General features: G+C 46.8%; 2 protein-coding genes across 4 annotated transcripts in view; one reads left to right on the forward strand and one right to left on the reverse strand.

Annotated features, from left to right (window-relative positions):
* The window catches only part of LOC135906194 (uncharacterized), a 23650-nt gene extending 9362 nt beyond the window's left edge, over nt 1-14288 (reverse strand). The window contains exons 1-3 of one of the 3 annotated variants that reach the window (XM_070533003.1): nt 14010-14288; nt 6513-6612; nt 3162-4525 (exon numbers count right to left, since the gene is read on the reverse strand). In XM_070533003.1, coding sequence (XP_070389104.1) covers nt 3162-4525; nt 6513-6593 — 1445 coding nt within the window. In that variant the 5' untranslated portion in view covers nt 6594-6612; nt 14010-14288. Of the gene's footprint in view, nt 1-3161; nt 4526-6512; nt 6673-14009 lie in introns of those variants that run through there. The other 2 variants (XM_065437454.2, XM_070533002.1) reach the window with 2 other exon arrangements.
* A 9957-nt stretch (nt 14289-24245) lies between these two features.
* On the forward strand, nt 24246-54291 carry LOC135906201 (glyoxylate reductase/hydroxypyruvate reductase-like). Its single transcript, XM_065437462.2, has 9 exons — nt 24246-24519; nt 28156-28286; nt 28570-28642; nt 29136-29252; nt 34558-34649; nt 36051-36128; nt 40400-40559; nt 42496-42626; nt 54007-54291. The coding sequence occupies exons 1-9, from the start codon at nt 24440-24442 to the stop codon at nt 54129-54131; spliced, it is 987 nt and encodes a 328-aa protein (XP_065293534.1). The 5' UTR covers nt 24246-24439; the 3' UTR covers nt 54132-54291.
* Nucleotides 54292-60042: the final 5751 nt, after the last annotated feature.

Consider the following 60042-nt stretch of genomic DNA (forward strand, 5'->3'; position numbering starts at 1 on the left):
TCTATCTATCTATCTATCTATCTATCTATCTATCTATCTATCTATCTATCTATCTATCTATCTATCTATCTATCTATCTGTCTGTCTGTCTGTCTGTCTGTCTGTCAAGTCTACAAACCGTCGTATAGACATGCCGACTTCACGTACTGTAGCAACGCCTTCGTGACATCAAGGAGCATCATGCGTGATATGACCCCCCATGATTAGACTGCGAAATTGGCAAAAGAACTTGCCCTTACTTTCATTTGTGCCTTCACTTAAAGAGAGATACTCACACATACATCAGGTGCAACGAGCATGATCTGGTAAAAAACAGCCGCGGGGTAATAAGAATAATACGATTTTGCTCGTGCCTACCGGTGCACTGTGCATGAAAGTAGAAATCGCAATAGTAGCTAGAAAAATAAAGTCAATCCTTTCAGATTTTTGCAAGTTCAGGTTCATCTATCATTTAAGATTATGTTAGCAAAATATTCGCGTTGCTGCTTTAGAGAACGAGCCATCCCCTCTCAATCACCGGCCGACATCGCCCGAACGGTCCCTGTGGAAAGGCTAAATGTATCCAGTAGTTACCAAAACGCGTAGTTATGAGCGATACTTAAGCTTGGTCTGGAAAGCCCCAGCACTTCATGATATTGAGGAAGGAAGCCACCGATGGGCGACCGTTGTGTGCTCTGGACCCTTTTGTGCACTCCTTGTTCGAGCCTGTCAATGGAGACCGCCGCATCATCCTTCATTGGACACTGCTATAGCGCGAGATGTCCAAGCACTGTTTTTGAAATAACAATTGCAATACAACGCTCTCTAGTCAAGGCAGAAGGCCCGCTCCTGCTACGTACATCCTAACTTGCAGCGCTGGACGGCTACTGCAAGCTGCAAAAATTCACTGTTCAGCTATTGTTGCGTTTATGTAACGCCGTTAAAAAGAAAGCTTAGCCGATGTTCTCTACCTCTGAGTGGCCAGAAACATTGACTGCAATTGATCAAATTTCGTCAGGGCGTCGGTGTTTAGTTAGTTTTCTGCTGTTGCAGCAAATGCCACGCAATAAGAGCGATTTCCTTGTGCATCATCATATGAAGTTGGCGGATGTGCACATATATACTATAGCACACCCTTGGTTTAAAATACGCTACGAAATTCCCTAAGCTCTAATGTATCGCCCAGCAGAAATGCAGACAACAAGGCTAAGATCAGAATATGCTAATAATATGTTTAAACAGACATATATTCACTGTAAACAAACCGCGATACCATCGTTTCTAAAGCGCACATGATTTAGTTAATTTTTAGGCTAGTTGATTGGTTTGTTGTTCAAGGTGCTTGCTACAGGCGGGGTTAGCTTGGAAGTCTGGGCTGGCAATTGCTCAGCTCTGAGAGTATATTTGCGATATTCAAAAACAGGTTACTACGCACCTGTAGGATGAATGTTTTATGGTCCAATATTGCATTCGAGGATTCCACGGAACACAATCGGGTTTGGTAAAAACATCATCAGTAACTGACCACTGCCAAAACAACACATTGACGCGTCGGGATCTCTACACATTTTGCCCCCCCCCCCCCCTCTTGACGTGTTTTCCTAATGGTGAACGAAAAGTTAGTCAGGAATGCAACTGTCGACTCATACTTTTTTTATTGGAGCTTACTACATTATAAAATAACGCGAAACATTTTAAGTGTAGTGGAATACAAGAAACGGTGGTGTGATTTTTAGGAATGTTTCCCTTGTTGAGAAGGCAAAAAAAAAAGCGTAAAATAGCTCCACAGGTACACTCACTGGGTCCTCCTTAGACAACCTAAGGCATATAAACATCGCGTGCCATCCTTTAAAATTCTAAACGGTAGCTATTTTTTCTAAACAAGCATACTCAACGTTTGTGTCAGCCGCAACTTTTCCAAATATTGACCGAGACCTACAGTGAGCCCGTAGGCTTACACTGGCAGTAGAAGACGATGAGCAAAACGAGAACAAGGCAATAGCGGGAGCCAACGTTTCGACAAGTAGACTTGTCTCTTTCAAGGCTTTGAAAAAGACAAGTCCACTTGTCGAAATGTTGGCTCCCGCTTTTACCTTGTTCTCGTTTTGCTCATCGTCTTGAATTTTCATCTCCCACCTTCCCCGCGTTTTCGCTCGCTTTGTAAGTAAGATGTCGTCTTGCACTCTATAAAAAAAGAGGTTTACATCGTTTGGGACGCACCTGGTCCTCAAACAATAATCGTTGTCTGTTCTTCTTGCGTTTCTTTCTCGAAAACTCTACGCTCGCTACTTTCCTGGAATGCTATGTCACGCTGATAATGCGCATGTCGTGTGTGACCTGTAGTTACCGGGCTCGCAGCATTAAAGAAAGGAAAGGCACGGAATATAGATGACAATTATTGATCCACTTCTTATTTTCCTTCACGCCACTTCGCTATCCTAGATGTTTCCATTATACGAAAGTGGAAGTGTAGAGTTTTAAATTTTGCCTCAGTTAGGAAGCATTGCAAGGTTTTTGTTGGCTATTCTATGGTGGTGCTTTTAAGGTGCGCTTGAAAACATGCCAATGAAATATTTTACCTAGAAGACAATGGATGGTGATACGTGGGTTCTCATGTTACCGTGCCTTTCAATTCATCGGATTCGTCTAGTCGTCATCCCGTTGCCTTACACATCCAGTTTCATAATGAAGCTCTAAGATAAAAAAGAAGGTTCAGGCCATTTCTGTATGTATTAACAATAAAAATATAAGGCACATAAGGAATTTAACGTGACCTCCTTTTCCATACCACATATGCTCAGTGTGCCCACATGCCCACATATGCCCACATGTGCATTCTTGTATAATTAATCTACCGATGACTGAATTATCCAACGATTGAGAAATTCAAGGCAATCACAATTCTACCACAGACTAGTGCCCAAGTATAGCTGCCTAACAATTGGTAATGCCAAAAAAAACGCAACACAAACACAACACAAACAAAAAGTATATCTAATATATGCGTGAACTGAAACATATATACTCTAGACACGTGATAACATACTCGCACGCTCTCCAAAGATGAAAACTATATCTAAGAATGGTTTTATAAAGATCACATATCTCTCAGAATATGCAAGCCTGTTCCGAGTATTCGACCCAGTACTGAAACATGACTTAACGTGAAGCATCGGACTCACGTCGGGTAAAATGGATCAACTAAGCAGAAGGGCAGCGTGTCCTCCTTTTCACTGCAGGACGCCAGCGTAGTCAATCCATGGCCAGTCGCCTTTGCTTCTGTAAAGTTTGCACTTTTATTAATGAAATCGGCTGAAATGCGCGTCTCGCGGTATCCCGACGTCTTGGACGCCCTCTTGGCCCTCGGCGTTCCATTCACTGGCTTGGTTTTCACCTGCATCGTCGACGCGGAAGCCTTATAAGGGTATTCCTGTTCGGAACTGTATCCCCGTGGACCGGAATCAGGCTGGCTGTAGCGTCCAGGATCCTCGTACGATCCTGTACTGGACTCGTAACGCATAGGCGCTCCATGTCCCTTTGGTGGGTACGTCTGGTAGGTGGAGCCAGTAGTTGGGCGGCTCGGGTGCTGCGCGGTGGAGGGATAGACGGGGACTACAGCGTTCGCGCCGTCACCACCTGTGTCGTAGGACCGCTCAGTGCCGCCTCGGGTCAGATTGTCAGGCACAGGGGGGTCGGCGATCATCTTGTTGAGGAAGCTGACGTCGCTACTGACGAGCGTGTCGAGCGAGCTAGGCACTTCTTTGAACGTGCTGAATCTGCCGTGAGCCAGGTCCGCGTGGAATTTGTCATTGGGGATGTCGAAATGGAACTCCAGGGCGGGCTTCGAAGAGCGTTCATCGCTTCTTCCACCCCCTTGTGCGGAGCCCGTGGGTTGCGACTCGAGGCGCGCCTGTGAGACGCCGAGAAAGCCGGTCCGAGGCATCTCAATGTCTCGGCGGCCGGGATAGGCGGACGCACCAGGATATTGAGGTTCGAGCCGTGGCCTTCGTTCAGATGGCGGAGGCAACCTGGAGGGGTAACTTTCGTAGTCTCGTCGGCCTTCATCAGCGTCGAAGATGGGCAGCGAACTATCGTGGCGTTCATCGCTGCTGTCGAAGACGGTCTTTCTTGGGAGATCCTGCTTGACTGCGTCTTTGGATTCTTCGTTTTGTTCGCCGGTGCTGTCGTCTACTTCCGAACTGGCATCGTTCTTTCCGGTGAATCGTGGTTCCTTGTAGGAGATTTTTTCTGGAGTGTCTATAGTAGCATCTTTGTCTTCCCGATTTTCAGAGTCTGGATTCCGATAATTGCCTGAAAGCTTCATAGGTACTGGGAGGAATTCGTAGTCAACACCCGGAACAGGGATCGACTGCAGGCTGTAGAGATCTTTGACAAACTCTGGAGCGTTGCGCTGAGCGTTAGGACTTCTATTAAGGCTGTCGTAGTCACGGTAGCGCACGCTGGGTAGAACGTCCTCGCTCTCCGAATCCGAGGAGAGAACGAAGCTGGGCGTGAAGACCACGGCCAACAGGAGTACTACACTGGCCTGCAAACGAAATTTGAATTATGACAGCTTCTGGCTGCGTTGGTTGAAAATTCAACACTCAACATGATACGCATTGCTAAAGAGTACAAATTCCCGGACTTAGCTGGATTGTTAGACTGTCTGAAACGTTTTTTTCTACTAGCCTACCTGTGACATCTTGCATGAGCATATCTTGATTAAGAAAGGAGAACGTTTATTTAATAGCCGGGCAGACAGGTTAGCTTGAGGCACATTCTCCTCGCTAGCCACTAGGCCCAAGAAGACGAGCAAGAAGAGAAGAGGGGGCCTGCATGCTTATATTAACGCGACAACGTTAAGGAGCTCGTGTCGCAGAAAAGGCGGTGTCGTCGGCGGCGTTGGCCGTGAGCACAAAATCCCGGAAGGCAATTCATAAATAAAAACAACTTGCAAGATGGGCTGGGTGGGAATCAAACCAGCGTATCCGGAGTGTGAGACGGAGACGCTACCACTCAGCCATGAGTTCGATGGTTCAAAGCGGGACAAAAGCGCCTCTAGTGAATGCGGTGTTGCCTTAGAAACGTGCCGTAGAAAGTTATACTGCGGTGTATATTGGTAATTATGAGCATGTAAATTACAGAAGTCGCAGTTAAACGAGTAGCGAAGTACGTTTCCGCTACATTTCAACATGATATACTATCCTTCAATATTTCTTCTGCGCTTGGCGCACACGCAGTGCCATCCTGCGGCAAACACAGAAGACCCCCTCCTCGCAATGTACGGCGCTGCCCCGACAGATGGCGCGCCACTCGCCTGCTTCTCCCCTTCGCCTCATTTGAGCGCATTGGGGCCGACTCAAGAGCATGCCGAGCGAATGAGTGGGTGGTGCGAACGGGGTGCGATAACGCTATCGCGTTCCACTCTTGAAGGCGAAGCTTAAGCGTCCTCCAATTTTTCATTCCATTATGACATTATGCCGCGTAGAAGTGCGTCACGTGTGGTGATGACATGAAGTGATCGTGGCGCACTAATATCGGCGGGCCTAATCAAAGTCTCGTGATTATTGCTGTGCTGCTTAGTAAACAAAGTAAGGCGCGGATTGCCTGGAAGGATTTACAAAATTGGCGTACCGAAGCCCCTGCAGAGCTGTTGTCGCATTTTCGTGTGGGCACAAATGCTATATCGAGTTGCGGTAGAGTAATTAAAGGACGCAGTGTCTTGATGCAAGATGATGGACAACAGTACGCGAAAACTGCTATTGGTGGCCGTCTGGAGCCCTGGGCTCCGTAGCTATTTCGTAACATCACATAGAAACACCATTCTAGGTATCATGCGGAATGCGATATGGTATAACGGGCAGTCTGCACCAGCTCTTTAGAAATATGGTGTCCGATTTTCAATGCGTTCCTTTACAGTAATCGACAGTTCCCTCACACGCAATCCTTTATATTCAAGTGGTTATGCTATGTTAACGCAGCTGAACGCATATTCATAAAGTAACAAGATTCAGTAGATAAAAATATGTGGTCAACACGTTCGGAAACAAATTCAGAAACATTCTACTACATCTTCTACTATCATGTCCGCTAACCGTCTGGAAAAATATCTGGGTTCGTGTTCATAAAACGCTATTAAGTCGGAACTGCCCATAAGAGCAGATGCTAGTCAATCGTAATGTTGGACATATTGTTACGGGAAGGAAAATACGTATAATATATTTACAGGTTATATACAGAAAGACGCTTCGGGCGTCACTCAGGATGGCTACCGAACCACGCGAACATCACCGAGCGTCGTCGTCTTCTCTCTCTTCATTTTCATCGCTGACAGCGCCTGGTAGCATGACCCCCGGCGGCGTAGGCGCCGTCCCGGTACTTCGTGGGTCCAAGTGATATGGCTTTTAGTCTTGTGACGTGGACGATGTCAGAGGCAGACCGCGCCATGCTGACATCGAGAGGTTCTATTTCCTATGTCACGTCGGTTACTTTGCGCAAGACACGATACGGGCCAGAATATGGTGAAAACTCACAAAGACCAACACGTCGTGATGGTATCCAGGGGAGGACCATGTCGCCAGGGCTGAAATGGGCATCGCGGTGGCGGGCGTCATAGACACGTCATGGCTTTTCCTGCGAAGCATTGAGGCGCCAGCGACTAATTTCACGCGCATATGCAGCTAGATGACAACACGAGAGTATTCTTACGTCAGGTGAAGAGTAGTGGGAATGATCGTGTCGAAAGGAAGTGCGGGGTCTCGACCGTACAAAAGAAAAAAATGGAGAGAAACCTGCAGAATTTCGCTGGACGTGTTGTTATAAAAGGGAAGGCGACGACCCAGTCCTTATGGTCAGCGGACACGTACATGGCAAGCATGTCTGTGATAGTTCTATTAAGACGCTTTCTTGGCCCGTTGGTCTGGGGGTGATACGCCGTCGTAAACTTGTGTTGTGTAGCGCAGGAGCGCAAGATGTCCTCAAGAACTTCTGACAGAAACTACCGTCCTCGGTGGGTAAGCAGTTGTCGAGAAGCGCCGCGGTGAAGTATTACATCTTCGAGGAGGAAGTCAGCCACGTCGGTTGCACAGCTGCTATGGAGAGCGCGTGTAATTGCATAATGGATGGTGTAGTCCATAGCAACTGTTATTCATTTCTTTCCACTGGCCGAGAGAGGAAAAGGGCCAAGGAGGTCATGACCGACCCTGAAGAATAGTTCTGCTGGTATTTCAATGGAGTGGAAGAGCGGCTGGTTTTGTTGCCGTGCTGACAGGATTTGCAGGAAGCAACGTAGCGGTTAACCGAACGGCAAATTCGGGGCCAGAAAAAGCAATGTTGAACACGGTCATAGGTCTGAAATTCCTAGATGACCAGCGGTGGGAATATCGTGCAACTGGGCGAGGACGGTCTGACGCATGTGCCTAGGAAGGAAGAGAAGCAGTTGAGGTCTGTCAGGGTGCACGTGGTAACGGTATAAGATACCGTCTTGGAGCACGAATTTGCGTAGAGAAAGGTTAGTTGTCGAGACTGAAGTTTCCAGCTTACGTATGATATCTCTCACGTAAGGATCACGCCGTTGCTCGTCCCCGAGGTTGCTAAATGCGGTAAGTGACAGTACGCAAGCAGACTCGTCGCTGTCGGAATGTTCTGTTGGATCGACCGGATGACGCGACAAGCATTCAGCTTCTTCATGTAGTAGGTCTGTCTTGTACACAACCCTGTAAGAGTACTCCTGGAGTCGTGTAGCCCATCGACCAAGCCGACCAGCAGGATCTTTTAGGGACGAAAGCCAGAATAAAGCGTGGTGATCGGTCACAACTGTAAACTCCCGTACATACAGGTAGGAGCGAAATTTTCCCACTGCCCAAACACGGGCGAGACATTCGCGTTCGGTGATTGAGTAGTTGAGTTCCGCTGGGGACAGAATACGGCTCGCGTACGAAATGACACGGTCGCAACCGTGCAGCGCCGATACCATGACCACTGGCGTCTGTGCGCACTTCTGTGTGAGCGGATATGTCAAAATGGCCGAGAATTGGTGGCGATGTGAGTCGCTTGGTCAGCTCGTCGAAAGCGCTAGCTTGTTCATGACCCCAAGCAAAAGGCACGTCGCTCTTTTAGAAGTTCCGTGAGAGGGCGTGCAGCAAAATTGTGTACGAATCTGTGAAAGTAGAAACAGAGGCCCACAAAGTTTCTAACGTCGTTGGCACAGGTCGGCACAGGAAAATCCTTGAGTGCACGAACTTTATCGGGATCGGGGCGAACACCAGAAAAATCTACAAGGTGTCCGAGAACAATAAGTTGCCGGCGACCGAAGTTGCATTTTGACGAGTTCAGTTGGAGACCAGCTGCTTTGCGGAAAACAGAAAGAATTGTCGAGAGGCGCTCCAGATGTGTTTCAAAAGTCGGCGAAAAGACGATTAAGTCGTCGAGGTAGCACAAGCAGATTGAACACTTAAAACCGTGGAGGAGAGCGTCCATCATACGTTCGAATGTAACTGGGGCATTGCATAACCCAAATGGCATTACTTCGAACTGATAGGGGCCGTCAGGTGTAATAAAGGCGGTCTTTTAACGGTCCGTGTCGTCAACAGCAGTCTGGCAGTACCCCGAACGCAGGTCTAGCAAAGAAAAATATTTTGCACCGTGGAAGCAGTCAAGGGCGTCATCTATCCATGGCAGGGGTACATGTCTTTCTTCGTTACCTTGTTAAGATTCCGGTAGTCTACACAGAAGCGCCAGCGGTTATCCTTAATTCTTTCTAACAAGCACGACAGGGGAAGCCCAAGGACTTGAAGAAGGTTCAGTGATATCTCGGGCAAGCATCTTGTCGACCTCCTTCTGTATGTCTTGGCGCTCAGTGGAGGATACACGATAGGTTCGTCGGTGTATCGGGTTTGCATCGCCAGTGTTTATGCGATGCTTCGGATCAGAAGCCTCAACGTCATATTATAGGGCGAGTTGAACACTACTGGCAGAACAGTCAATAAGGGCCGAATGTGCAGACAGAAAATTAGGTACCAAAGTGATTTCATGTGGGCACGGTTCCAAAACATAATACAGAACAGAAGTATGGCACCCAGCAACAGGAACACGGGTGGTACACATTCCAGTAACAATCAGAGTTGCACCGTCAGCTACGCGGACTACAGTGATCGGAGCGGGGGTGAGAACTTTGTTTAGACGAGCACGGAGGATGGAGCTCATAACTGATATGTGGCGCCGGTCAATGAGAGCTATTGCAGGTGTACCGTTCACGTCTATGTTGAGGTTGGGATCTCCAAGTAGTGTGCACAGAGGAATTTCGGGTCGAGTCATCATGGCAGGCTCACCTCTCGGAGCTGCGCCCGTTAATTTTCCGAGGAGCGGCGGGGATAGGCGGGAGAAGAAAACGACGGGGCTGGAGCGACCGGTACAGGCGTCGTGATGGCGACGGAGAGCGGCTCCGCCGCGGAGGCAATGAGGGCGGAGCAGGATCGTCTGGAACGTGCGTCGGCATGCGAGAAATGTCATCCGGACGTCGAAAAGTTGAGTACGTTGCGAGTTCCACGGAGTGCGGCAATAGAGGGAAATATGTCCGACTCGACCACAGCAGAAGCAGCTAGGCCTATCATCTGATGTGCGCCTTGCTGCCGAGTTGGTGTGACGAGGACGAGCGTACGTGCGTCGGTATGGATCAGGTGATACAGGTGGCCGGTAGTCCAGCGTCTTGACTGGGCAAAGCGACTGCAGTCCCACGTTGGCTAGTTCTTGCCGTACAACGGTTTGGATGAGGGAAAGTGTCGTTTGACAATCGGCGGAGGCACGCACTTGGGGCGAAACAGGTGAGGCAGCTCCAATCTCCCGTAGGACGATACGCACTATATTCTCTGGTGCAACAGGAACGGGTCATAGGCGGATGTCCTCGCACGTAGATGTCGAAGGCGTGTTGGGGAGGCGTGAAAACTGGTGCGCAATACGACGACTTTTCGTTTCTTCAAAGCGCCGGCATTAATTCATGACGTCCTGAACTGTGTCATTAAAAATGAGAAGGGTAAACGCGTCGTCCGTATACCCTTGAGGATGTGGGTGACCTTTCCAGCTTCCAGCATATTTTCATCGATTTTGCGGCAGAGCACTATAACAACTTGAATATATGTCAACTCAGTGCAGGTTTGAACCCGGCATGCAAGTGTTTTCTGAGCGTCACGACGGCGACCGATTGGCTTGCCAAACAAATCGGTGAGCTTTTGTTTACACGTATCCCAAGTCATGATTTCTTGCTTGTAGTTCGTAAACCAAACTTGTGCCGTTCCCGCAAGGTAAAATATTATGTTGGCTCGCATGAGTGCATGGTCCCACTTGTTGAGTCCGCTTACCCGTTCGTACATTTGCGGCCAGTGCTCGACATCAGTGTTGTCGTCGCTGGAAAATATACCCGGATCACGCGGTTGTATGAGCACAAGATGGCGGTTGGTGGTAGTCGGTTCGGGCACGGTAGGTGAAGTGCCTGAAGTACTGTCATCATGGTCTTGAATTGGCATGGCAGATGGAGCGAAGGAGCTTCCGCGGCGTAGATCCGTCTTGAGGGTTGAAGAACCCGCACTCTCCCCCAAAATGTGACGGGGAGGAAGACACGTATAATATATTTACAGGTTATATATAGGAGGACGCTTCGGATGTCATTCAAGATGGATACCGAACCACGCGATTTTGGTTTGGTTTGGTTTGGTGCCTGTAGATATAGCACAATCCACTACGAGGGATTGGCCATGAATCGGGCGGCAGAGGGTCGAAAAAGAATAAATACGCCAACATCACCGAGCGCCGTTGTCTTCTTTCTCTTCATCTTTATCACTGACAGGGCCTCGTAGCAATATTACCGAAAGGGGCCGGCCAATGGCAAGTAGCACTTGCAAACCAAAATCTTTGTGAATTCGGCCTCGTCTGCTGTGATTTATAAAGCCTGAACCTATATAAACTGCTGACGCTGCTGCTTCTCTTCACTTGCATCCATAAATGCTCATGCTACCAAATCAACACGTTCCGTTAGAAAAAGTGTTGGATGCTGCACTAAAGCATTTCCGTCACACTATTCCAAACATTACTCCAGAGATTCGTGTAATTACGCATGCTTCTCACGCACTACGAAGACAGCAGTTCACAGATAACACGAGTAAGCCAGGACTTTAAAACCAGCCACTAAACACCGAATCAGCACCGGTATGCAGAATACGTGTCTTCGCAGCACCTGCATTTAGAACAATTAACACTATCTATAATGGGCTGTGTTTGCGCAGCAGTCATGTCCACCAATTGCCCCGACGTAAAACACATCCGATTGTTCCAGAAGGATAAATATAGGAGGGCTAGCACATGATGCTGAGTAAACGCCCCCATAAATACTGAACTAGCCTGCGCTACGGAAACTATCGCCGCGTAAAGAACTTCGTAAAGCAGCTTACATGAGCTTCTGGAAATGCAGCCAAGGAGAGCAAGAAAATATATCACCTGTTGCAATACAGAAAGAGATACGCACTGCCTTTTTCGAAAGCAGACAGACCACAACGCGCACAACCGGAACCGTTGCTCACGCTGGTGAAACGCCCATTTCTTCCCTGCGGAGTTCTTATGAGTTGGAGAGTGAAAACTCGATCGAGAGTTGGAATCGAGTTTAAGTGCTGAACTGCAGACTAAAGACAGGAACATGGAAGCAAGGCCTAGACACAGCTCACCAATGTATAGTTCTGGAAGTGCGCGCCGTGGCAGTGCCTGCTTTCTCCATAGACTATACGCATGGTGCTGAGCAAGGAGAAGAAAAGAAAGGAATAGCTGGCATTTTGCAGAACTACAGACTAAATAGTGATTCCTTCATCTTGAGAAAAAGATGTGTTTTCGAGCGCAGCTCTGAATTAGGCGCCCGTTCCTGGGTTGAGCGTCGCCGTACCTCGGCATAATCGGGCGAACGCACTCGTGCCACTGATAGCGCGATGGTAGTCGTCTTCTTCCAAGCTCGCTCCAATGCCGCTCATCATACCAGCGTTCCCATACTGCCCCACGCGCCTTCGTCGTCTTCTTCCACAGCTGGCTCCGATGCTGCTCACCAAGCCACATTTCCCATACTGCCCCTCCCTGTGCGAAGGCGCTAACGGCACTGGCCCACTACCAGTCGGTGAGGGGAATTCGGTCTCAAATTCTTTATCTCAGTATATCGCGAAATCGAAATCGAAACACGTATACAGCTCAAATCCAGTTTTGCATTACGGAATACCCTAATCGCCGGACATTCTTTTTCATTGGGAGCTCAACAACCACGACAAAAAAAAAAAGGCCTGCAGAACATGTTATACAATCTTGGTGTGCTCCACGTACACTTTGATGGCCTGAAACATATATCGCATCTATGCCACAGTTTTTAATAAGAAACAATATGTCACCCTTTGGCAAACGCGGGCACTGCAACCGACGTTGTGCCCTTCTCTAATCTGAACAGCCCTCTGGCTCACTCTGACAGCTTAGAAGTACAGCTGATATGCCACGGAGATCGACAGCGAGGCGAAATCAAGTGTGCTCGATGCTCCGAATACAATCAACGTCGACTATAGTCATCGCGACCTTGAACTTAGTTCAACTTTTACTGACGATGGTTACCGTCTTTGCGAACGAGGCTGTGGAGCTTGAAGACGATCGTTTCGAACAACCGAAAGTTTGAGGCTTTTCTCCACAGTGAGCACATTTCACTTCAGGCTACGTTAGCAAGGTACAGCGCGCACACGAAACTGGAGCCAAATTGAAAAAAAAACTCCATTCAGAAGGAATGTTGCCGTGGGCCATGTGCCTTCGCTAATGCGCATGCTCACCATCATGATTGGCTGTAGCATATTCTTACGAACCAATGCAGCGTATGAACTACTTTGTTATCCATTGTGTTTTAAGGACCAGCCAACCCACAGACTAGCTTCTCGATGCCTTACTTTGTGGACAAGAAATGGGGAAGCTCTGATGTACTTTCCTCTGTCATTTCGTCGGACCTCCTGCGCCTCTGCCTGCACTATACACTGTCGGAGTATATAAAGATGACACGTGCAAAAAGAAAATACCTCCTTTAACGTTTGCAATTTTAAACACTCTATAGCTACATTGACTTCATGCATATCCAGTTTTCAGAAAGAGTTTTGATGTAAATCGACATCCTCTGCCTCAAGCATTTCCGAGATAAAGCCCGAGGCTTCAGTCCCTTTGATTCATCCCCGACCAAGATTCCGAGTGGGCATCGCGCAACGACCGATTGCAACTCATCCTTCACTACCCCAAAATCGATGTTCAAATAGATATGAGACTCTCAGACTCTCTCTTTCAGCCGCTTATTATTGCAAATACTTTAGTCAGCAGGCAAACGTCCTGACCAAGCTCGCAATGGCTCGCCCAATGGATCAAGCGCTAGTGTTCTCAGGACACGCATGTGTCGTATAGGTAACTTCCTACATTTCAATCACATTTCGTCACTGAGAGCGGCATGTAGAAAGGTGAATGGGAGAACCGTTCATTCCAGGCAATGTCACTGGTCTTATCCACTAGTCGACGCTGCGGACAGCGACGGCATGCCACATGTATGTGCGGTGAGCAGTCGCTGCCGCAGGTGATAACCGAAGAGCAGAGAACCATAAGCCGCTGAAGGGTCGAGCGTACGTATACCACACACAGAGAGACCAGACGGCAGTGGAGGGCGCACGCTCGAAATCGTAACTTAGCAGGAATGCTACTGACTGGGTGAGACGACAATGGTCCTTAAACAGGGCTTCGGGGGCTGAATTCACAAAGCTTTTCGTTCGTAAGTGTTGCTTAATTATCATTGGCTGATCGCATTCGCTACTGATATGACCCACATCACTATTGACTGGCTTGAACACTTTTAGTGCAAAAACGTTTTTGTGAATACGGACCCAGAAGCGGACCTTCCTCGAGGTACGCTAAGCTTGAATTTAAAGGGGATTTTCTACGCTTCCAAACGACCAGCGCCGCACTGAGCGCATTAGCAGTAGGGGGGCACTCACCATTGGAGACGGCAAACTGTTCCCGGACCACTCCAAAACCGCGCGTCCGGCTTTTCCCCGTCGGCTGGTCAATATACGAAATCCGCCTCGTCCCAGGAGCCAATCGCAGAGGCGGGCTCTTTTTCATTTCGGCTAACAAAAATGTGGACCATTCGCACTTCCCTTGCCACATTTCCTGGTGTTCTTTAGACCGAGCATTTGCTTTTAGTTTTCAGGCCAGCCGAGATGGCACCAATTCCTGCTAACGGGGTAAAGAAGCACGTGATCCTATTTTGTGTGTTCCGCGGAGCAGAGAGCGGAGCCGTACACCGTTGTCGCCACCTACCACCGCCGCCGCCTTCACGCGTGAATGCATGCCTTCAGGCTCTAGCAAAGCGTGACTCGTGTAACCGCCCTGGAGATGCGCGGCCCGTGGACGGCTTTGTACCAACCGAAGGCAAGAGAGGAAACGAACGGCCTTTCTTAAGGAGTTCCCGCGGAAAGCGTGCATTGCTGCGGTCGTTCCGCAAGGCTTTCGCTTGGCGCCTGTCGTCACCAGCACACAATTCCTGGGGTTGCTGTAAACTCGAATGACGTTTTCGTGAGGGCGGCTGTTCGATGGGACGAAACGTTGCGACGGGCAAGCAGAGCGACAAAAGCCGCACGCGTTGTCCATATCCTCCGATGGGGTGCACGGTGAAGGCATGAGCTCGTTGCGTGAGGAGGGTGGGGGGGTAAGTGCGTGCGATTAATGGGCAAGCTTTTACGTAGAGGATAATGCGTAAAAAGCATACCAACTCAGAAACCCAACCAGTTCGAGTCACGCGCCGTAAGGCAGGCCAAGGGTCCGCGACAAACATTGAGGCGATGCACTGAAGTGCCTTAAGCGCGAATGTGCCTCAAGCGCGAATGTGCTTCAAGCGCACTGAAGTACTAATGCACTGAAGCACGGCATTTTGGATGGTAAAGTTATACAGTGCCTTTGGCTGTTAGGAAGTACTCTTGATAACGTGCTATGCAGTTTTCATGCATACTATATTCTCGTTGTTGTGTATGTTATAGTCGGTCTGGTGAATTGTAAATAGCCCTCCACCTGCATGGCTAAATATTTCCTCGTCCTCCCTATCTGCGTCGCGAACGAAAATACCCCCGCGAGGGAGGCACTAATGTCGGTGAGGCAGCGTCATGAAAAGCCATTGCGTCGAAAAAGATATTGTTTTGATCGCGTGACATATATGCAATTACGTGACACCACGACTCTGCAAAGCAGGGTGCATGCCTACAAGAAAGGGGCTGTGATGACGGGGCGTAGGTAAAAGGCGATCGCCATTGACAATCAGCTTCTTTGTTTCTCGCCTGCTTGTACAGTGATCATCTTTAGGTATCTTTTGAAAACTCGCCCCAAAGTACTCTGCTTGGCCAAAATTTACGAAGCAATTGGTGTACTACAGCGGTTCGTAAGAACAGCTGCTGCCAATCGTGCTAGCGAATGTATTATTATCGACGGTGGCCGGTTACCTCTAAAAAAGAAAGGAAAAGAAAAGGAGTTCTCGAGAACGAAAAGGTACGTGAACGTGTCCTATTCTTATTTTAAAAAATACTCACGCCGGTTGCGTTTGTCGTAATGTTTTTGTTCTACACTAAAATTTAAATACCGAAACTCAGACCGTGATGTCATGCATTGCGGATTTTAGTATTTATACTAACGTAGTGCCCCTCGTCATCGAGCTTTTCATCCTGAAACACATATCCCTGACACAACCCTTTCTTCCTTTCCTTCCCCTTCCCTCGCTATCATCCTGCTTTCACTGTTGCAAACGTTCTTGGTCACACTCGACACTGCACGTGCTTGCCTGTTCGCTATTCGCATGAGTGAGTGAGTGAGTGAGTGAGTGAGTGAGTGAGTGAGTGAGTGAGTGAGTGAGTGAGTGAGTGAGTGAGTGAGTGAGTGAGTGAGTGAGTGAGTGAGTGAGTGAGTGAGTGAGTGAGTGAGTGAGTGAGTGAGTGAGTGAAACAACTTTATTTGGTCCACAATAGACGTGATTATAAACTCAACGTCACCTGGCTAGGCCCACTCGGGGACCGTTAGGTGAAACCTGACGGCCCTCTCGCGAGCCCTCTGGACTGTCAGGATTTGAGTGGTCTGGTCCTGGGCCCTAATGAGCTTCATCATTTCCTCTTGGGTGAAAGGGGGAGCGGCAGAGGCGCAGCCCCACAGGACATGCTTGAAGTCCGCATAACCACCACACACAGGGCAGTCCGGGCTTGGGAACCGTTCAGGGTACATTGTGTGCAGCGCCGCGGGGCTCGGGTAAGTGCTTGTTTAAAGAAGTCTGAGAGTGACTGCCTGGGCCCTGCACAGTGAGAAATGCGGCAAAGGCAGGAGTCTTCTTGATAGATAATTATGTTTGCAGATCTCGTTGCACGAGCAGAGAGGCTCGGGTCGCCCAGGAGAGGACGCGTTACCCGGCGCACGGTCAGTCAAACCTCGTGCAGCCGAGTGCGCCTCCTCGTTGGGGTTGAGCGAGGCACTCTCAATGGTTCCAAGGTGCGCAGGGAACCAGGCCAATGAATGATGTCTGAAGTCTTTAGCATTTCGGATGATACGTAGGACCTGGGGAGCCACCATTGCCATCTGAAAGGCCCTGACTGCGGCCTTGGAATCTGAATAAATCGTGTCATGTACACTGTCCGTCAATGCAAGAGCAATAGGAACCTGCTCTGCAACGCTGGAACTAGAAGTGCGGATGACCACTGAGGAGAAGACTTCTTCTTGACCGTATGAAGCAGCGTCTACGAAGCATGTTCTATCCTTGTTCAAGCGTGCACTGGTGAGCAGAGCTTTACCCCTGGCTCGTCTTCGTCCCTCGTTGTAGGTGGGATGCATATTGCGTGGCATACGGTGTATGGAAATCTTGGATCTTACGTCGTTGGGTAGCTTAACAGCGTCGGGACCGACGGCGGTGGGGTTACGTCCCAGCTTGCCAAGTTTGGCTCGGCCCGCTGGGGTAGCGGAGAGTCTGACAAACTGAGAAAACTCTTGGGCTTCAACAATTTCTTCGAACGTGTTGTGAATTCCCAAATTGAGGAGGTCTTTTGTGCGCGTTCGGACGGGAAGGCCAAGGGAAAGCTTGAGGACTCTTCTGATTAGGGCATTGATCTTCTTGCGCTCCGACACGACCCAGTTGGGCATAGCCCCTGAATAAGTGAGGTGGCATAGCACGAAGGCGTGGATAATCCGAATCAGATTGTCCTCTCTGATTCCGTGGTACCTGTTGGCAATTCTTCGGATCAGGCCGAGGGCGCTTTCGGTCTTGGAGCAAATGCGTTTGAGGGCGGCTCTATTGGCCCCATTCGACTCGATAAACATTCCTAGGACCCTGATAGTGTCTACCCGCGGTACTGGGGAGCCCTTACCGGTGAATAAAGTAATGTGGCTCTCCGTTGCTGGCTTCCAGGACCGGTGAGAACCGCCTTTGGGCCTCTTCTTGTAGAGCAAGAGCTCGGATTTAGCGGGCGAGCACCTTAGCTCGGTGGGGATAAGATACCGCTCCGCCACATCGATGGCATCTTCCAAAGCTCCCTCGAGCTGACCCTCACATCCGCTAGGGCACCAGATGGCAACGTCGTCCGCGTAGATCGTGTGGTTAATGTTCGGGATCTTGTTCAACCCCCTAGACAGGTTGATCAGGGAGATGTTGAACAGCATCGGGGAGATCGCCGTCCCCTTTGGCCCAAGCTGAATTTTGTGTCAAAAACTCGTTAATCTTGATTCTAGTGGGCCTCGAGGAAAGGAAGGAGCGCACGCAATTGTACGCCCGCTTGCCGAGGTTAAACTCTGTCAGGTTCTTGAGAATAAAGGCGTGCGATATGTTGTCAAAAGCCTTTTCCAGATCCAAGCCGAGAATTGCCTTAGTGTCGGCGGAGGTAGAGTCAATGATCTGGTGCTTGATTAGTCTCATGGCGTCCTGAGTCGAGAGCCCCGACTGAAAGCCAATCATGTTGTCTGTATAGCATTCGTTAGACTCAAAATGTTAGTGAGGCGGTTAAGCATGGCGTGCTCGGCCATCTTCCCAACACAGGACGTCAGGAAGATTGGTCTTAGATTGTCGATGTTCGGCGCCTTACCAGGCTTGGCTATGACTACTGTGTAGGCCGCTTTCCAGCTCCTGGGAATGAGGCCGCTGCACCAAATTTCAGTCATCTTGTGTGTAAGGAACTCGATTGAGGCGTCGTCGATATGCTTGAGCATTTTGTTGGTTACACCGTCGGGCCCAGGGGCAGATTTGCCTTTGAGGGATACAAGAACCCGCTTGACTTCAGCCACGGTAAAATCCTCGTCCATAGATGGCACGTCGCGCCCTTCGTACTCGGGAAACTGGGGGGCACCGGATCGTCCATGGCCGCCAGGTACTTGTCTATGAGCTGCTCCGTGGCCACCTCATCTGGAGTTGAGTCGGTGGCAGAATGGACAGCATCGCCAAAGCTCTCTTCTGATTGGACTTGGTGTTGTCATCGTGCAGTAGGTACCTGAGGAGACTCCAGCTTTACCGTTCTTGAGCTGGCCCTCCACCGAGTCGCACAGCTCGTCCCATTGCTGCTTGCATAGCACCTTGCAATGAGCCTCTATCGTCTTGTTGATTTAGGAAATTTTCTTGCGTAGTCTTCTGTTATGGCGCTGAGTCTTCCATCTCGCAAGCAGTGCCTCCTTGGCTTCCAACAGATGCGCGAGCCATCCTGTCCACCTCTAGATCTGTTGTCACCTCCTTGGTGGCTCTAGCCATATCCTCTTTTATCTCGTCGCACCAAGAGTCTAGGTCCATATCCTGGTTGAGGACGCGCTCGGAGCGGTTGACTCGGAACAAGTCCTAGTCAGTGAACGTAAAGGTCCTCGTTTTGTTACGGGCAGCCTTGATCACCGCTTCGATGATGCAATGACCGCTACCAAGGTCCATGGCTGTGTTGGTTCACTTGACGTTTTCACATGTGAAACTTCCTAGTGGGCAAAACTTATTACCCTTACGCACTTCCCCAAATGGGCCTCGAGCCATCATTTAATTATATTTTCTGTCTCCGATGGTGCTCTTTACATGGAGCTTATTGACTATATACAAAGGATGGGCCAAGAAGCGAGCGGATAAGGACCAGCTGAGGTGAAAGCTTTAAAATTGTCAAACGAGGGAACAGTGGAAAATTGCACAAACGACACTAAACATGTTAATTATAATGAGACTGACCCGCCGTAGTGGCGTAGTGGCTTTGGTGTTACACTGCTAAGCCCGAGGGGGCGGGAGCAAATCCCGGACAGAGGCAGCATGTTGATGGGGGCATAATGCAAAAACACCCGTTTACCGTAGATTGGGTGCACGTTAAAGAACCCCAGGAGGTCAAAATTAAACCGGAGTCCCCCCCTCATAATCATATTGTGGTTTTGGCACATGAAAACCCAGAATTATCTTTTTTTATTTTAAAGAGACTGACATTAAAAAAGTTTGGGGAGGGGGTTACGATATGAGAGAAAATTTCCTACGGTTTTTCAAACAATGGTATGGAGGACAGTAATAGCACGAAATAATAATAATACCACAGCTCGGCCGGCGAACTTAGTGGGAAAAAAACGTAAAAGGCGAAGAAGCAAGAAAAAAAAGCGCTAGTAGTACAGAAATAACAAAGACGTACTAAATATGACGAGTCTGGTAATGGTGATGTAAAACGAATGACTTAAACAAAAAGACGATTTTCAGGCATTTCAAATATGAAGTCGATTGCAGTCACGAATTTTGAAGAGGACCAAATTATAATTTCAGAAAGGGAACATGGTGATCGGAGAAAGTCCTGAATGGCCATGCAAACATTGTAGTTGTTTTAAACCTGTATTCACATTATTAATTTTAGGAGGCTGTGGTAAATGGGTTTTGGAAGAAGGAATAAGAAGGAAAGCAAGAATAAGATTTGTGGAGAATTATCGTCATCGTGGGAATCGATTCCCTGAGCGGCACTCCCGAAGCTTCGTGCCAGTGGCCAGAGCCACAGGGTCGTCCATGATAGTTGGAGGCCGCAGACTTCGGTACAGATTCGGTATTGCCTATATGTCTGGAGTAGGGTTGGTCGTCATTCTGTCAAGTGCTAAGCAACGGCCCTTGGTAAAGGGCCAGGGTGTAGCGGGCAGGCCCCAAATAGGTGTTCGAGGACCGCCCGTGTGCTGCAGGTACCTGTATACGAATGATCGAAGCCACAAGGGTCTTCGTTACTGCGATAACGTTGCACAAGGAAGGGAGTAAAGTACCTTCCAATTTGTACCTGCCGGAGCAGAACCTGCTACCCGCGGTTTGCAGCCTGAGAGGGAACGGGAGGAATATCCAGTATGTTGAAAGTGTAGAGAAGAGAGAGCTGTAGTTGGGGTATCCGGCTATATTTGGGTTGTTACTTCCATCGGATAGTACCGGTGACTATGTATTTCTATATCTTCAGGTAGGTGGTTCAGTAATTGTTCGGACAAATTTAACTGCCCTGATAGTAGCGCGGCACGTGTTAGTCGACGGGACAGTTTATTTACTGGTATGCCCGCGTGACCCTGTATCTGCTGTAGGTGACAATCGTGTCCTCGATCACGAAGAAGACGCACGTGGAGGTGGAGTTGTTTAAACACTGTGGGTGAGTGTCTTAGGAGGCACGAAAAGCATCTTTCGAATCCATGAACACGCTGCAATAATGTTTGTAATCTATTGCTGATATGCGATCTACAAATTCAGCGCAAATTTGGCCAAGTCTAGAATGGCAAACAGTTGTACCGAAAATCCGTGGACGACGTCTCCACACGGCATCTTCGATATTTGTCGAAGCCATCGTGAACATTGACTATTGCTCTTGCCCTTCAGCAGATGCACCTACATAAACTGTATGGACCTTGCCAGAGAAATCATTGCCCTCGCGTAGTTCCTACTATTTTTTATCGTTGCGATTGGCTTACGTCTGTCTCCTCGCCGTTTGACCTTGTCCTCATGTTTTTCAATAGCGGCTTACGGCTTGCAATTGGGATGCGATGCAAGGGGGTAGAGGGAAGTACGGGTAGTCCAGGTGTCGTACATAATTTTCGCCAGGGCGATCCTCATTGTGTTTGTGGACTTGAGGCGCAAAACGGGCACGATAATATTGTGCGTTGCGATGAGTTCAGCGATGTCACCCAACACATTGAAGCTGTTGAGGGCCGAGAGTGGCGTGACCTATGTCAGTCCGGTTATTACCCCTCTGGCCTCGTGGCGCTCTAGCTAGAGTGCGTAGCTGTGCTTTAATGATTGGGTGGAAGGGGTCGCCGTCAGGATACGATCATGTACCAAAGTCTGCACAAAGTGCCACGTGTCTTTTTCTTTGGCACACCTTGCACTGTGTCGGCGATCCTGCGGAGAAATTGAGTGGCATGCTTGGTAACTTGTACATCAGTTGGACCACGTTGAGGTTGCACACTATTCATTCAAAGACATTGGCGGTATGTGGGTGACTTACTTTGTGAGGATGCATGCCTGTCCGATAAAGAGATGGACGCTTGTTTTGCCTTGGTTATTTGAAGTGGACCTGAATAAAGGGAAAATCAGACATCCACCTGTTCGTAGCAATTGCTACAAAGGAAACCCAACGGGTTCCTCGAAAGAAAAGCCTCATAGTTGAAGAAAAATTCGTCCTGGTCCGGGACTCGAACCCGGGACCACCCCGCCTTTCCGGGGCAGCCGCTCTACCATCTGAGCTAACCAGGCGGCTAGCAGATGGCAGGGCGAAGTCGAATTTGTCGACAACACGAAGCAAAGGCAAGTGTACGTTTGACGTAGTAGTTCTGCGGAGACCCGCAAGGTGGAGAGAAGTAATGAATAAAGGGAAAATCAGACATCCACCTGTTCGTAGCAATTGCTACAAAGGAAACCCAAACGGGTTCCTCGACAGAAAAGCCTCATAGTTGAAGAAAAATTCGTCCTGGTCCGGGACTCGAACCCGGGACCACCGCCTTTCCGGCGAAGTGGGCCTGCTTCCACCATGGATAACCACGAACTCGGCTTCCCTTTTTTCTAGCGCTACTGCGAGCCTATATCCTTTGTGTGAATCTCTCCATGATAACTTATAAGGGTGTACGTAGGCCTCTCTTGCTCTTCTAGGGAACCTTGCTTAATTCATAGGTTCACAACCTCTGCCTCAATCGCATGCTCAGTGTTTGTGATAGATTTTTCTAGTTTTCCAAGAAGAACTTCTAAGATCGGGATTGAATAAAGTAGGAGAGATTACGGCCCCTCGGGGAGCTCCACCTCGGTTCTGATGGTCGGAACTGAGTCTTGAAATGGTTGACCCTCAAGGAAGACAGCAATGAAATTGTACCTGCTGTCTTTGATGCTCATTGCTTGTACGACCAGGATGATGGAGGAGTGTGAAAGACTGTCGAAAGCCTTTCTGGCGTCTACCCCAGTGACTACGCGAGGGCAAGCAAACGTCCCCCTTTAGGCACAACATAGCGTCTTGAGCAGAAAGGACATTCCGGAACTCGTACCGAGTGCTCGACACTGTTTTCCTCTAACTATCATATTCCATATACCATACCATATACCATAGTCTCTACATGTAAAAACAACATAACAACGGCATCCTTCAAAGCCACATCGGCATGCGTGGCAGAGGCTGCAGCCATCGCCTTGGCCATTCAGGACGCCGAGCGCCGAACCAATTCGACTGTCATATTATCCGTCTCACAAGCGGCTTGCCGCCTGTTTCTAAATGGAGCGGCACCCAAATAAATACTCAAAATTTTAGGCAATCAACTAGAAGGGCACCACACTATCATATAGTGTCCGGCGCACGAGGGACTGGCAGGAAGCGCGAAGGCTGATCGTATTGCTCGATAATTAAACGTCCTAGAAATGGCATGGCCTAGCGACGACCTTCCACCGAATTCTCGAGACGTCCTCCTACAGCAAAGGCAGGAGCGGAGACGTTTTGGACATACTCACTCCGATTTAAACAGTCAACAGGAGAGAGACTGGCGTCGTATCCAGATGAATACATACCCCAACCTGCACCACCTACACAGAATACACCCCACGAGGTTCACTGACGAGTGCCCGTGGTGCACAGACACACCAACAATAAAACACATCACAAGGGGGTGCCCCAGGAGGCCTCCGCACATAGACAGCCCCATAATACATCAACATCCGCTAATGAGGAATAGGCAGTGGGATGCATGGCTTGCAGACGAGGGTCGGGAGAGCCAATTGGCTCTTCTGGACCAAGCCCAGTGAGCCGCTCGTGCCAGTGGGGCCCTGGAATAGGGGCCCCAACCATCGCGCCTTATTTTCTTTATATTCAACCAAGTTTTTACTCACTCACTTACCATATTAATCTTGCGTTCGCCATGCTTTCCAAAAGTTTACACTGGCATGACGCATGAGAAACTGGTCCTAATGTGCACGCATATGCATCATTAATTGTACTAGCTGTACCTTTACAAATAGAACGACAAACACGAACAGCACATGTGACGCCCGCGATAACCGGCCAGTCGTCGTCGTCGTCGTTGCTGTTTCATTCAGTAACAGCTACATCTACCCTTTACGGGCTATTCATGTGCAACCACGCTGCGCATTCCTTTTCTTTTTTTGCTTCCTTGAGCTTCTGCGCGTCTTTTTCTGAACAATTTAATAAAGAAGTGTTAACAGTGGCTAACAAATTAAATGACGTCTCAGTGCGCATACTGGCACCAATAAAGACGAAAAAAATTATGAAGTACTGCAACGTTATTGACCACCTTCTTCGCAGTGGCGCTTCTGTGCGCAATATGTTTATTTCGGTAGCACCATAATGTCCTTGCGCTGTTTCCAAGCAGTGGCAACAGGAGTAAGAGTGTGAAGGTGCAGTGTTTTGCTGTCTAACGAGAAAAATGCGAGCGCATGGCACAGGCATGAAAACAAACACGCCACGTCTGTAGTAATATGTAGTTCGGCGTCCGTTGCCCATGTTGAGCTTTTTCGCGAAAGAACCTCGGACGTACCCTCAAACAAAGATTTAGAAGAGGCGATACATTCACTGTCGGATCCCCGCAGTAAGCATTTACCGGTGACGCTAAAGGTACGAACTAAATTTAACTAAATAATATAACTCTGTTATATTCAGCATCTGCGCGCGTGGCCATCCACTACACTGATTTTGAGAATTAATCCAGAAAATATGTGCCTATAACACGGAGAGAGCGTGTTCACCGCATGCAAGCTTCGAGGCAGCAAACATCATCAGTTTAAGCTCGCGCCGACAGCTATGGCGCCCATTCTCGACCACCACACTTGAGCAGAGCGATGACAGATCGAAGCAACCCTGCCTCTGGACTAGTGGGCGTAGCCAGCGTCGAACGCAGATCGCTCAAGCTCACTTTCATCGGCGACTTGGAAGGCGTGCGACGCCACTAAAGGATCAGCCACATGGCTATGCCCACCAAGTACAAGGTTTTCGTGAGCAGGACCGACATACCAGCCAAGGCCATAGAGCTACTGGAGTCGAAGTAAGTCATACTCATGTGTCTACTACTATGGACCACACTACTACTGACCTGCTAGAAGGTCAGCCCGCAGAAGCGTTGCACGCCGAAAACACAATTGCGACCTTGTTGTGGAGCGCCCGCCTCGTCTGCGGGACGGGAGGCTGTAGGTTCGATTCCCACCGCCGCCGGGCACCTACTGGTTCAAATGGTCACAAACGTACCCCCCCCCCCCTCCCCAGTCTGGCGTTCCGCTTTTTTTCAGTGGTGATAGGCTTGGGAAAGGAGCCTGGCGCCATAAATTCCTTTCGAAACCCTTGTGAGTTGAACAGAAAGGAGGTTTGGGCCACTCCCATGGCGACAATTTCTCATGTGGCGCCCAAATGCACCTCTTGAGGTGCGGATGACAATAGGGGCATTTGATTGCTGGTTGGACGCCTTGACGTTCTGTCACGGCGTCTGGCTCTGGTCTTGCCTATCTCAACGTCTCCAAAGTGCAGCTTAATTCGTGTATGCATGGGTGTCACGAAGGCAGCAGGATTGGACGTTAGCGGGGGCACAGCAGCGCAGTCGCTTATCCGCGCCGCTAGCAGCTTCCAAATTGCGAGATTGTACTTTTCGGAGTAGCTGACTGTCAATCTCCTGCCTTGTAGTAGCAATATTAATAAACGGTGTCTTGTGTCTTTTGATGCTGACAGGATGAATTTTTATGATAACAATACGAAGCTTTCTCGGATACCATTCTATTAATTCCGTCCGTCGATCATGATAGGTGAAATTATGGTGCTAAGAGATGCGTCTGCTTCAAGCAAAGCAGCGACCGCTTGTAACAACGCCAGACAGATGTCGTTGAATTGTTTTACGCGAACCTGCAGCAAAGAGGCTCAGCAAGAAGACGGGATGAGACCGTATTCTTGAGCGGAGAACCCCTACCTGAGCTGAGATCTGAGATCTTCAGCTGGGGTCGCCTTACCCCCCAGCGTTTACTTTTGAACGCGTTCCTGGTACTGACATCAACATGGCGTATAATTCTTTGACGACTGCGCACTCTTGTTCAAGCTTAACCGCGTTTACTTGCCTATTGACAAACAACCTACCCCATGGAGGCAGGTTGACCCAAACTGGGCTGACATTCCTGGCCCGGCCGGCTAGCACTCACATGAGCCACATGCACGGGCAAATTTAAGCCCTGCAAGCCGACTCGATCTGGTTTTATGAAGTTCATGCAAACGTCCGTATTCATGAGCAGAATTAGCGTGGGTAACATCAAAGTAAAAATATCAATTGGTAAGAGCAATGAATCCCCCTTCTTCATGACCGAAATATTTTTGGTAGTTTGGCAGTCCGCTGATCTCACAACTCCCACTTACACACATCATCTTCGTTGGGGTTAATGTTTAGCGAATCTCTATCGCCGGAACTTGCGCGAGTTTTGAAATCGCGGATGGCGAATATTTACATCGCAGCTCAATATTGTTGTTGTTGTTGTTGTTCTCGTGGTAGTAGAAAACTATATTTATTATTTTATAATGAAGTCCCAGAGGGTGGAGCACTCAGTCTAGAGCCCCATTGCTGCTGCTATCCCATGGGCCCGATCAATCAGGTACAGTCACTACAGTCAGCAGCGAAAAATATTCAGTACGAAAGGATATATACTATGTACTGGCCCAGTTTGCCACCCTTGTGTGTGGAATATAGTTTGTACAACATCATAGACGCTATAACGTAAAGCTATTCCAACCTGTAACCACCGTGGTTGCTTAGTGGCTATGGTGTTGGGCTGCTAAGCACGAGGTCGCGGGATCGAATACCGGCCACGGCGGCCGCATTTCGATGGGGGCGAAATGCGAAAGCAACCTTGTACTTAGATTTAGGTGGACGTTAAAGAACCCCAAGGGTTCCAAATTTCCGGAGTCCCCCACGATGGCGTGCCTCATAATCAGATCGTGGTTTTGGCACGTAAAAACCCATAATTTTTTTTTATTCCATTCTGCTTCCATTACATTTCATTCATTTCATCCACTAGCCCTCCATGATTTCTGAAAAAAATTGGGCCACGCCCACTACGCGCGTCTCTCACGCGATGTCACGAAAACCGCGAAAAATCCCCATTTGATATGACGTGTGTGATTATGCGTGATTAGATATGATTACGCCGAACAAAAGAAAAATAATCTTTTACGATTCTACGCCTTTCTCGCCTTTAGCCCTTCTCTATTGGTCAAAATTTTTCGGGCTGCGCCTACTACACCTGTCTGTCACGCGAGGTCACAATACCCCCAAAACTGACACGTCAGAATGATGTGCCAGCACTAACGTTGCATTAATATGCCGAACAAAACTGATTTTTTTTTGTGATAGCCAGAGACTGCCTAGTTCCAAAAGAAATAAAAGATGGCTACCAGCCGATCGTTGTGGCACTTGCTACTCGGAGCTGCCTAAGAGAATGACTTTCTCAGCTTATCATAAAAATTTTTGCATGTCAATATAACCTTTTCGAGCCCTTTCGGCACGCATGACATCGCTTTACCAACTCTTCTTTGCCAAGAATCTGTTTTAGTGGAATTTTTATTTTTCCGTTGCACGCCGCCGCGATTTTCGACCAGCCACCGCAAGCTAAGCAGGAGAAGCAGAATAAGTGCGGACGCCGGCACCACCCTCCCCATCCGGTTGCCCTACTTTCACTGCGCAAGCCAACCCATCGAAACCTTCTTCATTTCAACACGTTCCTCGTCTCTTGTCAGCCAATTAGATAAGAAAAACATTTCAATGTAGGCAATGACATTCACTTTGAAAGCAAACAAGACACACATCCTATAAACGAGGATAGCGTTTGATTTGGCTGTTCAAACAACGCTGCGGGTAACCACCAAATGCTTCCGTTGGCGGTTACGTGAGTTTGAAGTAAGAAGATTTGAATAACAGAATGGAATAGTTTTACGTTATATGGCCTCATAACCGATGCCGCGGTGTGAAACAAAAGTGCTAGGACAAGGTGGGAATGAAAAGAAAATAATCGTTTAGCGTTTCCTTCCTTGTTAATAAAACTGGAAACGCTACCTTCCTTTCTGAAGCGTGTATATTTATTGAAAAGTCGAGGCTGCCTAGCCAGGTACGGTATGCAAAGACAGCCAGCCGAGCGTAACTCAACAATGTAAGGATATCCTCCATTACAGCCGTGTCAGATACCTGCACCAGTATACCTGCACCAAAGAAAGAAATGTTTTGGGCTTTCAACGCACCCGACGTTCTGCGAAATAAGGGGGAAATTATCCTGCACTTTAATGCAAGTGTGTTCAGCACAATGATGAATTTCGCAGCAAATTCGTAAGTAGTCTAAGAGTCATTTAGGCAAACTCAGTTGTCACTGGCGTGGAACCACATTTGTTCTTTCCAGAGCAACAACAGAAAAGAAGTTCTTGAATCATGTCATTACTAAATAGCCATCGCCGTTGGCGACAACCGCATATAAAGCATGAAACAAGCGGCTGCAAGACAGCGAAAGCGTACCAATTGTCGTTGGAGCATATCAATGGAGAAAAGAGAAGGGCGAGGGGAAGGGACACGACACTTCGTTTTGTGCGCCTCGCAAGTTATGAAGGTGAATGAAACGGAATTCAAAACGAATGGCGCACTGTGCAAGATGGCGTTGTGACGCAGGTGCAACGTGACCAGCGTGCCTTGCACACCGACCAACTGGCTCGAGCTATGGGGCAAGTACGTGCACGGGATGGAGGCGCTCTTTATCCAGCACTTCGAAAAGATCAACGTGAAGACACTCGACATGGTCGGTAAGGGCCCGGCGCTGACAGCCCATCTATACCCAACTAAGGTTAAGCCCGCCCGAGCAACACGAATGGCAACTTACAGCTGCAGCTGTCGAATTCTGTATGCAGGCAGCAAGGCAAACTCGCAGGATGTACGTAGATCATGTTCTTTCTTTATTTCCCTCCAACAAATGATCCGGTTCAGATTAACAATATCCCGTAGACCGTGAGGCAGCTTTGATAACTCTCCAAAATCAAAATACAATAAGTTGGCTGCTGATATTGAAGGGACCATTCTGTGGCACAGGCTCCCGTCTGCGAGTGGTGGCCACCATGTCAGTGCACCACGGCAACATCGACCTAGAAGAGTGCCGCAGACGGTAAGTCCACTATTGCTAGCGTGCACTCTCTCCACAGTAAGCAGCCATTGATTCTATACATATAGCTTGACACCAACGAAAAAGCGTTGAACTAGAACCGGTGTTGCAGGCTGCGCTTTCTTATAACCGAAAAATGTAAATATAATTACGCATCTTTTTCGGGCCCGCACGCACGCACACACACACACACACACACACACCCACACACACACACACACACACACACACACACACACACACACACACACACACACGCACGCACGCACAAATGTCGGAAATAGCACTTAGGAGCGAAAATCTTCGTGAACTCGCCCCTTGGTTTGCACAAAGAGCACCCAGCAGATGTGCATGTCACGGAGCGTTCCGCGCTCAGTATTTATACCAGAAGGGCACTGGTAAGCGTGCGAGCCGTTGCCCGATGACGGTGCAGATGACTTTGTGCCCAAAAATGTTTGCCTCCAACCAGTCGTGTGCTGTTTTGTCTTCATCACAGCGGCATCCACGTCGGGAACACGCCACACGTGCAGAGCGACGCCGTGGCCGAAGTCGCACTGGCGCTCACGATTATGGCGTCACGAAGGATCGTCGAGGGATTCGACGCAATAAGGGCGTGAGTCTGAAGGCTCCTCTTTGGCGCCCTTCGTATCGGAAGAAAGCTGAAGAAAGTCATTGGGAAAATGTCTGAAAATTCGGGAAAGTGACTGAATCACATGCATTAATGTGAATTCTTTAACTGTGCTGAATGTGAATAGATACACAGCTGAGCAAAACTGAATTATTTGTGTTCGCCTGATTGTGCGATATAGGCACATGAAAGAAAGCATAGCCTGACGCTAAATTTCGAAGTTAATATAGTATAGTTGCTTGGTTCGATTAATTTTCCAACCTAAGCCTGTTCCCAAGTTTCCTATACGCCCGTGTAATTGGAATGCGAGTCTAGTTGGAACCACAAGGCATTCAACAAATTGGACTTGTAACTAGAATTTGATCGTAAAAACAACATCGAGGCTCTGATGCCTGTAAGGTACATCTTAATCGAATCTGCAGTGGATATCAGACAGCCGCAGAGGACGATAACGTCCTGTTTCCGATTTCTCATAAATATATGATGCGCTGTTCTCACGCTGCAAGAAGAAGTTATCTAAGACTTTAGGGTAATATCAGGAGCACTGCTTGTCAAAGATTGTGTCTTAGAGACAACGTCCTCGCCATCAACACACAGGACGTGCCTTGAACTGCTCTTTTGCTGGCGTTCGCATCAATTTCTGTTGATTTTTCCTGCCTTTCGGTTAGATCAATCCTTATCGCTTTCTGAATAACTTCAGAGGGTTCTTCTTCTAGCACGAGCAACGTGGAAAGCCAACAAAATGTTGTTTGACAGGTTTGAGAGTTCGGCTTACTACAGTTGGGATTGACATAGTTTTATTATTGTCTGTGTCCGTGGTGTAAAGTATGGTCCACGCTTAAAAAAAAAAAAACCAGTTATGTTATTCCGCCATCGATTACAGGCCGACTACAGATGATATACAGGGTGATAATTTTTAAGGTTTACCGAACTTTTCAAAATTGCCTATGGCAGGTAGCACAGTTTTTGTCGTTGAGCTGGGTTATTCGAAGAGACGGACATTTCTAGCGCGAGAAGTCGAAACACATAGTTGTCTAATTACCAGAAATTCACTAATTGACTTCTTAATTACTTTGCGGCACATATTGCAATTTACGAATTGTAGCCGGTCAGTTTGCAAGACGTATCCACTTGAAGTTATCTTCCAGGAGGACAACGGTTTCGAGATAGTATATCCCAATCTGCGTGGGACGAAATTCATGGGCGTTGCAGTTACTTTTGTGCTTGAATGCATAAAAGTTTTCTTAAAGAAGTACGTGAGACAACAGTGCATTTTTAAGGCGAGTTTGATGGCGCATATCTCAAACTTGTGCCGTTCTGAAAATTCCTTCCAAGTAAATTCGCAAATTACAATATGTGCCGCAAGGTAATTAATTAAGAAGTTAATCAGTGGTGTATTTTAATTCGTTAAATATGTGCCTCGATCTTCCTTGCAAGTAATGTCTGCCTCTTTGAGTAATCTAGCTCAAGGGCTAGAATTATGTTATCATCAACAGTGTTTAGAAATTCCGTAAAACTTAAAAATGATTACTCCGTATGACATGCTTATGGGATGTCTGGCTACCGCATCATATCAAGTTCTTCTTTAGCTAAGTTGAAGTAATATTGCAGTTTATTGCTTATACTGCAGTTTAAGTATTCCAACGTGCACCACACTTGTAAACATGCATGCTTTCTTTGTTTCAACGTAACGATAGCCGCTTATAACGCCATTTTCACTCTTACATGCAGCCCACCGCGGGTGCTCAGTGGTTATAGCATTGTGCTGCTGAGCATTGGCGTAGCCATGGGGGGAGGAGGGGACCCGGCGAAATTTTCTGACGACCCTGCCCCTCTTTCCCATGGAACAGAAATTTTCAGGAGGTGGGCTCCGAAACAACGACATGGATGAAAGGGAAAGCTTGAATGTCAAAGCAAGGCGAGGGCTAGTGGTGGTCTGAAGGGGGAGGAGGGAGTTGTCATGTCATCGTACCTACAACTTAAGTTTATCCAGTTTCTGCGCAACCACTGACGTGTCTATAGTAGTATCGTCACCTTTTTTTTCCCTATTCCCTCCACCCCTTGTATGGGAACAGCGAGCGAAGAGTGGCAAGGCTGTTATTCACTCGTTTCACGACTGCGTCGGTTCTACCCATTCTCTGCCTCCTTCCCACCTCTCTACCATTCTATATAGCTTCCCTCTGGATTTGGGTATAGTAGAAGGGTAAGCGCTGCAATTTCTGCAGTGGTTTTGCGGGAGGTCACGGATAATTACAGCTGTCAAGAGTAACGTTAATGTGGCGATCGACGCCCAGGGAGCTCCAGAGGGCATTGTGCACATTCGACGCGTTGCAGAGGTCCAAATAAGTTTCTCGCGTCTTCTTTCCTCTCTGCCACGCTCGTTCCATGTAGTTTACTAGTTTACTAAAAGTTTACTAAAGTTTACTAATTATTAAAGTTTACTAAAAAGCTTCAGCGCATGAGGAACAAGAAGAAACGCTTGTATAATATCGCTAAGCGAGATCGCACATCAGCAGCGTGGCAGAATTACAAAACGTACCTTAAATCGTACTGCTCAGCTTTAGGCGAAGCTAAAGATAAATATTTTTCTAATGATCTTCCTGAGCTGCTTAAGAACAATCCTGCCAAGTTTTGGAAAATAATAAAGCCTAACAACGAATCAGATGAATTATCATTACATAACAGCAGCAATACTTCTATTCCAGTCAGTGAATGTTCGGAGGTCTTTAATTCATTCTTCAGCTCTGTATTTACACAAGAGAACACTTCAAATACACCTTTTGTTTCAGAATTAGGCTACCAATACATGGAACCTATTGAAGTCACTTTGGAGGGCCTCTCTTCTCTCATAAATAACCTTAAAATGTCTTCTTCATGTGGCATAGATGGTATAAACTCAAAGATTTTAAAGAATACGGTAGAAATATCTAGCAAAATTCGTTTTTTATATTCAGAAAATCACTTGCGACAGGCCACCTTCCCGCAGATTGGAAGATGGCGAAAGTTATTCCTTGTTATTATATTACGTTTTTTTTCTTTCTTCTTTTCCCTAGTGAATCATGATCTAAATATTTCTTTTTTCATCTCAGTTGTACTTTGGTTGTATGTTGTAAACAGATACGGTTTATAGATGTCTTGTATTCAAATTATTTTCTATGTACTACCCGCCTTACTCAATGCCTCACTTTGAGGCCTGTAAGGTATTTTTAAATAAATAAATAAATAAATATACACGCTCTGAACCACCCCTGACGAGGGCAAACTTTCGAGGAAAAAAAAGCTTCGCTTTAAAAGAAGGCTGATTTGCGTATGGCAAAATATATCAAGGACAGAGGTGCTCGGCCAGGGAAGCTAAGAAACCGCCACAACAAACAGGTGGGAGGGTAGGTAGAAGAATGGCCTCGAAGTCCACGCAGAAACATAAATATAGGAATGTTAACGGCCGCCGAGCCGTTCAACAAAGAGGTGAATGTTGAAGAGTGTGACAGTGACTAACGAAAAAGAATGTTAAGAAGGGGAGGGGAGTGATCGATACGAGGAGGAGAGGACGCACATAAAAGGCGCGAAGAACGAAGTTGCCGGATAGTTATGGGGAGCATCTCGTACACTGCCCGATCGCTTAACACTGGACAGCCGTGGCCACTCGCCTAGCTGAGGCTCACCTACCACATGGAAACACGTGCTACTTACTGCGGAGAGCCTATATATCCTCACTAAACGTCTCGGCAATTTTCAGAATAGACGGGTGTCTGGAGACACGACGTTTTCAAATCTCTTGGAGCTACTAGCCCTTACTTTACTGCGAACAACGGATGCCGTATAATTTTCCCAAAGGCTTCTGAACAGGAAGCAGCCCTGCTTCGGACTGTCGACCTCATCAGTTCCCGAGTGTGATCAAATAACAATATGCGTCGCGTGATGACTACAGTACCATGATCGCAAGTTGCTTCCAAACATCTCTTTAAATAAGTCGGACAGCGGATCACCAAAAGTGAGTGAAACCTGCATCCTATGATACTGAAGTTTTAGCGCAAAGCTTCGTTCCTTTATTTTTAAGTCTAGAATAATATAGCATACCCACAACTCCGAAAGCGCGATTGAGTGATAGGAAATTTGCAAAATTGTGCCCGCCCTCTCCTGTAAGTAGCCGTGGCCGCACCACTCAATAGAAGGTCTAGCTTAAAAACAAACATGATCTCCGCTGTTACCTGGGCTGCAACAAGTCTGGCCTGCAAACGAGAAGACACACGCTAGTGCGCTGTCTTGTTTTTCTAAGGCCCCGTTTTTAACGCTGCTAATGTACCAGCTAGGTCATCGACACATATATAAATGCATCAATTCGTAAATGAAATTTTGGTTCACTTATTCTCATCTTTAAAAATACCAAAGGATGATAGCATAATTTGATGCGAACTTTGTCTTTGCGTATTGTGCGACCTCCATATATATATATATATATATATATCTATATATATATATATATATATATATGTATATATATATATGTGTGTATATATATATATATATATATATATATATATATATATATATATATATATATATATATATATATATATATATATATATATATATATATATATATATATATATATATATATATATATATATAATTACGGTGCAACCGAGAGGCGCCAGTCAGAGGAAGACGATTTGACGGGTAGAGGTGGCATCGGTCTCGACAGCCATCTTGTTTGTGCACCATTGTTCCTCTTGTCTATATTGAAAATACATACGTATATGTGACTTCTGCAACGTAACTATATATATATATATATATATATATATATATATATATATATATATATATATATATATATATATATATATATATATATATATATAGAGAGAGAGAGAGAGAGAGAGAGAGAGAGAGAGGTGAAAGAGGGGAAGGAGTGGGGTAAGTGTCGGCGGAACCCTCCTCCCCCTTCCCGAAATAAATTTCTCCCTACGCCACTGCTGCTGAGCACAGAGTCGCGGGCTCGATCCCTACCGCGGCGACCGCATTTCAATGGAGGCGAAATGCAAAAGTCCTCGTGTACCGTGCATTGGGTGCATCTTCAAGAGCCCCAGGTGGTCAACGTTCATCCGGAGTCTCCCACTACGGCGTACCTCATAATTAGATCGCGGATTTCATTTAAATTTGAAATGCACCATATGCTATAAGCGAACAGACTTGATCTTGTGTAAGGCCGAATTCAGACTGGAATCATAGCTGCCGTAACTTGCGCGCTGCCGTTTTTGGCTAGGCATGACTTTCTCACCGTTACAGGGGGAACTGGACTCCAACCGTCAATCTGTCCTGGATGGTCGGACCTGAGCTCGTAGGCAAGGTTGCCGGGATCATTGGCCTCGGAGACATCGGTGCGTAAGCTGCTCCTGGAGCTTTTGAGATAACACTCACAAGCCTTATGCAGACACTCGCCTCTACGGCGCATTTTAAGCACCGACGTTTGTCTCCAGCGTACCAAAAACGCTACTAGCAGCTCACCGTAAGTTTCCCGGACTTAAATCAGAATTTTGAGGTAGCCAACTCAGCGTATAAAAAACGATACGCTGGGCTTTATGGCGTGAAGGTCACTTGGTTAAGGTAAGCTAGGCCGCTTACCCTTCGAGAGATGCGCCAAAGCAGCCAGGTATCTTCGCTGGTATTGTGGCCACTGATGGAATCTCTGTCGCCGAAACGGTTTTCGGCCCCTCTCACTGTCGCAAACGCCGCTGTCACCACTGCTGTCCTTTTCTTTAGGTTGCAGAATGCTAAAAGCCAATAAACTGCTAGAGTTGCAAAACTGCCTTGAGCGAAGGAGGAACCCGCGGTTCAAGTGCACAGCGCTTCAGGAAGAGTATACATTGAAGGCGAATATATTTTGGAGATCTTTCGAGAAACATGTAAGTTTAAATCAGGAAGTTATTTTGGGCGCCCAATTTACACGAAGAGTCGGCGTCAGTAGCTTGCGGGACGCAATTTGCGCGATAGAGCCGAATTTCAGCCCATCTTTTGCGCGCAGTCAGTAAAGCAGTAGAGCAATATATGCTTGCCGCGTACACCACTGCACGTAATAAACATATGACCTTATTCACAAAAACGTTCTAACGCTGACACTGCTCGTAAGAACCAATGTCAGCCAATGGCAATGTTGGAGGTATTATTAGCGACGGCGGCCGGCCAATAATAAATGGCATTTACGAACAAAAAGCTTTGTAAATTCGACCCCTGCATTCCATGCTGTGCGCTGATGCTCTTGAAACATTCAGCTATTTCGCAGACCCGCGCCCCGTAAGCTTTATACATCGAGTGTCCTTGTTGATTTGGTAGGTATACATCAGAATGTCCAGGAAAGTTATAAAAAGAATTCAATAAATTGCAGCTTAAGTTCATCGCAATCTCTGAACACTGGTAACGGGTGCTAGGAAGCTAGTGCCGATTGAAAAAGAAAACAGAAACAAACAAAAGTTGTACACTGATTATATTTAGGATACAGCGGTGTCTGCTGATCTATAGTCACAAAGCCTGAATTTATAGTGCTCATCTACTCGTCGAGGTTTTGATTTCCGGCCACAGGAGCAGCATTCCAATGCGGATGGAATGCAAGAATACCCATGTATTTAAAATTCGGTGCATGTTATCAAATTATGTTGTTAGCTTCCACCACGCTGTCTCTCATCACCGTAATGCAGGTTCGGGAAGTGAATTGTCATTCCCATAGAGCAACAAAATATACGCAACTGCACGTCAAGTTGAATTTTGTCATACGATTGTTCCAGGAATGGAAATTGTCAACCGGCTGAGGGCGTTCAAAGTGCGAAGCTTTTTGTACCACAACAGGCGCCCCAAACTGGACCGTAAGTAGCTCTCGCGAGTTTATGCCATTGTTGAGAGGACAGTCATCTCGTGTACACTGCACAATGAGCGCGCTCAATTTATTACGAAGGTTCAGGCACTCCCGCCGGGTGCCACAGAGCACAGCCGAAAGAGGAATAGTGCCGTATTTTATTGATCAGGGTTCGTATTTTACAATAATTCATTTCCTCCGATTATTTTCATTTTTTATCATCTGTACGGCCCAGTGGCACATCCCGGAGAAATAGATGGCGTGCGGGCAAATCAAGACGGGTAAAAATTCTTAGGGATTTGGAGAAGTTACCATTCGTTGAAAGTTACGTCCGGGAGGGCTGTAACAGGACAAAAGAGGAGGCAGGATCGGTCATTCTCATTTCTCAGACTGGCATAAAATAGCGCTTACTTGTAACCAACGTTTCCTGTCCGGGAGACACTGTAATTGCGGAGGATAATGTAATCTGAAACTAGCTTATACTTGCGCACAAGAAATAAGCGTGGACAAGTAAACAATTAGTTGGTACAGTGTGAAGATACTAACAGTTGAGAGATAAGGTAGGAATTAGGAATTATATTGCTAAAGGATATGAATGCCCGAACTGAGGATTTGGATGGACTCGCAGTCTATCACGAGAAAGTACTGCTTGATTTTAGAGACCGGCAAAATCTGTTGATTATAAATAGGCAACCTAAATGTGATAGGAACCTGTCAACAGGCAACCGTTGATAGATTACGCTCTGATGCCCAAAGAACTCTACAATGAATTCACTAGAAGAAATATAGGCGAAGAAGGAACTAGAAGCTTAGGATGGTTGGGTGATCCTAAAAAGGTTACTTTGCGCATGGATCACCCAGCGGAGGAAAAAAAAATGCAGGAGTACAAACGCAGTACATTAAATTTAAGTTACAAATGAACATACCAAAATATAGAAGCAATCATTCAGCAGGTCATTGAAAGTAGACCAAAGGATTGGGATTACGGTGAACTTGAGAGCCTCGTGATGGGCAAAAATTAAAAGGAAATGTCCAGTGGAAAAATAAAGACGTAGTTTAGCCCGAAAGCCGAAGCATCAATTGCGATAGCAAATTGGTAGACAGTAGTATTGAGTTCTATCGGCCGTATAAACTTTGAAACATTCGCTTACTAACTGAATGAACAAGCATTGTGTCAGCGCGCACAAGCAAACATGAACACAAAACTTGATGAGCGCGGACACTCACTGTCAAAGCGCTGGTGTGAGCAAGTGCGGCAGCAGCAGCAAGCGAAGTGACCTTCGTGCCGTCTATCGCTTCGACGCAAGAACGGCTAGAACACAGCGCGCAAAAAGGTACGAGCCGTCTGCAGATCGCTTTCAAGATACGGCGCACGCGACCGTGCAAAGTACGCACTTGTTGACGCTGTTAGGGTGGCTGGGGTGGCCGTCTAGCCACCCTAACGCTGTCGAGGCCGCCCCCCCCCCTCTCCCTCCCACGCTGCCTCTCCGCTTTCCTCCATATATACCGCGTGAGACTGAGCCGCCATCGTCGGTTCCCCTGGCGCCCAGTCGCGAAATGCGCAGTTGCTGCCGGAGCACAACGCCCGCCGCCCCTCCCCCCCATCTCCCCGCGGCCTTTCGCGCGACGGAAGACGGCGCGTTTGCTCTCCGCTTTCTCCTCCGCACGCGCCAGATTGAGCGGCGATCGCCGGCTTCCCTCGCGTGCTTTCACTCGCACCTACAGCATATGACGCGCGGCGACGCTGTTATCGCCCTTAGATTTTATACGGAATATCACGGCGACGCCGACGGCAAAAATTTCCTGCAGTGTCAATATAATTGCCATCGCAATAAAACCATGCAATTGCTGGAATAATAGAATCATGGTCGCAATCGATGAGCGGTGCAACGTGTCCAGAGAACGCAGATGAGTAAAGATGGCAGGACTGTCACAAGAGGAAATAGACCAACAATGGGAGACATATCAGCGCAAAAACGGTAAATTAAGATACTTGTTCAAGGAAAAACTAACCGCTCAAGTAATCGCTGGTTCTCGGGAATGTGTGAGAAAAACAAGAGAGCACCAAAAAAATTCTGCAGCTTCGTTAAATCACTCGAAAGAATGAAGTCGCCCCTTATCATATCGAGGAGGCAGACAGAGGTACCTTGGAGGGACAAGACGCGTTTAATTTTATTGCTGAAACCGATGTCGAGTAATTTATAAACGGTGACGGAAAGATATGTAAAAAAAAAGGTGAGTACTAGGAAACGAGGCAAACGCAGAAGAGAGATTAGAGCAGATTATTCTCAGCTGAAAAAAAGGGCAAAACAAGAAATTTCGATCTCCAGCGCAAAGGAAATAGACGGAATACTCATGAGGCTAATTAAGAAACTAGGACCACATGCTAAAATTAAAAGTATTGCTAAAATCGTCAGAAACGTCATACAGGACGAGAACATTCTTGAGAGTTGGCGCCAGAGTAGAATGAGGAGCATGTGGTTGCTTCCGCACAAGAACATCGTTTATGCTTGTTTATAACGATGAATGACCTGTGTTGTGTCAAATGTGTGGGAATGGAATGTATAAAAGATGGTTTTCACGAATAATATTTCAGTTGACAGTCGAGCACCGCTCCTGTGTGTACACGTGCGCTTGCTCTTTTCGTCGTTTCGAGGTGTTCGACTTCGAGAAGAATGAAGTCAACTTACAGCAGTAATTGAGATAAAACCAACATTAAATCTTACGGACCGATTACGATGCCATCCTCAGAATTCATTCCAAGTGCCTTGCAATCTGCCCGGCTAAAATTCGTGAATTGCAATATTTGCCGTAAGTTGAAAGCTAATTTGTAAAATTTTTTTTAATTAGCTAGTTGCGCATTTCGATTTCTAGTGGAAGTAACGTCCACTTTTTCGAGCAGTCCGGTTCGAGGATTATAATCGCGCTATTTGCCACAAGCGATTTAAAAAAAAAATCATATAGTAAAATAAAGCACCTAGTATGTAAGGCCGCCTTATTACATGCATCCGCTCCGTTACAATTACACGCGTTCGCGATCAATACAAGCCCTACGCAGTTGCACCACTATCCACTAGTTGACGCTGTAGTCATCACCAGCGTGCATCACGCGGCGTGCGCACCGCGCGCGATCTCCTAGGCAGTTTACACGAGAGAGTAATCCACTTTCCTGCCCCAAGGGGAGCACATCACATAACGATATGATACATTTCTCAGACGTCGCGACCACGTAAAACTTCCACTGAAGATGGGATAGTGGTACACTAGTAACCGCATGTGGGGGTGCCGTTAGTCCGAGAGACACAAAAAGCTTCCGCGGCTCGGAGGAGATTAGCCAAGCCTTGGGTTGTGCGTCTTCTCGGCGGCAGCACGCCGCTTTACGTATTTCACGCGAAAGAATGGAGAAGAGGTTCGCTGCAAACGACGTCAGGATAACCCATCCCCTGAGCTCCGCCGAGCGAATACGTGCGTACCATTATAGCTCACCTATAAAAACGAGGCCAATCATAGAGGCGTGCTTCTCCCTGCAAGTTATTGTGGGGGAAAAAACAGTTTTGAGGACTTACACCAAAGATTGCTCGCTTTCGAGCGAGCAAAGCTATGGTCCAGCCATGGCGCGGCTCATGGTTGGACTCCTGTTAAGACACATCGCAAATGCCGTATGCAGGCTGCCTTCCGTAAAGACAACCATGCATGTTTATGCTTGTTGGCTTCTCATGATATTATTAATAAAAATCGGGCCCCTCGGTTATCCCCCTTTCTTCTCCTTAAAGAGGCCCAGGCGGTCAAAAGTATTCCGAGTCACTCTACCACTGGTGCCGCCATCATGTAACTTGGACGTTAAAATTAATCAAACCCCCTAGGAATTAGTGCAAAACATTATAACGAGCACCTTAAACAAACGACGTGCTGTCATTTTATAATTTTGCAATATCAAGAAGGAAACAATGTGTTTTCGATGGTAGAAAATATTACGGATTGCCATTTTGCTGCAGCAGCATATCAGTTAGCGATGGACTGCCTGCATTTACTAAATAAATGTAACATCAAGGACAATTTATTTGCATGAGAGTTTAGTTTTACAGCGACAGAACAAATTCGACCGTTACGCGATCAAGTTCGTCATTTCTTGGCGTAAAGCATGCTCGCATACCGCTATCTGCGATCAGAATCCATTACGCTGCCCTCTGTTAATTGTATTTAAGTAGCATGCACTATCGACGCACCCTGATTGAAAACTTACATGGCCTGTCGTTGTACCTTTGCCGAATGGTGGCCCAGCGCTGCCGCACGACATCCAGTACACCACGCTGAAGCATTTGCTGTGCAACAGCGACATCGTGATCGCGTGCTGCCCGCTCAACGCGGAATCGCAGCAGATGTTCAACGAGAAAACCTTCCACCTGATGAAGCACACGGCTGTCTTCGTCAGCATCAGCAGGTGAGCAGAGCTTGTCAAGTAGATGTGCACGGGCCGACCGCAGAACATGCGCTCATCTGGTAGAGGATAACAGTCGATTAAGGAGCCTGCATGCCGCACTGCCAAGACTTGTATGAAGGCTCCCTAGAGTCGGTTGGAATTAAGGTTTACTCACTATGTATGTATCAAGAAAAACCTCTCGATTCCCATCAGAAACAGTTTGCTTTTTTCGAGTTGGGAAGCGTTCCATTAATTACAATGCAGGGGCGCTGGCTCTGACGTTCAGATTAGTTTACTCATGCCACCGTGAGTAGGGGCGCTATAACGTAAAGCTATTCCAAACTTTTCTATTCCAATTCTGCTATCAGCCCTCCACGCCCCCCCCCCCCCCACCTGTCTGTCACGCGACGTCACGAAAACCGCGATACCACCCCATCTGATATGATGTGTACACACTGATTATGCATGATTTGACAGAAAAAAGAAAAACAGTTATTTCTGATTCGACCCCTTTTCGCCATTAGCCCTCGGCTATTGGTAAAAAGTTTTCGGGCTGCAGCCACTTCACCTGCCTGTCACGCGACGTCACAAAACCGCAAGAACTCACCGCGTCAAAGTGACGTGTACGCGATAAAGATGCATTAATATGCCGAACAAAACTGAATTTTCTTCGGAATAGCCGCAGGCTGCCCCGTTCCGAAAGGAATAAAAGATGGCTGCCGCCGATCGCTCAGACGCTGGCTACTCGCACCTGCCGGAGAGCATAGGGGTATTTGCGTATAATAAAACTTCTTGCGTTGCCGTGCAAGGTTTTCGAGCACTTTCGGCACGTTTACCCCCTCATTCTGCCAACTCTTCTTTGCTGAGGGTCAGATTTTGCGTCATTCTTGAGCTTCCGTTGCATGCCGCCGCGATTTTCGACCAGCCACCACAAGCTAAGTAAGGGAAAGCCGACCAATCCTAGACGCCGGCACCACCCTCTTCATCCGGTTATCGACTTTCCGTGCAGTGGCTCGGCCCCATCGAATCCCTCTCCGCTTGAGCGTTCTCCTCGCCTCTTGTCAGCCAATTAGATACGACAAACCACTCGGTGTAGGGAATGTTATTCGTTTTTCAAGCAAACGAAAGTGACCTCCTATGAACGAGGAGAGCGTTTGATTGGTCTGTTCAGACAACCCTGCGGCTGACCGCCCGTTGCTTGCGTCGGTGGTTACGCAAATTTGACGTCAGGAGATTGGAATAGAAACATATTGGAATAGTTTTACGTTATAGGGCCCTAGGATCGTCCCCAACTATACACATGCGGTAGTCTTCATTGCTCGTAAATGTTCTTCTCGTGTACCTTGAACAACTGAGCAAAAACATTGCGATTCGCGATGTACGCCGCACACCATCCATTTGCGACGACCACTTGCGAAACAGCCAACGCATGCCGACGGGCTGGGGGTGCCTCGAGGCACTGACGCGCGGGTTGCTGAGCTGTCTTACTGTCACCTCTGCTCGTGCGATGGACACCGTGACGAACACTTTTGCAGCTGCCACCGTTGTTGAAGTTATACACGAGAAACCATGCGACTCCATGCGCTATGGTGAGCCAGCAGTCAAAGTATCAATAGCAGAAACCGCGTTCCCAGTTATATCTTTCATCGCCACGACGTGGTGTTGCGCAGACTCACTGGTGCGATTAGTGTTACTGTGTATTCGCCCTCTGGGAGCATATAACAGTAGCTTTATAGACGCCGTTAGGGAGCATTCATACGCACCCGCGCTCTAAGACGTCGGCGTGCATATATAGGCGCCATGGCTGCGGAGCGACATCTGTCAAACGGCATCGAGAAATTCGAGTTAAGTGCGTCACCGCGCAGGATCGCGATGAGCACGAATGAGTTCATCGGGTCGAGCAAAATAAAGAACCATGGTGCCGGCGACTAGTCTCTCGCCTCACTCCGTCGTGCAGGCGAGAAGTGGTGAACGAGGAAGCGCTCTGCAACGCTCTCAAGTCCGGTGAGATCGCCTCCGCGGCGCTCGACGCTGCTGGCGACACCCCTATGGCCAAAGACAACCCGCTCCTCCAGCTCCCCAACTGCAGTGAGTACGCGCAGTGTTACCCATTTGAGCCTCTTAGAGCCTGCGCTCGTCTTCGAGACACTACGTCACGTGCGGCCTTTACAGGATATACAGGGTGTCTTAGGTAACTTGAGCAAAACATTAAGAATATGCAAATGCCACGCGTAGCTGGACAGAACCAAGGTAATGTTGTTTGCCGTCGTTTGGAGAACCTCAGATTATGTCTTTTTTTTCCAGTTCACCTAATTAGATCATTAGTCTTGATTAATTATTCAACTGCTCAAATATTATAATTAAATGAAAAGTGTAAATGAGAAAATTGTAGAGCAACATAAAAACTCCCGATACAGCTTTCTGTTGCTCGATACGTGCTACATAAAAGCGTTTTTCCGAGCGTGAATGAAGCCCGCAAATGCCCGCAAAGTGCCTCGAACGGGCAGTCGCGCGGCAATTTTGTGTATATTTGTGGGCTTCTTTCACGCTCGGAAGAATGCTTTTATGCAGCTCGTATCGGGCAACAGAAAGCTGTATCGGGAGTTTTTCATGTTAATAATAATAATAATAATAATAATAATAATAATAATAATAATAATAATAATAATAATAATAATAATAATAATAATAATAATAATAATAATAATAATAATAATAATAATAATAATCTTTATTACATCCAATCATGTCGCAGTTACAAATCCAGCCCGCATAGGCAACATTGCTTGTGTGCGAGGCTGGGCAGTCAGCGGATAGTACTGATATGGGTACAAACGGAAATAAAACAAAAAAAAAACAAAAAAAAGAAATATTGAAAAAAAAGGCATTGACGTTAAAGATAACTTCACAATCAGGTTCGCACAAAACAAGTTCGGATAGGTAACAAAATGAAAAAAAAATGGTACATAGTATAAAGCCTTCTGAATTGTTCCGTCCTTGTATACATGCTTCAAAATCCCGGAGAAAAGGTTTAACAAATATGGGCATTACGTATCGCCCATGACCTTAAATGGGATTTTATTTGTTTCAGTGTTCCTGCGATATCATTCTCATTCAAATTATTTAAATTAGCCGGCACGTAGAAAGCACGAGCCCTATTGCCGTAGTTTGTGTATCAGAATCAGAATCAGTTTTTATTGAGATGATTAGAAAGATTACAAGATGTTAATCTTGTAATCTCCAGTCACAGCAGGTGACTGGAGAAAGACGTCCGCAAGAGCTCAATCAATACTCTTCTTTGCAGGTCTCCCTATTAGAGTGTTAACCAAGTTCCACGTTTTACCGGTATTACGACTGCAAGCTGAAAACTTGCCTGTGTGGTAGCGCTTCCTAGCTAGTCTTATTTTAGCGTTTACTTTGTTTCTCATTTGCCTAATTCTTTTCTTGCATAAGCATGCCCGGGTTTATCTTGACATTTTCTAAAAAGTGTGTTTTTAACGCAGCAAAGCTCCATTATTTCGTTATCAATCCACGGGCTCTTTCTATTACTTCTTTTAAGCTTTATTTTCTTTTCGGGGCAAAGGTAAATCTCTCTAAAGTCCTTTACAAACAGTTCGTAAGCCTTTAGGTGGCTGTGCCGTGTTAGAGAATCCCAGTTAAATGTTCTCACACGTTTATCTACTTCATTAGAATTCAAAACATATTTCTCTTCAGTCTTTCTTTCAGCTGAAGCAACAGCATCTCCTGAAACTGCTATAGCGATGAAGTAGTGGTCCGATACTTTTTCCTTAATAACGCAGCCAAATGAATTACATTTGCAAATTTTTGCGCTGATATGGTCTATACACGACCTTGTTAAACGATGACCGATAATTTGCTCGCGTGTATAACTCTGAATTTTGTTTTCGAGTCCGTAGCTTGCTAAAAGTGTTAAGTAATCAGATGCTGCAGGCTTATTTGTTGCAAAAATGTCTATATTAAAATCACCGGCCAAAATAATGCTACTTCTGTCTGCGTACTTTTGGAGGAAGCTTGCCAAATCGTCTAAACACATATCTATGTTAGTGCTCGGTGGCCTATAAACAGCACATACTGTAAATTCCAGATTTGCCTCAGTCATTAGTATAGTAACTACTTCAGCATCTTGAAAATCAAAGGACACTCTTTCACAATTCCAATAACTTTTCACGTGGACCAGCCACCACCTCTTTTGTTATCCTAGCACAAAAATGTTGTTGCTCTACAATTTTGTCATTGACACCATTTCATTTAATTATAATATTTGAGAAGGTGAATAATCAATTAAGACTAATTATGTAATTCGGCGGAGTTTAAAAACAAGCTGGGTATCTCCAAGCTACGGCAAACAACATTATCTTGGTTCTGTCCAGCTACGTGGCATCTGGATATTTTTAATGCTTGGCTCAAGTTACGTAGGACACCCTGTATATGAAGGGGGGCGCGTAGTACAAGTAAGCCTATTTTTCTCTTAAGATTGTAATGTATTCATCTTCTGCTTCCTCGCGTGACGTCACATCTACAAGCGCGCAGGCATTTCATTATCAAGGAGGTGTCGGTGGCGCAGAGTTCTAGAGCAATCTCCGAAGAGCACGAGCACAAAGATTTTTTTACAAAATTCAAATACCGCATAATTTCCTGAAACATGAAACCACTGCAAAAACAATTTTCAATGCATATACACACAAAGCCCGAAGCATGGCGGTAGCTGCCGAAGTGCCTGCCGCCAGCAACTGCCGTTATCAGATATATATTGCGGTTTCTGGCCCACTCCTGTTAGACGGAAAATTCGCGAAATGCGCTAACCGTAACACACCAATTCGGGACCATTGAAACTTGGTCATCAGTCACGTGAAACGATTTACTAAGTATAAATATTAATTGAGCATACATAATGGGAGTATAATTATGTACAACATGCAATCACTTGCGTGTTTACCTTCAAATTTTTGTTCAGATATCGCGCTTATACTGCTGCTTTGTTTTCGCTCCAGTTTCGTATAAAAATAGCATATTATGGTCCCGATCATTCAGATATACTACTTGGCACTATTACTTGCCGGGTTTGTAAGACCCCACGTACTGTAGGAATTGATGTAAGCGAAGCTTTAGTCAGCCGGCAAGACGAAACCGTACGTTTTACCGCACCGATACAGCGCATCTCGATAACAGACGCCCAGGCAACGAACGCCTCCCGCAACCGTGCTGAGGCCGCGGATAAAGCTTCTCTTTAAAACGCGAATGTAATGCCTTCGTCTGCGTCTCTTCGTGGTGTCCGCATCACACCTAAGGCCATAGCAGGAGCGTTGTCATTTTTCCGGCAGGTGGGGGGTGGGGGGGGGCTGCCCAGCCTTCTGAACACCCCATATATATATATATATATATATATATATATATATATCAGTTTCTTTTTTTCGACCGGACTTCCGAACACCCCCCCCCATGTATATATATATATATATATATATATATATAAAACTCCCGAAACGACAGTAAAAACGTTTGCCTTAACGTTCCTCTTTTTTTTTTTCGAATGTTATGCCTTCGAGTCAGGCGCGAAACCTTTCGTCTTGTATTTCACAGACTGAGTCCTCTCGGTCGGTGGTGTAACCTTCCTTCGCGTAATTTTCGCATAATTGGTTACCACTAATACTGCTTCGCCAAGCTTTCCGGCGAAACTGCAGCCTCTCTTTCTTTCTTCTTTTTTTTTTCTTTTTCTGTGAGTCCGAGTATAAGAGCTGCTGCGCATGACTGCTGTTCATTGTGATTTCGAGTGAATCCAACTTGGCATAATCTCGGTTACTGAGTGAATTATACAGTGTTCCCCAACTATCATGCACCAAGACTTAAAGAAAGAGCACTTGTGTTACTCGAAGGAAACCTATTGTTTCCAGTAAAATGGAGTAGCCGCCAGTAATTCTTTCATTAGTGAGATTTAATTCGGTAATTGCAATTAATAATTAATTGCTACTCGATAAGTACTGTCCTAATTTTCAATGTGTCAATGAGGCATTGCATGCACCAAGATGACATCTGACTGCGGTGTTTTCAGCTGCGTACTAATTGCGTACAATTTTTTTCCGAATGGCAAAGAAACCTCACAAAGTATGAAAAATACCACGTGAGTCGCTCCCACCAGCATCATAAAGCAGCGCTTTCAAATAAGCTGATTGAAAGCAACCGCACTGCCTCTAGCAAGCCCGAAGAGACAGCGCATCACCTTGATAATGGCACGGAAGGAGCACCAACAGCAGGTTTCGCGGCTTCGCACCTATTTCTTCCTCTCATTTCTACGGCACACTTATTATCCGTCTCTCAAGGCCGACTGATCACATTGATAACAAAATCCCCTTGATAACGCGGCCGAAGCGCCGCTCTGACCACGCACTAAATGCTAAAAGCAATGTAATAGGCATAGAATGTTTCAAAATCCCGGTTTTGCTCGCACCGCATCGAAAGAGTGCGCGCGAAGCTATATTTTGCGCCAAAAACTTGCTTCGGACCAAAGCCAAATTAAAGTGACTGTTTTATTTTTCATGAAAATGTATATGTGCTGCAAAAACAGATTTGCGTCAAAAAATAAAAGCAAAATAAACGGACCGGGAAGCGACCAACGTGTAGGGAAAAGGCAAAACCGGTGCGTTCAAGAAAGTAAATATACCACTTCTAAATGAGCCGAATTGGCAATCACGATGTCTGCACACAAAAAAAGAACAAAAAAAAGCAATCAGATTTTAGTGTGCCTTTATTATCTATGAATTCGTAAGCTCCATTGAACACCAGCTACCGCCTAGAGGACGTCTTCCAATGAGTCTCCTTTTGCAGCTACGCAGTACTGTGTCCACTTTATCACATCTTCAGTGGCTTTCTTGATGACCGACGCCGGAATTCTACGGCTGTCATCCGTTATCCTTGCCTTGAACTAATCTGACGTCCGTCTTTATCGTGTACGCACGACCTTTCGCATAACCACAAAGAAAGAAATGAAGTGGAGAGAGGTCAGGTGACCTAGCCGGTCAATTTACAGACCCGTGCCTTCCAATCTATTGTGCATGAAAAGTCGTATCCAGCCAGTTTCGTGCTCGGCTGCTGCTGTGAGCTGGCGACGCATACTGCTGATACCACAAAAGTGGAAGATGTGACAGCGGTACTTCGCTAAGAAACTCATCCACCACTCCTTCAAGTATTTCGTCCACGTAACCCTATCCTGTGAATATGTGATCGACGAAGATGGGACCGATTATAGCACCGGCGTAACTTCCGCACCACATATTGGAAGACCTCTGGTACTGGTGTCGAGTGCACTTTACCCAGCGTGGATTGGAGTCACTCCAACAGTGTGCATTATGTTTAATTTACCTGGCCGTTTCTGCAAAAATTGGCTTCATCTGCGCACATGATGTTGCTCAAGAAGTCCGGTGATTCATCGGCTTTTGTGAGGACCCAGTTCGAGAAATTTAACGATTTTACAGGTCCCTATCTTCTAAGCACTGGTGCTGGTTAAGGTTGTACGGGTGAAAGGCCATCGTTTAGAACCCTCCAAACTGATGACTTGGAAATTCGTACCTGCGCGGCCACGTCCCGCACGCTAGCATGAGGGTTTGAGGCCATAAATGTTTGAAAATCCGTGCTTAAGTTAGGACTCAAAGATGCAGTCTTCCGCAGCTGTTTCTTGAAGCTGCCTGTTTTTCTCTGGTTCTCATAATTTCTGATGATAGTCGATGCGTTCGGTCTACCGCCACACTTCCATGACTGATATATATATTTGCGGCCTTTATCTTGTTGCCATTTGCAGATCCCAAGGCAAGGATCATGTTTACCTTCTGCTCATTAGAGAAAGACATGGCGAATGGGACAAAAGAAAACGTACCTTTAAACCTTTGTACTGACGTTGTCAATTCGCTTTTGTTGTGGTTGCTTCGGCCGGGGCGCGGCAGATAAGACACTAGCTCGATCACAATGTATTTCTTCATTTCCTTCATTTCGTTCTGGATAACTCAGAGGGAGCCTGTTCAAGGGCGCTGCATTATGATCCGGGTGTGAGCGCAGTCACGTGGTATTCTCCATATTTCTCGGGGTTCACTTATCAGTCGGAAAAAAAATAGTAAGCAATTAATACGTCGCTGAAAATACCGCAGTTAGATGTTCCTTGGCTGTGCCATCAAATGCCTCGTTGACACTTCGATAATCAGGAAAGTACGTCTCGAGTTAGATAATTAATTACAATTACCTAATTAAATTTCAACAACGAAAAAAATTACTCGCAGCTACTCAACTGTACTGTAAACAATATGCATTAGGTTTTCTTCGAGTAACGCATTGCTCGCTTTTTTAAATCTTGGTGGATGATTGTTAATTGGGACACCCTGTATATATTTATGACCTTTGCATGTAAGTGACGATGTTTCCATCCCTAATAAATGTTGTAAATTATTAGAAATGCTTTTTTCCTGAGTCGGTAATATTACTTACTGGAAAGAGAAGCGAAAGTGAGACACAAAACATTCACGAGCATTTCACACGCCATTGATGAGACTCTCCCGAAGGGGTCACTGGAGTCTATAGGTTTTTTTTGTTCATGGTCAAAAAGTACGCAAAGCAACTTGAAGCGTGGCGAACATACCGCAACATATTCATTCTTTAAACATAGGCTATCCGCACTTCTCGAAATAATGTTTAATTGGCTACCTCCATTTCTTTCAAAAATATAATAAACTTAGTCCTGTGTGTATATTTAAATATATTGTGTATGTGCAGTGGAAATTTAAAACAAGGTTGAAGTGAGAAAATACGTGTGAGGCAGCCGCCGCTAGTGTTTCTAATGCGCGTGTCCTCCTATTGTCAGGAGTTGCAGAAATAAAGCGAAAGTATGAATTAAAAGCCGTGCATGTCCTCGCCAACAATGATGAAGCAAACCCAGTAAAATTGCAAGTGAAAGGGTCGCGGAAAGTCAAAAGAAACCTCAAATGATGTGGGTGACAAAGCCCTGGTAATGACACTTTAGGTCTGTGTGTCAGGAGGGGGGGGGGAGGCTTCGGCATCGCCCTGGGGTAGGGGAAGGGGCCCAGCCCCCGCCCGCCTGAAAACTCCGGAGGGGGCTCGGGCCCCTGAGGCCCCCGTAGTCGGCGCCTATGCCTAAGACCATGCTTTGCCTCACTGCAGCTGTCGGAAGCGACCGGTGGCTGGCGTCATTGCCGCTACGTTTTCGACTCCACATAACGCGAGGGGCGCAGAAGAAGGCAACTTCGAAAGTCTTTCTTGCCAAATCGGTCAAGTAACCGTACCGAGTGTTATCTCACTGCGAAACTGGAGCACGAACAAAGCAGAGGTGCGCTCAAAAACTTTTAATTCAAAAGAATAAGCAAAAACGCAGGTCATTGGATCGTAAAGCTTAATTTTAGAGCAACTGGTTCACGTCGTGCCGTCCTAAAACGCCTGATCTGCCTGTTGCCATATGCAGTTCAGGAAATTTCTGCATACAATGTTCCCAGTTGATTGTTTACCCTTTGATTGGCAAGATTGGCAACAGCTAGTTCCGCAAGACGTCCGAATGAGCTGTCAGAATTTTATTTTCACTGATACCATGCGAAGTGGATAATACTTTGCGTCTTCCATATTCGATAGAGAAAAGTTTTATTGATTCATGGAGTTGACTCTTTCTTCTACCGAATTATTTCTTACTCCAGGTTCTTTAAAAAAAATATTTGCCACACGGCAGCTTGCGCAATCCTGATACTGCTTAAGAGAGCGATTAATACTTGTAAGAGAAATCGCCGTGTATATCGTCTCATATTTAGTAAGGTTCTATAAATCAATTTTTTTAATCATTTACTTATATTTTGCAATTGCCAAATTACGTCGGCCTTACAAGGTGGCGTCACCGTTCTCGCGCTAGAACCGTTTGTAAGAGCAGATACTAGCCCATCGTGATGTTGGACACACGAAAGACTCTGGACATACTATCAGCGAAGGTGGCCGGCCGGTAGCAAACATCACTTACAAACAAAAAGTCTTGTGAACCTGCTTCTCGAAGCAAGAAATGTGCCCGGTCGATGATTATCCCCGAGCATCGTAGTGTAATTTCTGAAACACGCACGGTCGTCATTTATTTCCAAGCACTGTCGTCATGAGTTGCCAAGTGAATTGTTTTGGCCGTTCTTTTGTGTGTTAAAAACGATACACATTGAGAAAAGCTGCAAACCTAGGATGGACGGTCGAGACATGACAATTTCAGCAGTGCCGATTGCTCCGCGGCTGCCGATGCAAGGCAGTTTTTTATGTTATTTTCCCATTCTGCATGGCGAAACTAGCCGCTGTCCGTCGCAGAGAAGAGGGGAAGCCTGCGGTAACTAACTGAAAAATAAAAAGGAGACCACTGATACGTCATGTACAGTTATACCTTATCGGCTGTCGTTTATGGCCGTCCCATCCGCGTTCGACATCCAAATACCGAAGCCTGCTCACCAGGCACGGTGCTTGGTTGAGAAAAATTATTGATAGGATTTTACTCCCCATAGATTCGTGTAGGCAATGAAAGGCATCTCTCGTTTCAGTTACATAAAGCTTTTTTTTTTCCTTTGCGCGACCGTCGGAATGCGGCCGCAGCGACTGGCCATGTGACACACGACCTCGTGCTCTATAGCACGACGCCGTATACGCAGCCATCGTAGCGGGTGGCGTGGGTGAGAGTAGAGGCACGTGTACGTGCATGCGAACACGTGATTGCCACCTGAAACTTGCGAGGCTGCTGGCGCAATAGCGACAGAGAGGAAAACGAAAAGCACATACAGCGCACTCTTGCAGCTTAAATGGGTACTGCAACATTTTTTGAAAGCAGTAACAAAACGTTTGCGATCTGTAGACAATGCTGCCACGAACGTGAGAGCCAAATATTATTTCGCTGCATGCACGGAGCAGAACACAAACTCGCTCAAAAGATCACGGTTTTCGAGGTATTTTGCCGCGGCCGATGACATCACAGATCATACGAATGCCATGGACACCAGTCATTGGCCGATTGTATATGACCATGAGTTTACTCCCGAGCGAAAGCATCGCGTGTGCTGCACACTCCTCTACAATCTTCTAGCAACTGGGAAGCGGCGGTTGTCAACGCATCCCGCCGTTCTGCCACCGCTCCTTTGTCACTATCGGGCAGTTTTGCCAGACGACAACCCCGAAGGGTTACAAAAGTGGACCGTGGAAAGAGGTAAGAAAGGAGCAATAGGCAAGACATTGCTATCGACGCCGCCCTCCCCCCATTTCCCCAGGTGAGAGGTAATGGGGAAAGCAAACAATGTGCTCGTTGTATGTCCGTTATTGTTAAGTTGTTTTCAAAAATTTATTCTGAAATACATTCATTTAAAGGCATCGCAGTCACTTCAGTGTGTTCTCCCTTACGACGAAAAGATTTTGCGGGACCCATTTAAGGGGGAAATAAAAGAAAGAGTAGGCAACTTGTGTAGTTAACCGTGAGAATAAAATGATATAGTACTCACCTTAAATATTTAAATTATTAGCCTTTTATACCGTCCCGCTTCGACGCTAGCTCCTGTTCACAAACCCATTGTAGCTAATGAACTGATGTATTCAACGCAGCGCAGATTATATAAAACTGCACCCAACTGCTATTTTACTGCGCTAAACAGTCGTGGGGCAGGAAACCGGGTCACCACTTCCGTGACTCAGTAAGTCTGTTACGCTCGCAAGGTGTCCGCATGTGGTGGCTCTGGTTTAACGTACGATGCAGCAGCGAGGAAGTTATGGTTAATAGAGTCTGACTACAGTGGCTAGAATATTCTAGCCACTGTAGTCTGACTGAGGGTAGGCGCAGTGGTGTTCATACGGGGCGGCGCTGAAGTCAACGCCGAACGGGACGTCATCCAAATTTCGTCCACTTTGTGCCCGCGTCCAAACGGTGCAATTCGCCCGCTCCTGTCTAAGCGGCCGTAAACGGCAGTAGTAAAGCAGCGAGGCCTTAGCATGAGAAGTTGTGGGGCATGATGAATCCGAGGAGGGCGATTCGCACTGGCTTGCCTATGCTGGCAAGACGAGGTGCGTCTTGCTACTGAGAGTGTCAAAAGCGTCGCATAGAACTTGCGCATCGTCGCGGCTTGCCCGAAAGATGCGTCGAGCGAGCGTCTTGTGGGGTCGAGGGTGTATGTGAACAAGTTGTGCAACAATTACGCAGATCCAACTCAAATGTTGGTATAAGCGTTAGGAAAGTGGTAAATCCTATGCACCTAAATGCAATGCGTACAATTACGTTTATTTTCATTTCATGCAACGCGTAACCTCATGCAATGGTTATGTTCATGCACTGCACCATTCACAATCTGTGGCGAAACGCAAGCACCAAATCAGGCGCATGCATACGTGAAAGCATCGACGCGGGACGCCCCGAAGACGAAGGCAACGTGTGATGCTTGTCGAGGGAAGAATGACGGGTGTATGCACAAAGTATGACATACCCCTTGTGTCACAAGAGGCCAACAAGCGGGCCTCTTGTGACACATCGGGCCCCTCGGTTAACCCGAGGGCCCCTCGGTTAACGGGCCCCTCGGTTAACCCCCTTTCTTCTCGTCCCTTATGTCACAGTAGCGCATATCCATTTTACCAGGATTGGCAAAGAATGGGCATATACCCAGTGGTATATACCCAACGGCCTAAGAATAATGTATAGCTCAAATATAAGAAGTTAAAGAAAATAAAAGAACTCGTTCAATATCATGATCTGTGCTACTAAGATGTCTACGTGCTTTAGAGGTACCTATGAGCCGAAATCACGTATATAATTTTTATGCCACGATTTTTTTTTATTACGCATAACAGAGGTGCGCTCACTGGCGTTACTTTGTGGTTCATAATTCCGTGCTATATTTGTCGGAGCATCCGGTGGCGCATACACAATTGCCAGAGAATTCTGTAGGCCAATTATAAGAAACTTGAGAAAATCAGAGAAGCCTCGAATATATCATGCGCTCTTCCAATAACAGATCTATGGTTTAGTGATTACTATGAACCGGGATTGTGTGTACAAGTTTTGTATAGCGATTTAATGTTTTACTACGCCGAACACAGATGGGCTTACTTACACGATTTCGTAAGTCAATTCCTAGCTGTATATATAAGCCGATTTGCTGTGTCCTATCGCGCAAGATACCGACCAACAGGCACGGCACTGTTGTCGGCTATTCAAGGAAATCTCGCTTTAAAAGGTGGTCGAAAAAATGTGTCCGGTGAGGTACGTGAGGTAGAGATGGAAGTGGTGCAGGAATCGTCTGTGCTTGAGGTGTGACATCGAAAAGTGAGTTGTCTAGCGCAGTACTTGACTCGGCGTTTCCATAGGTCTGCCACCTCCGCCCCCTCTCTTTCCATGCTTATGTGTTTCACGACTCGAGCTTTGCAGAGAGTATTTAAGCGTGACTCATTCTCATCTTAAATTTCCCAGTCATCACGCCCAACATGGCCTCGGATGGCAAGGACGCCAAGGTCAAGACTGCGGTAATGTGCGCTGAGAACATCCTGGCAGCACTTGAGGACAAGTACCACGCCGCGGCCAGCCTCCTGTGCTGACAGTCGGGAGACCTCAGCTCCTTTACAAGTGCCGTCTCAGTGACTTCAAGCGCTGAGACTATTGGGGATCACGTTAAAGACAGAAATTAAAGGTCGGGAACTTTGTCGCGTGATATTTCTTTACAGTTCACTTGCATTAAACGACTTTAAAAAACTCAAATTCTGGGCTTTTGCGTGCCAAAGCAACGATCTGATCATGACGCCACTTGGGGGTTCATTAACGTGCACCTATGTAAGTACACGAGCGCTTTTTCATTCGGGCCCCGTCGAAATGCGACCGCCACGGCTTGGATCGAACCAGCGACCTCGAGCTCAGCAGCGCAACGTCATAGCCACCGGGCTACCGCGACGGGCACTAAACGACCACGCCGTTATAGTAGATGAAAAGAAAACACAGCTGCAATCGTGTATGCAGGTTGGCAGATTGTCCATGAATATCGCAAGCTGCATATATTAACAGATTCGATATAAATAAACCTGTGTATTTACTAAGGTAATCGCAAATAGAAGGAACACCATAGCCTTCTGTCAATCAAAGGACCAGGCAGGATTCCGTAAAGGCTATTCAACAATAAATCATATTTACACTATCAGTCAGGTGATAGAGAAATGTGCGCAATATAACCAACCCTTATATATAGCTTTCATTGATTACGAGAAAGCGTTCGATTCAGTCGAAACCTCAGCAATCATGGAGGCATTACGGAATCAGGGTGTAGACGAGCCGTATGTAAAAATACTGAAAGATATCTATAGCGGCTCCACAGCCACCGTAGTCCTCCACAAAGAAAGCAACGAAATCCCAATGATGAAAGGCGTCAGGCAGGGAGATACGATCTCTCCAATTCTATTCACAGCGTGTTTTACAAGAGGTATGCAGAGACCTGGATTGGGAAGAATTGGGGATAAGAGTTAATGGAGAATACCTTAGTCACTTGCGATTCGCTGATGATATTGCCTCGCTTACTAACTCAGGGGACCGATTGCAATGCACGCTCACTGACCTGGAGAGGCAAAGCAGAAGAGTGGGTCTAAAAATTAATCTGCAGAAAACTAAAGTAATGTTTAACAGTCTCGGAAGAGAACAGCAATTTAGAATAGGTAGCGAGGCACTGGAAGTGGTAAGGGAATACATCTACTTAGGACAGGTAGTGACGGCGGATCCAGATTATGATACGGAAATAATCAGAAGAGTAAGAATGGGCTGGGGTGCGTTTGGCAGGCGTTCTCAGATCATGAACAGCAGATTGCCATTATCCCTCGAGGGAAAAGTGTATAACAGCTGTGTCTTACCAGTACTCACGTACGGGGCAGAAACCTGGAGGCTTACGAAAAGGGTTCTACTTAAATTGAGGACGACGCAACGAGCTATGGAAAGAAGAATCGTGGGTGTAAGATAGGGTGAGGGAACAAACGCGAGTTAATGACATCTTAGTTGAAATCAAGAAAAAGAAATGGGCATGGACAGGACATGTAATGAGGAGGGAAGGTAACCGATGGTCATTAAGGGTTACGGACTGGAGTCCAAGGGAAGGGAAGCGTAGCAGGGGGCGGCAGGAAGTTAGGTGGGCGAATGAGATTAAGAAGTTTGCAGAGACAACATGGCCACAGTTAGTACATGACCGGGGTAGCTGGAGAAGTATGGGAGAGGCCTTTGACCTGCAGTGGGCGTAACCAGGCTGCTGCTGCTGATGATGATGTGTATGGAAGTCCGGAGAATGTCGAAAAATAAAAACAAGCGTTTTTTACGTTGCGACAGGTTGCATATCGCAGGCAGCAGAAAGTCATGCTCTCTTTCCACCCTCTTTCTCTCTCACCGACCTTTATGGGAGAAGTTGCTACGCGTAAAAGACATGACAATGTGCAGAATTCAAAATTGATGGTCTAAATGTTTGGCTCAACTGCTTACTGTGTCTAAAAAGTGGCTTTTCATATTCAGATTCAGGTTGACAAGCCTCGCTCGAAACGTTTCATTTAAGCAGCGCGCACGATAGTGCAGAAATAGTATATACCTCCTGTCACACATTGCATCATACAAAATAAGCAATTGTGATGTAACCGATGCTAGTGGAACGAAATAGACATATGCATATATGCACTGTAATAATGAAAGCAGAGACAACTAACGCAAATCTATATTTCAAAATATCTGCCATGATATGTGGAAGACAGCACTGAAGTGGGAATATTATGTTTCGTTAAAATTATTTTAGGCTAAACGTCGCCATAATAATTAGCAGTGCAGTAACAACCAACAGGTCTGGATAAGCAATTGTGATGTAACCGATGCTAGTGGAACGAAACAGACATATGCATATATGCACTGTAATTATGAAAGCAGAGACAACTAACGCAAATCTATATTTCAAGATATCTGCCACGATATGTGGAAGACAGCACTGAAGTGGGAATATTATGTTTCGTTAAAAATATTTTAGGCTAAACATCGCCATAATAATTAGCAGTGCAGTAACAACCAATAAGCATGGTGTAGTACGCGTAAAACATAGAAACAAAAATTACACCTGCGCCAATTTATATATATACGTAACAGTACAAAAAGTGAGTGAGTGAGTGAGTGAGTGAGTGAGTGAGTGAGTGAGTGAGTGAGTGAGTGAGTGAGTGAGTGAGTGAGTGAGTGAGTGAGTGAGTGAGTGAGTGAGTGAGTGAGTGAGTGAGTGAGTGAGTGAGTGAGTGAGTGAGTGAGTGAGTGAGTAAAGACTTTAATTGGAAAACAAGGTATTGACCGGTGACCTTGTGCTTAGGAAGCCATGAGCCCCTGAGCCCGGGCGGCTTCTTCAGCTCTCTTGATGACCTTGGCCTGCAGGTCAGGGTCGGAGCTGATCAACACGGCCTCCCACTGCTCACTATTACTTATTTCGTGATTTGTGTGATTTTCCGCATGGCACAACCATATAATCTGGAACAGACCCGCTTTTTTCTTACAATGGTTACATGTATTAGGGTATTGGTCCGGGGTAGTAGTAGTGACAGGCTACGAGGTTGGGGTAGGTGTTCGTCTGAAGTCATCTCCTAGCTGCTACTTGTCGCTTGTTAAGCGATTTGTGTGCTGGCGGGTACACTGCCCTGGATAACCTGTAGTGCTGAGTTGTTTCCTGATAACTGGCCATGCGATCCCTCTCTGATCCTAGCGTGAGCCTCCGGATGCTCGGTTGGCGAGTCCTCGAGCGGCGGTGTGGGCGGCATCGTTGCCGGGTAGGGAGGAGTGTGCAGGTCTGGATTGGTCGTGATCTGGATTGGTCGTGTGTGTTGGTTGGTGTTTAGTATGCGTTTTACGGGAGCCGAGACCCAACCTTTCGCAAAACTGCGTACTGCTGCTCTGGAATCGCTAATAATGTAATGACAATGTGTGGAGGCTATTGCCAGAGCGATAGCCACCTCTTCCGCTGTTTCATTGCTTCTGCTCCGGATTCAACCACCAGTGCGCATTTGACCTGAGGAGTCCACCACTGCGAAGGACATATAGTTGCATTCTATGTATTCTGCTGCGCCGACGTAGACTACGCCTTTGAAGGCGTGGAATTTCTTATGTAGAGCTTTGGGCCGTTCGGCCCTCCTTGTGAAATTCGGTGTGCATGTTTTTAGGGAGTGGATTAATTTTGAGATGGCACCTCTGATCGTGAGGAATGTCTGCTTTAGTGCTTTGCATCGACTCGTAGTTGATGCCGAGATTCTGGGGGATGTTTCGCCCGGCGGCACTCTGAGCTAGCCTTTCGTATTGAGATATATGGTGCGCTTCCACAAGTTCATCGAGGGTGTTGTGCACAACTAGGGCTAGCAATTTAGGATTGGCCGTTCTTATAGGCAGCCCAAGAGCCTGTTTATAGGCCCTCCGGATAATTCCCTCTGTTTTCTCTTTCTCATTCGCTTTGAAGCAGAAGTAGGGGGTGATGTAAATGATGCGGCTGAGCACGAAGGCTTGTACCAACCGTATGAGGTTGGCTTCTTTCATGCCAGTGTGTCGGTTGGCAATTCTTGAGAAGAGTCACATCGTCTGTTGGACGCACGCTTCAAGTTTATGAATGGTTTTGCCGTTGCGCCCATGAGCTTGCATGAAGACGCCGAATACACGGATGGTGTTCACCACCGGGATCGCGCCTCCTCCGGCTTGCACAGTGATCTCTGGGGGTGGTCCAGTGTCAAATTTGCGGTTTGTAGGGGCTCTGAGTAGGAAGAGTTCCGATTTTTGCGGGGAGCAGGCGAGGCCTTTGTCAGACACTTTTCAACCGTGTCTACAGCTTTTTGTAGCGTGGTTTCTATATATCCATCGCTACCTTTAACCACCCACAGGGTGATGTCGTCGGCATAAAGAGTGGTACAGATCTGGAATCTGATTAGGTTGTTCCGGTAATCGGATCATTGCTAAATTGAAGAGGAAGGGGGACAAGACTGATCCCTGCGGCGTGCCACGACTTCCGAGAGGGATCCTGTCCGATTGTAGTTCCCTATTCTTAGTACGGCTGTGCGGCAGTTGAGGAAATCTTTGATGTAGTTGTAGGTCCTCTGGCCTACACCTAGGTACTGCAGATTCTCCAGTATAGCATGATGCACTACATTGTCGAAGGCCTTTGTAAGATCAAGGCCCAAGACAGCCCGGGTACCATTCCTGGATATGTGGTCTAGAACTTTATGTTTAAGCTGAAGCATGACGTCTTGCGTAGAAAGTTTGGGACGAAAGCAAATTATGGAGTTCGGGAATAGGTTGTTGTCCTCCGCAAAATTGTGGAGGCGATTCAGTATGTCGTGCTCCACGAGTTTTCCTACGCACGAAGTCAGAGAGATTGGGAGTAAGTTCTCGAGCTGTAATCGCTTACCATGTTTAGGTATGAATATTATTTGTGCAGGCTTCCATTGCGAGGGGATAGAACCTGTTTCCCAACAGCGGTTGAAGTTCTCTGTTAGGGCAGTGATAGATGCGTCGTCTAGATTTCGGAAGGTCTTATTGGTTATGCCATCGGGGCCTGGTGCAGATTTAGTTCGGAGTTTCAGCAAGACGGCTCGTGCTTCAGCCTCTAGGATGGGTGCGTCTAGGTTAAGATTTTCCGTACCAGCGTATGGCTTCTGGGTGATTTGTGCACTTGTGCCTATGTACCGGGTTCTGAGCTCTGTCAGGAACTCATTGTCCGTGCCCTGGTAGTGGTGGGTGATCTTACTGAGGTCTTTCCTCTGCTCGGATTTACTCTTATCCAAGTCCATAACATATCGGAGGAGATTCCACGTTTTGGCTAGGCCGAGTTGTCCCTGCATGCTGTCTCATACCTTCTCCCATTGGCGTTTGGTTAATTGGTTAGCGTATTCTTCGATTTCCATGTCGATTTGCGCGATGCACACGCGGAGTGTACAGTTCAGTTTATTCTTATTCCAGCGGGTTTGTATGCTCTTTCTGGCTTCCCACAAGTGTAGGAGGCGGCTATGCACCTCCACCAGACCATCGTCTTCAGAGATTTCCCTCGTGGTGCTTTTCACGCCATCTCTGAGATCTCCGATCCAGGCCTCGAGATCGTTTACATGCTCGGTGGCGGTTGCCTCCCGAATCTGGCGGAAGCGGTCCCATTCCGTGAGCGTGACTCGTTTGCCCTTCTAGCGGGGTGGACACGCCTGAATGTGGATTTCTACGATATAATGATCGCTACCGAGGCTTTCCCTGGTGTTACTCCTATAATAGTTGTCTATGTTTTTGATCAAATTTAGATCGGGAGTGGTGTGACACTATTCTCGATACAGGTGGGTGTCTGGGGGTCTGTGATGAGAGTCATGCAGTCCCTCTTGTTGGGCTTCTAGCCAAAGATTACGACCTTTGACCACCTCTGTGGTGTATCCCAATGCAGTGTGGCGAGCGTTAAAGTCACTTAATAATAATATGGCCTGTTGTTGGGAGATTCTGAGAGCC

The sequence above is a fragment of the Dermacentor albipictus genome, chromosome 1 (assembly GCF_038994185.2).
Source record: "Dermacentor albipictus isolate Rhodes 1998 colony chromosome 1, USDA_Dalb.pri_finalv2, whole genome shotgun sequence".
NCBI classification, from domain to species: domain Eukaryota; kingdom Metazoa; phylum Arthropoda; class Arachnida; order Ixodida; family Ixodidae; genus Dermacentor; species Dermacentor albipictus.

Bases quoted from the DNA above. Each gene is read 5' to 3' on its own strand.
- LOC135906201 (XM_065437462.2), top strand. From the start codon at position 24,440: ATGGCTATGCCCACCAAGTACAAGGTTTTCGTGAGCAGGACCGACATA. The intron at 29,253-34,557 runs GTGAGTCTGAAG...TCACCGTTACAG, and splicing joins GGATTCGACGCAATAAGGGC to GGGGAACTGGACTCCAACCG. The intron at 40,560-42,495 runs GTGAGCAGAGCT...TCCGTCGTGCAG, and splicing joins GTCTTCGTCAGCATCAGCAG to GCGAGAAGTGGTGAACGAGG.